We start from the raw sequence: 58,539 nt of genomic DNA on the forward strand, positions 1-58,539 counted from the left end.
GCTGACTATACTTTCAAATACCTTTTACTTTCCCATTTCAGTAAAGTGATGTTATTTTCTAAGAGCTTGTGCCTTTTCACTCTGCCCATTTCTCCAAAGGTGTTGTGCAGAGATGCTCTTCATCAGGTGCTTTACCTGCTATTCAGTAGGCTGTAACTCATAAGATTGAGGTGAAATTTTAAACTGGGGCCTTGGCAAAATATGGAATCTGCACATAGCAGGTTCTGCCTCTGTTCAAAGACTGGCTCTCTTTAAAAAACTTTAAAAGCTATGAATGCATAACGATGTTAAAACTTGAACAGTAAAAATGAAGAGAGATGCTGGCTGAAAGCTCCTGAACTAAAGCCAGGCATGCAAATACTGAGTAATGAGAAGGCAGTAAGTTCATTCCTGTAAGATACTGCTTGTGTTTTCAGCAAAATGGCCAAGTTTCTACTGGAGGCTTGGTTGCACCAACAAAAAAAACTAAGGTATCCTAATTGAAGTCATCTCACTAAAGGCTCTAAAACATGGCTGAGAGACTCCATTAGGTATCTGGGTCACTCCTTGGGAAGTAGTTGAAGAAGTAACTGTGGTATTGCTATTTCTGCCATACTTGTGAACAATGTAGGCAGATATTTAATGGAATGTTATGAATTTCAGTTGAAGGTGGTGCTGATATAAAGAACTCCATAAAAATAGACTCTGTAATTGTTTTGTCATAGCTTTATTTCAGTTCATCATTTCAAGCAGTTCTCTGTTTAAATCTTATATAAAACCCATTAGAGATCACCATGTGAGCTGTTAGGCTGGGTAAGATCATGAGACAGTTGACTGGACTTCCAGTAGCTCTAAATAAATGGCATGCATTCCTTCTCTCAGTTGTCTCTCATTACTACTGTTCATGCCTTAAAGATACTAATTTTTTCCTAAGTCTTATTTTGAATATAGCCACTGGAATCATGTCACCTTCTACTGAAATCTCACTAGGTAGCTGGAGATGGCTGGCTGCCTTTATCACTAAATTTCACTAGATCCTTTTATTTTGTTTAATGCTTGTACCTTCTTCAGTCCAGAGTCTGTCTCTTGGTTTTGTTTGTGTCACTGTCACTGTGACTGGATTTTTCGTCCAGAGTGGAATGATCACCATCTACGTCAGCTGGGAAAAGAGGGGGTCATTCACAAGTAGTCATACCTAAAACCAGAGTCCCACGTAAAGAGAGCACTGCTTCTTAAAGATGAGACAAAACAAAGCCTAATTTCAAACAAGTCATGCATCTCCTTAATAATGAGAACCCAACATTCCTGCTTATTTCCAGTTTAGAAGAGCAGAATGTATAAGCAGAAATGAATATATTTGTGTCATTCCTTAAAGGAGCGAAAACCTGGCTGGGTGGCTAACCATGGTTTTATCACAGTGAAAGGATGAAAATGAGTGGAAGAAAATTACATAGGAATCATTTTGTTTCAAAAGGTAACTCGAAGTAATTTTTACAAACATTATAAATCCTTGATTTATCAGCAGAAGCACAAAATCTATTAATTTATTCTTTGTATTTCATGAAGTTACCTTACCAGCATTAGCCAGCTTCCTCATTTTTCTTTTCTGACCAAGTGACATGGTAGAAGAATTTGATGATTCTGGAGTGTACCATTCATACAAGAAAAAAAGAGGAACATATTCAGGAGCTTACCCATTTTCCATCATGACTACATACCCAGTTGTCCTGGTGTCATGTAATTGTCAAGCAGTACAAATCTGGCTCATTTTTCAGTAATCTCTAAACTTAAAATTTACAAAAAATATTAATTTTAAATGTCTGTCAGATAAACACATCTAATATTATTTTTACACTAGTCTTAAGAAATAGCACTTTTTAATATAGTAGAATAATCAATGATAAAAATGTCTCAGCTATGAAGAGATTAAGATCGTGTTGATAATTTTGCACCATAGCAAAAAAAACCTGCAAAAACCCACCAAATCTTGTGAGATTAATAAATAGGAATCCTGTTTTAAGATGTTCAGTAATTACATGCTGTTCCGTTTTGGAAACCACATTTGAAGGTGGAGGGAGTTCAAACAAACAAGATAGAGAAGAAATTAGAAGACAATAACTTCTAATGATAGAACAGAGCCTAGAAATGAGAGGACTGAGGTCAGTAATGTGAAAGTTTGCTTTCAAGAAGAAAGGAACAATCTGTCTAATTGAAAAGGACAATAATTAATGTCCCTTGGATAGAGAACTGGAAGTTTAAATAAGACACTAGGGATAAAAGAAAACAAAAAAATGAGCTGTCCAACCACAGTGACAATGAAGCACTGGAATATATTACTTTGGAAAGTAAAGATCTCCGGTGACAAAGATGCTACAAGGCAGGCTAGACAGTTATGTTGACATCAGTTTAATTGTAAGTGATCCGGCTCTTGGGCAAGGGAAATGGATCAGGAATTCTTGAGCTGTGGAAAGACAGCGATGTACCCTTGGAGGCCCAGGCAAAGCTCAAGGAGAATTTAATCTTGTATTTCTCCTTCTTCCTACCTTTTCCCATAGAAGTTCTCTCTGGAAATCATTTGAAGAATGTTGTATTTACTCTCAGTCAGCAGAACAGGAAGGGATCAGAGCCATCAGATCCTCCCTACCTAGGGTACATTTTGAGCATTGCCAGTGGCCAGCTGGCCAGACACTTGCTTCATGTTCATGGCATTCCCCCAGCAAAAGTCACCTGAGCTGTGGTGAAGGTTATGCTACTCCAGCAGCAGAAAGTCCATGGAGAAGGCTGACCTTTTGCTTTCTAGTGAAATGCAGATCCACTACAGTATTTTCTTTGGTAAGTATTAACTTTTGGTGGAGGGAACTGGCAAAATGAGAATATGAATTTTTAGCAATTCATTCAGAGCACATAGTAAGTAATCCTTGCTGTGCTAATAATTTCTGGATAGTTTTATTCAAATATTCACCATCCAAACTCTTTTTATAAATACTGCCGTAGCTTTTTGACATGAAAAGTTCATTTAAACTTAGAAAAAGTAATACTTTGCATTCCAGTTTCTAAGTTTCATGGTATGATACAATTGATCTTTTCTTCAGTGTACCTGGGAATCACCAGATAGGGGCCATTGTAAGTCAAGACTAGTGTTAGAGGATAGATGTGCTAGTTTCAAGAAGGCAGAGTTGGCACAAGGCTTGCACACTGAATTCAGAGAGATGGTGCATATGGTATGAACCACAGTGACCTAAGTAGAGGTTGATCATGTGCCAGATCAGTCACAAGCTCAAAAATCTTTCTACACATTTGTCTGCACTTTTTATCTCATTTATATCTAATTAAAAACACGTACCCTTTTCTCAATCTTAGCATATTTACTTATATAATCTGTTAAGTGGCATTGGTGCTGGTTAATAAACCTTAAAACCAAATAAACCTGTAGGCATTAGTCCTTTCATATGGACATATACATTTTTGCATATGTACATATAAGCATTTGTAATAACTTCTCCCACTGATCTGTCTGTTGACCAAATGCAGTGATGGCTGAGAAAAATCAAAGTAAATCACGTCAAATGAATGCAGGGCTGAGAATACCTACAGCAGGTCAGATAAAATGTTCACAGTAAAGCAAAACACAGCCCTGTTATATATGATAACAGTGATATATGCAGGTGACAGTAATAAAGATTATTATTCAACTTTGCAAAGGTGTGAAAAAGAAATTCTGCTTACAACAAAATGAAATTGTAAGACTCTTATTACAATTTAAAATTGATATTTAGGAAGAAAAACAGTAGATTTCCTGATTAGAAATTTAATCATCAGTGTAAATTAAGCAATCAAAAAAGTCTTTAATTATGGTTATCACCCCAGAACACTTTACCTTCCTGATACCAGATCATAATGGAAACTATGGAGTGAAACCAATACAGGAATAAGTGGCATAATAAGTAAAAAAGGAATACAAAGTTGGACAAAATAGCTTCTTAGATTTCTAACAGTTGTTACATATCCATCCATTTCTAACATATCCACCAGTAAGCAGAATGATATTTTCTGAGCTAAGAGAAACTGTAAAACCTTGATCCATCAGGATATTGTTTCACACCTTTTTATCTTCACTAAGCAGGAAGATGACTCAATTGACTCAATAGGTGATCACTACAAATGTAAAGCTTCTGGAAAACCTGGTTCCTTCTCATCTTTTGTATATTGTAAGCAGGTGGTGCAAATTGCACCTGAAGAAACTAATGTGCATAGCAATGGGAGATTCAAATCAAAGCATGTTGTCTGCACCTCCAGACTTCAAAAGGTGAATGGAAACAGTGAGGAAAGTTGTCTGTATGTTTACCTACCATTTATCCAGGGCTGCCTTGTCAGTGCAGAAAACTTATGCATGACAGAAGAAAAAATGATTGGAAACTATCAATTTAGACTGATGTCTAGAGAGATAGTAATGCTACTCAAATAGTATTTAAGTGAGGTCAGTCAAAACCCCCCCTTCCCACTTCTCTGGCAGCTTAAGTCACTAATTCTTGATCTTCATCCCTTTGATCTCCCTGCTTCAAGACAAGGACAATCTGGCTTTAAGAAAGGTTACAATGACCTCATTTAGTTATTCCAGTAATTCATATTTCAGGGTAAATCCATGGCCTGGACAACTGATGTTTCAGCTTCAGCTCTGCAGTGTTACAGAAGTTAAAATTGTCACTTGTCTCTCTTTTGCTCATTGTCCTTTCGGGTAGAGCATGCTAGTACAGCTCCCTGATGGCCTTTGACAGAAGATGGACTGCCAGAATAGGTTGCTCAGGAGTTTTCTTTGTATAGCAGCTCAGCCAACTCTTTGCAAACCCAGCCTCTAAATTCCCAATGACAAAAAGGTCCCTGGCAAAACATCAGGATTCTTTGATATCACATGAACCATGTTCTGGGAACAGCACCAAAAGATCTTATCCAAACGTTTCTCACAGACCTCAAAAATGCTAGGGAAAACCAACTCAGCCCAACAGGCACAGGGAAGAAGAGTTGCATCTTTCTGCTCCAGTGAGATCATTAAAACCATGAGAGGGTTTTATCCCCAAAAAGCAACTTTTGTCTCCCTCCATTTCTGGAAAAGGGGGTCTTAGCTCACATTTCAAGTCCCACAGTAGGTTTGAAACTTAAGAGTAAAGCTGACTATAGCAAGAGTTAACATTTCTACTCAGATACACAATACACTGCAAGGAATTGCTTCTTTTCAAATTTTAACTTTGTTTAGAGACTTCCATGAGTATCTGATGGGTTTTAAGAGAATGACCTTTATGCTAACAACTATAGTGACTCAAGAAAATAAAATTAAGATGGTTGACTGAACAATCATTCTAATTAGAAGTATTTAGCAGTTAGTTGTATGGAGAGTGAAAATATGGTTTGTTCTCTATATAAAACTCTGTGCATGATGCAGTCAGTGCTAGAGACAAACTCTACCCTATGCTCAGAGAGGCCATGCAGTAGCCCTCTCTCAAGAATCCTGTACTATTTACTTTGGCAAGGAACAGTGTAATGACTTGACTGTTTGACTGTTTCTTCCCATATTTTTTTCAAAAGGTCATAAATTAACAGAGTCTGGCAAAAACAAATTTTAAAAATGCCTTGCCCACTTTGTGCAATTAATTATCTAAGTGCATGTACTGTTTAGTTAGGTTTTACAGAAATGAAAAAAACCCTATAGGCATGGACATCCCCCAAACTTACTTTCTGAGTAAATTTGTGTTTAGTACCTGAAAAATGAGTGTTAAAGAATCTGGAAGAGAGGCCTATCCCTTGTTTGTAAAGTTTTGAGTTTTGTATCCCTCATCAGCATAATTTCAAAGCTTTCTTCCTTTTCCATTCTGACAGCATGGCATTCTGATTTTCCCATGTTTCACAATGTAACCACTCCAGCAATGAGATTCCTACATACAACATCTCCAAGACAAAAAAACCCCAAAACATGCACAATTTATGGCTAGTAATTATTCTGCTCACAGAGCTATTACTGTTGTGTTTTAAAATTTGAAGTGGCTTGGTTTATGAATCTTCTGAACAGTTCCATGACAGTGATTTCCAATTCCCCAGCACATATGTATGCATCCAGTTGCAACACAAGGCTGAAATCCTGGCCTCACTGCAACCAGTGGGAATCAAGAGTTGATTCTTGGAGCTCTGAGCTTTCCCGAGACATGGCATAAAAAGGTCTCCACATCAAGGTGTTGCAAGGATGAGTCCTTTCGCTAACTATGTCCATCTTGCTTTTAAGGAGATGATTCCAGCAATTCTCAGCATTGTGTTAATTTATGTAAGTTCTGAATCCAGCCCTTTGCAATGTGTAAACAGGCAAGGTAATTCAGGCACAAATTACAGAAAGTAGTAAATTTTGTTTTGTCTTTTTGGCAAAACCACCTTTTAAATGTTTCAGTCATGTTTTCAAAGGCAACACTATACTTTTCATGTTGTCTTGTCAGCCACTTGCCCTAATCTGAAAGGAAGGCAATTTTTAAACTTCAAATACCTGTGTATTTTGAACTTACTTGGAGCAATTTTGTATAGTCAGAATTTCTCAAATTCCATTTTTGTTTTTTGCCTTGTTTTATGTAACAGTCAATAACAGGTTATTGATCTTTGCAGCCAAGTTCAATTTGAACGTAGTCTCCCCTGCACAAAAAGCTAAACAAAGAAGTTCAGGAGAAACACCTACATATTTGAGGTTAAACTAAAAAAAAAAAAAGCATTTGTACCACAGGAATAACATATTCTTCATTTAACAGGCTACCTGAACTTTGCTGTCCACCTTTTTGGTAAGTACACAAAGGCCAGGAACACCAGTGTTTGCACTGGTGAACATTTCAGTTTCGAGGTGAAACATAGGATGCTGATCACTTGTGATTGGGCTTACAGAAAGAGTAGAAATTAGCAAAACTTTCCCTTTTCAACTGTCTTACCACAACATCTGTGTTCAGAAGGAAAGTTTCCAGGTATCTTTTCCTGAGCCAAGCTGCACAGGACAATTTTTAAAATATGCCATGGTTTTACTTTAATGTCATCAAATAGATGTGTTATTTTCTTATTATTTATAAGAAGGTCTAAAATGTATATTCAATTATAGATCTTTGATATCAGCATTCAGTTTACTGGTAAACTATTGAGCTAGAAACAGAATCTTGAATTCAGCACTGAATTCAAGTCATACCTTGGTTTCCAGAATGTGGAGATTTTTAGGATTATAATACATTTCAGTGATAAGGAGAAATCATAACATTTGGAACTTAATTTAAATTATCTTAAAATTCCACCCAAAATCCGCATTAAATTTGGTTCAGCTCTCTTGTATTCTCACAAACATGAATGCACTTATTCATAACTTAAACCCATCTCCTTTGTCACATGATTTATTCCACAGCATTCAGGTCACTTGATATTAATCTTATCAACCTAATGGCATGCTAGTTTTCATTGCAACCTTGTTACAGATGCTCATGTGAAATGGTAGGAAATTAAATAATGTACCACAATGGAGTAGAAGTTAGAATATGGAATGACAATAGCAATAGTTTGAAATTTCCATTTACATGATCCTTTCAGAAATCAATCAAATCCACACAAATAATTCTCCTTTATTAAGAAATGGGAACAGAAAGGATTCCACTCACTTCCAAGGTGAACTGAAAGTAACTTGGACATATGCCTGTGGTCTTCACATTCCAGAGTATCATCTCAGAAGTGTCTGCAATGCAGTTTAATGCCATGAGATGATAGCCCAGATGATTAATGAAGCAGGTGCAAATAAAGTCATTGCAGCTACCCTGAAGAGTGTGAGAGCAGACAAAGATTCTACTTGCTGCCCTGTAAGGAACAGCAGAGCTGTTCATAGCAGGAGGGAGGCGCTTTATAACAACAATTGTTTTAAACTCTCTAAGACTATTTGAAAAGAAAACATGCTCTATCAAGAATATTTTAGGGTCAAACTCACGTCAGGGTAAAGTGAAGGCAGCCAGCCTCAGCCTTCTGAAAGTACTGGAGTAATACAGGATTTGCTCTTGGAGAAGCTGCTGGGCATGATAGGATACAGGTACCAGAATGTGAAAGGTTTAACGGAGGTGTAAAAGAGCTGAAACCTCCTGCCTTCAGACCAAATACAGCTGGATGAAAAAACTGAGGGTAAAAGGCCAGACTTTTAGGAAGAATTAAACACCTAAAGTTGTTGAAAGGCTTCCAGTGTGATTTTCAAAAACTCCAGAACAATTTAGAAAAGATCCCCTTGAAGATCTCATGGGCTACCACCAAAATATTTTTAAAAATTGGGCATGACTTCCTTTTCTGAAAAAGGAAGAACAAAGTTTCTAAACATTTATTAGCTAAAGATCACACAGAAGTAGTAATTTCTTACAGCTTCTCCCTGAGCAGTGACTACAGAATCTCAACATATTAATTTAAAAACATCTTCTTTGCTAGCACTGAACACCATGGCTTCTTTTCTATTTCTGTACAAAAGAAGAGTCAACTAAAATAGAAAAAAACACACCTGTAGCCTTAATGTACCACCCTGCTAAATAAAACCTGAAGACTTAAGTGCATGTATAAGGAAGACTGAACTGTTTCCAGGTGTGTATACTCAACCCAGTGCAAGAGGTATATGACAATGTCAGGTCTATACTGTCATAATCAACTAGACCAAGGTACCGAATAAACCCAAGATGCCCTGACTCAGCCATATTTGGACATTTTATACCAACTATGACATGACTGAGAAGGGGAGGATTGCTCTGGCAGTGACCATTTAGGAATAAAAACTATCAGATTGCTAAATATACTAGTTAATTGCACATTTTAATGCTATAAAAGATTGTCTTGTGTGGTAGCTGGGATTTTTAATGTGGTTTGATTTTGCTATTTCCAAAATATTTTGCCCCGTCTTCTGTCTCTGCTTGCACTGAATCTAGTTGCAGCATTCATTATGATTCGCTGTCCTCTCAATGTCATCATCATCTGCAAATCTAGTTTTATATACTTCAGATGTTCCAATGATAAAAAGCAGGACTGAATAAGGACACCAGCAAACACTTTGGATGATACCCTCTACAATCTCATTTATGTATGGTCTATTGCTTCCTTCCTTTTTCATCCATTTTCTTTTTATCACATTGTCTTAACTCCTTGCAACTGGATTTACCTTTGCGTATTATTTCTCTCTTTTTGCTTATTATTTCTCTCTCATATTGCCTTATGAGAAGGCAATACTCTTCTCATAGAGTATTGCCAGTGACATTTGAAAAATCAAATTAATGTGAGTGGCAGGCTGGTCCTAAACCTCATCATTCAAGTCCTATCAAACATACTGCCTAAGTAATTATGACCATCCTTCCCTACTATTATATGCTAGAGAAGTGGTCACTCTTATGAAACCCATTTTTTTTTTACTTGTCTACAATATTTACACAGCAAAGACTAATAATGAACCCCCAGCTGATACTGGGAATAGGACACCAACTCCTGCACTGCATTAGCACAAATCTTGTTCTTAGAAAATTCACTTTGACAATCTCAACAAACATAAAGCTACATGCCAGACTGGTGTATGAAACCAGGAAAGAATGCCCTTCAACTTCTGTTTGGAAGAAGTACTTGGCTAGCAGTTTATTAGTAGAAGATATAGTAGGCTGCTGAAGAGATGAGAGAACTCAAACCTACAAAATATATCCTTGGAATCCCTTATACATTTGGATTTGGTTCATACAATGACAATACATCAATTATACAGCAATGGAGTAAATATAAAGAAATTATTAACAGACCTGACTTTTGCAAAAAGATAATGATGGAAGGCTGATATTCAGCTGAGTTATGAAGAGGAACTTCTTAATCCTGCATTCTCAATGGTGAAAAATACTTTCTACCAGTCTATAAACACATAGAATATAAACTTTCCCTGAATTTCCTGATATAAGCACGGAGCAATTCCTATGTATAGTATTATCTGCTGAAGTAATGAGTATTTCATGCAGCAATTGGCACAAGTCCCTCAGATCAAAACCTTGAAATAATAATAAAAAAAATGATACAGAGCTGAGTATATTTTCTGAGTCTGCAGCTGGCATGTATTCCTTTCCCTTTCTTGACCTCAGAATGAAGTATGAGGCAATAAAATTCTAAAGGGAAGGGAAGTCAAATAAGAAAACAAAGAATGTGAAAGTATAACACACAAAAAGCAAAAGAGAAAAATAAATCCAAACGAGAGAGAATTGAAACAGTTTGAAATGACAGCAGGAATGAAGTGCAGAGAGAGAAGTAAAAAGCTGTCAGAAATAATTAGGAGGAGCATAAAAAGTAATAAGAAAACTCCTTTAAAAGCAAAGTGAAGGATCATTTTATAGCTAGTTTACTTCTGAAAGAAATTATGATGTTTCTCCTCTTCCAAAAGAGTTGTAAAATTTTCTCCTGTTCTATTTTCTTTAACTAAGAAAATCCTTAAGCACACATTCAAAGTGTGTATAATTTATCCATCAGCCACTGCTGAGAGACACAATTGTAAACTGCATAATTTAAGATTTGTTTTGGTTTTGAAATTTATGAGTCGCTTGCTAATATTTTTGAAATTTTTACAGTTTTCTTTTAATTTTCTACCTTTGACAGATTCATTACCATTGAAATGTTGGAAAATGCCTATTAAAAGTCCTGACAAGTTATCCTATTATTAACTTAATTAATAAGGAAAATAAATACAACGATAACTCCTCCTCTCTGAAACTCTGTAAAAATGGATAATGAGCCCTTCATAAGTTAGACAGGATCCAGACATTAAAAAAAAAAGGTATTAAAACCTCATGCTCCAGTTTATAAGTCAACTTCTGAGGAAGCCATAAAGTGAAGTCCATTAGACAGCAATTGGATATAAACTGTCTTGTACCTTCCTTTGAAGAACATGACAAAATACTGTCAGGGAACAGAAACCAGAGCTGAAACTGAGGTTACTTGATGAGACTGTTACCATTTTTGCAAGACAAGATTTTGAAACTGAAGTAAAAAAAGCCCATAGGAAGTCATAGGCTGTTAAGCAATAATTGGTGGTGTAGAAAGCAAATTTAACTACCACCTAGGGAAGTTTCTGTCTCCTGTCAGTCACAATTTTTATGACCAGTAGAGTAACCATTTTGCAGAAGTCAAAGGATGCCATGGCACTGAAAATTACAAACGACTTGAGCAAATAGCATAGAGGCAGTAGGGACCAGCTTTGTATATAATTGCTCAGCTATAATTAGCTGTGTGAGCTTTCCTGCCTTTCCTGCCTTTCGTAGCATAAAGAAGTCAACTCCACCTATTTCTTAATACTGGTTTTGTTAATGTGGTCAGCTACAACTCAGGAATGGCATTGACAACCTCTCAGCTGTTAATCTCTGTCTCAACATCTATTATTTCTCTGTGAATGACTTATTCCAAGTGCAGAAGGAAATGTGTACAAATAAACTCATTTGTCCAGAAGGACCAGCACTCCTCCCATACTCTAAGTCAAAGGAAGACTTTTTTTTTAAGTTGATGAAATATAAATTGATCTTATGACTTAACAAACTAGAACAAGAACAATAAAACCCCTTTTGCCTTGAAATTGTTTACGATAAAAAAAGCCCAAGGACTTCCTGCTTCACTGCCTATGTTAGTAATTGCATACCCAAGGCAAGGAGAGACGTGTTAAGCCTTCATGTTTATTGATATACAAATTAGCTAAAAATCTCAAGGTTTTTAAAAATTGTTTCTTATGGAATTTTTCAGGTTCCTAACCTGTTCACCATAGCACAAAGGCCTAATTTTAAATCATTTTAGAGGTCTGGGGTTTTATATGTAATACTGAAAACATAATTTGTTATAATTAAAAAAAGGCTTGAATTTTAACAAGCTTTTCTTAATATGCAATTAAGAAATCACTGCAGTTAAGCTGGATAAAAATTAGCTAAGTAAAAAAGTCAGAACATTTGTCAGTGTATCATAATGAACTGGGATAAATTGGAATATATAAAAATATTGTGATTTGTTTTAAGGAATGAAAATGAATATATGTTTGGAAACACTTACATATTTGGTTCCAAAATTCTCAGTCTAAATAAATATTTTAGACATTTGACACATATTTCTGGCTGAACAAAATCAAAACAATATGCATGAACTACTTATTCATCTTCTATACAATTTCAGCTGATTTATTTCTTTATAAACAAAATTTTAGTTTAACATATAGCAGCAATATCCTCCAGCCTGTTTGTAGTCAGGAATTTTGAGACATATTCTTTTAAAGACTCAGAGAACCTACTCTCACTTGCTTCTACCTGGCCTAATTTTCATAGGGATGACTAGTTTACTCTCAAAGTTATTCCTATTTTGTACAATTCTAGTGTCCTTATCCATGTTACAAAGAACAGCACACATAAAAACCAAAGGATGATGACATGTAAATCACAAGGTTTTGCTTTGCCTCCTTTGACACTGAAGTGAGGGTTCCCAAAAGAGATAATAACTTAGCATAAGTAGGCAAACCTATTTCCTACCTGGTCACCATCTGCTCCCAAGCTAACTTGAAGATAGATGTCCAAATCCAAAGCTCTGTGAAGCGTAAGAGATGACTTACACCTGCCAACGTCCTGGGAATTGAAAGGACAACTCAAATTGCTCCAGAAGATGACAGATTGGATTTTAGGAAAAATTTCTTCACCAAAAGGGTTAGCAAGAGTTGGAACAGGCTGCCCAGGGAAAAGGACAAGTCACTATCCCTGTAGGAATTTAAAAGACATGTAGCTGTGGCACTTAGGGATATGGCTTAGTGGTGGACTTGGCAGTGTTGGGTTAATGGTTGGACTCGGTGATCTTACAGGTCTTTTCCAACCTAAATTATTGTATGATTCTATGAAAATGAGACAGTTCTTGGCTTCAGCTCCCTCTGGTGGGTAATGCACACTCCAGAGATCAGCAACTACTGCTAAAGGTAGTAGTACCAAGACCCAATATATATTTTATATATTATTATAAAATATAATAAATAAATAATAAAATATATATAAATACACCTGCAATGATTACAACTGAGATCAGTTAAAGCTGCGACTTCACACATTTGTGGTGAGAAGTGGAAGATGCAAGGTTCCTGTCAGAACAGAGCTCACTTCAAATTCAGAGAAGAGACATGGGGGTTTCAGTCCAAGCAGAAACTGATTTTCAGCACCTGACATTGATTAAAATAAAGTGAAGAACTAGTTAAACACTATTCATTTTTATGAGAACATTCACTTGGATTTCTGTTCTTCACTGATTCTTTGGGCTCTCCTGGTTTCAGCTGGGATGATGATTTGTATCCTAGTAGCTGGTTTGGTGCTGTGTTTTGGATTCAGTATGAGAATGGTGTTGATAACACCCTGATGTTTGGTTGTTGCTAAGCAGTACTTACCCAAGTCAAGGACTTTTCAGTGTCCCAGGCTCTGCCAGCCAGGAAGTGCACAAGAAGCTCTGAGGGACCATGGCCAGGACAGCTGACCTGAACTGGCCAAAGGGATATTCCATACCATGGAATGTCATGCTCAGGGCAACTGGGGGATGTTGGCCGGGAGCTCCTGATGGCTGGCTGGGGACAGGCTGGGCATTGGTCAGTGGGTGGGGAGCAATTGTACTGTGCACCTCTTGTCTTTCTTGGAATTTATTCCTCTCTCTCCTTTTCATTACAATTACTTTCATTACTACTATTATTAGTAATATATTTTACTCTTTTTCAATTAATCAGCTGTTCTTATCTCAACCCATGAGTTTTGGAGTTTTTTTGTGATTCTCCTCCCCACCATGGGGAATGGGTGGAGTGATCCAGCTAAGTGTGATACTTAGTTGCTGGCTGGGGTGAAACCAAGGCAGAGGCCCAAAGTCTGCCACCGTTTCTAAAAAGCATTTTGCTGGCAGGATTTAGAAATATCCTTTATTTCACAAATCTCACACCTCAGAAATTCTTTATTTGTTATAAGGAATTTCGTTTCAGTGAAAAAGAAAAATATGCTTTTAAATCTGTGATGTCTTACCTACAAAATATGTACACCCACATATTTATGAGTTGAAGTAACTGAAAATTAAAGCATATTTTATAATTTATATTCTTGGGCACAAACCTAAGCCCTTCCACAAGAACAATGTGCACACTGTATGGCAGTATCCCAAATACATGGGTTACGATAATGGCAACTTGTGATAATTCTTATGTTAAAATAAAGTCAGCAATCTCGCCTCTACAAAGCAGTACTTAAATTTTGATTACCTCATAAAAATGCATGGAAATGTTGCAAACATCAGTCATCTGATAGAAGAGGCTTAGAATAAATCCTACTTTTCTGCTCTCACAAGTGGCACCAATAAATCAAACTTTAATTCTTGCATTCTTGTGTTGTTGTTTTGGTTTTTTTATTCAGAAGCTTACTTGTTGGTCTGAATCACATACTGACAGATGCTTTGGAAAAAAAAAAACAACGTTTCCCTCAGGAAAATGTGATCAAGTGTGAGAATAATTGGGATAAGAATGGTCACGCAAGTTCATGTTCTTCAGTAGATCACGACCATACTGTTCAGGCTTAAGACCAACTTAAACAACTGTATAGCCTCTTCATTAAATTGCTTATGGAATTACATTAAATTTAAAGACAACTCAGTGGATAAAAGGCTGGACATGACCTGGTAATGTACACTTGCAACCCTGAAAGCCAAATGTGTCCTGGGCTACATCCAAAGCAGTGTAGTCTGCTTTGTAGCAGGGCCAGGGAGGGGATTCTGCCCCTCTGCTCTGCTCTGGTGAGATCCCACCTGCAGTGCTGCATCAGCTGTGGAGTCCCCAGCAAAAGAAAGACATGGACCTGTTGGAGTGAGTCTAGGGGAGTGCCACAAAAATGCTCAGAGGGCTGGACCATCTCTCCTATGAAGAAAGACTAAGGGTTGGGGTTGCTCAGCCTAGAGAAGAGAAAGTTCTGTGGAGACCAGATTGTGGCCTGTCACTGTTCAGAGGGGGCTTCTTATAAAGATGAGGATACGTTTTTTAGCAGGGCCTATTGTCCTAGCACAAGGGGTGGTGGTTTTAAACTTAAAGAGCATCAATTCAGACTAATTATGAGAAAGAAGATTTTTATTATGGGGGTGGCAAAATACAAGAATGGATTGCTCAGAGAGGTGGTAGATGCCCAATTCCTGGAGACATTCAAGGTAAGATTGGATGGGGCTCTGTTGAAGATGTCCCTGCTCATTGCAGGGGAGTTGAACTAGATTATCTTTAAAGGTCCCTTTCCAACCATTTTATGATTCCTTGATAACTAAGCTGTAGGCATGTGTTTTACATCACAACTTTCATTCTGAAAGAAACTGTAGAATTTACAAAAGACATTTCTCTCTAGTTAATATTTTTCTCCTTTTAAAAAAGGAAACCATCCAACTTTTAGGTACAAATAAGAACCTGATATCAGCAGCTCTTCATTAGATATGTAATTTTAATTGGAATTCTAGGCAATGGATAAAATACCCTAGAAACCTCTCCCAGAATTATTTTAATTAGCTCCTCTCACCTTATGCTGCTTCATATGTTTGCACTTATATTAAGTAACATACAGTTTTTATGAGGTGAGGGGCTTACATGCAAGTCATATATAGTACAGACTGACTTGTTCATAGACATGTAGGACCAAATCCTCCATGTGGTCTCTGCTGCCTAATTAAGTTGGAAATTTCTGAATCCTCCTGTTCATGTATCATGGACTGGGGACAGAGCACATTTGTATGAACCTGTTTACAACACTCAAAGTTCTGTCCTAAGAAAGAAGTACAAAGTGACTTTGTCAGCTCTGATGCACCACTTCAAACCTCAGAGAAAACATCTGGTTTTCCTTTGTTCTTCACAAAAAACCCAGAAAAGATCTATTTGTAAAAAAACTCATGAAATGTGTGGCTTCACTGCTAAATTATTATTATGTTATTAAGATTGCTCTACAGTAGTCATTTTATTCTCTGCAGTCAAATAGAATTTCATGGCATGTGTTTTGTTTGGCCAAACTCCAGGCTTTCTGGTCTTCCAGTAAAGCCTAAAGAATTGCCTGCAGACTGTAAGAAGAGTTACATATGTTTAAGTGGATTAAACAGTACACTGAACAGGAAAAAGCATTTAGGGTTATTGAGAACTAATGTCTATTTTACGTATTTATTACAGTGGTAACACACTCCCTGAAGTACTACTTGTCCTACTACAGGATTCTGAGGAGTGCCAAAAACAATGACTTTTAAGTTATTTTATTACTGAAACTAATCTGTCCCACTCTTTTAGGAAATAATATATTGCTGATCGTTCTGGCTGAATGCCCTTCTAATTTTGGGTTTCTAGTCTCACCTGACTCAAGAAGTTCAGCAGATTCTTCCTCTCTTTGAGCAAGTGGAGCATCCTCTTGAAATATGTTATGTAGTTTCTGGAAAGTGCTCAGCCATTTGCTCTTAGCTTGCTGCCTGTGTGCAGATCTCTGCTGAAAATATCCCTGAAAAATGTGTTACGAACATCTAAAAGACAAGCTGTGAGAACATACTGGAAAATTAGAAGCTGCTCTAATCATAAAACATGATTAAAGAACACTATTACTTCAGGCAGGTGCAGCTCTAGACTACCAAACTGCTGCACAGTTTGGCAGATGGACAGATACAGATTTGAGACTTATTACCTCTGTTTTAACAAGTATATATCTCAACTGGGCCCCAATGACACCATCTCTTAAATGGGGATAAAGTCTCATATGCTTATTTGATGACAGTCTTACCAGCATCATTAATAAAGACCCAGGGAATATTTTCCTTCAGATAATATCTTCCAATGCTGTACTTCATGCTATAATGAGAAAAGTCCTGCTGCTCATTTAAATAAAGATACAATTCAGTTGCATGATATAATGTTGAAGGAAACCCTTCAGACTTAGTATTTCATGCAAGCGCTTAGCAATTAGATTTCCACTGCTTAAAGAAGTAAACCACTTTCAGATAATGAAGAATAAATTAATCTCCTTAACAGATTGGAAAAAAAATGCATGTTTAGTCCTTTACCAAACAATTTCTGAACAGAAGGAATTGAGCACTGACTTGGTAGGCTGCAGTTTGTAAGTACTTGAAAAAAAAGAGACATGAGGAAAAGGTTACTCAGTGAACTAGTAAGTGAAGTCCCCTGGGAAGATGTTTTTGCAGGTGCTGGGGTTCATCAGTGCTGGTCAATCTTTAAACATCACCTCCTAAGGGCACAGGAGCAGCAATTCCCAAATGCTCGAAGTCAGACAAGGCAGAAGGCTGGTTTGGCTGAACAGGGATATTATTTGGGAAATAAGGCACAAAGGGAAGGTCTATGCCCAGTGGAACCAGGGTCAGGTGACATGGGAAGAATAAGAGATGCTGCTTGCCACTCTGGGGAGAAAATTTGTGTGGCCAAAGTTCAGTTGGAGATGAAGTTGGCCAGAACTGTGGGGGACAATAAAAGGTTTTTGTCAAATGTATTAATGGCATTAGGCAGTGTTAATATAGCACTGTCCTGTTACAAGATCGAGGATGGTCACCTCACAAACAGGGACAGGGAACAAGGCAGAGATGTTTAACAACATGGATGACAGACCAAGGGGGTTTCAGTGCCCTGAGCTGGAGGCCCAGGGCTGTGAAAATGTTCATCTCCCAGCTGACCCTGAAACTGTGTGGAATCTGCTGCTCTAGCCACATGCCTATAATTCTATGAGACCTGATGGGATTCATCTGAGAATCCTCAAGGAGCTGACTGACGTCATTGCAAAACCTCTCAAAGATTTCCGAGTGGTCTTGGAGGATCCAGAGAGATCCCAGCTGACTGGAAGCGGAAGAATTTTGTCCTGATTTTCAAGAAAGGCAAGTAAGGGAACCACAGGAGCTACACGCCTGTCAGGTTCACTTCAGTGCCTGGTAAAATCATGGAAAAGATTATTCTGGGAGATACTGTCAAACACCTGGAGGACGATGCAATCAGCAGTCCCAGACAACATGGCTTCACGAGGAGGAGGTCCTGCTTGCTGAACCTGATTTCCTTCTATTTCAGCTTCCTTCTATTACCTTTCATTGAGGGATGAAGATGAAGACATTAATTAAGACATTAATGAAGACATTAAAGAAATCCTGCTCATCTGAAATGTTTGAGTCCAATTCCCTGTTAGAATGAGTTCCATTTATACTTTTGTTTGATGATCTGCCAGTTCCCAAAATGTGTTGAGTAACACCTGCCTGACCACCATCTATCTGCACTGCTTTTTTGGTCAGAACTGTCTCTTTTGATACCCCATGAGATGCAACACGTTCTGCTTTTGCATTATTTAGGTTAGTTTAATTCTTCCAATTGTACCTTTAAGTAATTATAAGATTAGCTTTCATACTATTCCTGAGATTATGGGACTATCATACTTTTCCCCCATAAAACCTGAAAACAATGAAAAAGGAACACATACACAGGGAGACAAATACAAACTTAATCTACATACAGCACAAATCTAATGGGTTTCTTATAGTGTGTATCAGTCAAGACTTTGTTTTACTATCCCTTCCTCTTTTGCATTCTAGATTTACAATATGCCCTTTCTTTACACACTAAAATTAGCAATATACTTACTGTACCCTAAAAACAAAAATTCAATAGAATTCCAAAATTAAAAACAAGTATCTGGAAAACCTTACAACAAATCTTTGATGTCTCACCTCTTGATACTTCTTCAAAATTTGCAGATGTAGTGAAACATTGTGGTGATAATTTCTGACTCCACCTGGAAGCCCCCACCTCAGGTGCATCAGCTGAAGCTACAACCTCTTCACAGTAGCTGTATAATTGAGTATAGCATTCTTCCATTAATGCATTTCTTTCTGCCTCTGATTCTAGCACAAATAAGCATAGTGAGATCAGGTTGCTGTAATTTAAAAAAATATCATTGCAGTTTTGATTATTTTGCTGCATTTGATAGCAGAAGCTTTGAATGAGTCAGAGGACACATATTTCTTAAGTAAGACAGATATTCTTACAGGGGATATTCTTCCTACATTCATACCTGAAGTGATATGATGTAGTGATGTATCTCACAAAGATTGTGTTTACATGCACATGCACAGCAAATCACATTTTAACCATTCTGCTCACAAGACACACACTTTAGTTGGAGATTTAAATACTGATGAGCTGGATTGAAATTTGTAAAATGTACATCTAAACTCAAATTTTGGACACTCCCCTTTCTTCCAGCAGATAAAATTCTGAGCTTGCAGCACTCAAAATAGTAAATTACTCAGAATCTTGCAGGAAAGATGAAGTGAGGCTTTAGAGTTGTCTCCACTTCTTCAAGTAATGGAAATTGCATTTCCTTGATATATAAGAATCTCACAGCTTCAAATCAAAATTTCTAGATTTGTCCCGGTGTATAACTTTTTTCTGGTGATGTTCTTTCATCCTCTCAAAGGTTTATTATTAACACTTAAAAAACTATTTTATCATCTTTTAAAATACCTTAAGAGATACATTAACACACAGAGAAACAACATATGTTTATCAACTGTATTTTGTAGAAGACTGACCAATCATGTTCTTAAGGCTCCAGACTCAAGCTGTTCCTTCCTCCTTCTTTCACTCTTCACTTCTACTGTCATCTTTTCTCCCTTAGCAGATATCCAGTTGGTGTTTGCTTTTCTTATTTAGTATGTGTCTCCTCACAGAATATATTTCTTTCCCATTTCCTGATCCTGCAAGACAGTGACTAGCCCTGCTTCCTTTGTGTCCATCAATACAGCATCTTACAGAGTAGAGTTTGTGTCCGTGAAACAAAGATTATTGTGATGATCACAAAGAGATTCTGCCCAATTTTTACCAGTCAGAGACTGTAGTAGAGGTCTCAAGTACATACATTTAAAACAGGAAAAAATAAACTGGAGCAACACATTGTAACTCGAGCGTTATATTATATGCAATATGGCACATTATCTTAACTTTTTCCAGGTGTGAGGCATAAATACCAGTCAGCAGTTTCCATTTTCTTCCTCCCCCACCCAATACACCTTTCTGTATAAAAGCTATGAAGGAAACATACAGGGATGCCAAATACCTTTTTTTGCCCATACTGGGAAGAAAACAAGGGAGGGATACTACCTGTAGGAATGCACCCTGAAGAGAGCTAGAGAACTGTCATCATGCCATGAAATTAGGAAACACAAGGTAACTGTTCTCACTCATCTGACTGAACAATTAGTTACTTTATACATACACACACTGGATAATAAGCAAATGTACCTGCTTGCACTTGGAGCATTTTAAGCATCATAATAAGCAAGTTACAAGCATTTATAAGTCACAAATCCACTGCATGGAGATTGACTCTGAAGCAGACTGAAGCCACTCAGATACAGTCAGTTTTACTAAAGCAAATTAATTTGCCTCAATACCTGGCCATCCTGTTACAAAGGTCCACTTTGTTCCAGGGACAGTTCTGTTACTTTGCTTTCACTAAGGGAAATCTTTTTTCGGCCTTAGGAATGTACGAAAACTCAGTTTTTGTACTGCTTTCCCACTAACAGGGACACTAGGAAGAAAAGCACTAACCATCTGCTTGGAGACTATCAGGGGAAAGAAAACAACGCACAAACAAAACCGAAAAAACATGTAGTTACAGAAAGAAATCTTCCTACGAATTCTTTTTCATATCACATAGGCAGTTTTCATTTTGGCACATCCTTACTTCTGAGTAAGATTATTTCCTTTCCCTTAGCACTATTTTAATTTTAGGAATAAATTTCTATACGACATCCTGTACTTTTATCATCTAAAGACATATGGCATGAGAGGGGAAAAGGAAAATCATAATCATGCAATATGCCAAACCTGGTAATACTCTAGTGATCTTCACAGAAAAATATAAAACTGATAATGCTGGGCAACATTTGTTAGCAATCTACAGAAGCTGTGTGCTTTTTAATTGATGGGCAAGAGCTTAGGGTGCCGTACCATTGAAGGAAACTATTTCCAAAGGAAAACTATTTCTAGCTCAGACAAGTTCAAGGATTTTCACAGCACAAATTTCACAGTATACCCCAAAACCATTTGTATTGCCTCAGATGAAAGGAGGATAGTCTCCCAACATTTGCATTTCTACCAAAGATCTTCTATGGAAAAATGCTGGCTTTTTTCCTATTGGTCTTTTACTCACCAAAATGTAATTGCTCATCAGTTGGGCACACTTTGTCCCTCCACCCCACATACAACCAGCCGGAGTGGGACTGCAGAAATTCTCAGCCTTGATTTCAGTGTATCTGTGCCAGGTTGACCAAGGGGGTGAGCAGGATATGGAAGGCACACACTGCTGACAAATCACAGCTGTCACCTCTCTACTCAACATATTTAAAGGCAGTTTGCATTATTCACTGGAATTTGGTACATTAGAGTGCAATGGGGCATCTTTGGTCATAGTACTGACAGCTCTGGACATTTGTTACCTTTAATTTACTGTCACTAGTATTGACACTTGTCTTCTCAGGCCAAACAAAGCTCTACTGCAAAACTCGTGAATTTAAATAGGGGGTGCAGCCCTACAATCAAGAGACTCATCCTATTGAGTAATCACTCTTTTTTCCACTGCCAGGAGGTTTTTACCTAAAAAAAAAAAAAAATAGGCAGCAGTGGATTTTTCAATGGTGTTTAGAATTCCTTCAGGAGTCATGATCGCTTATTTACAATTGTGCCTTGCCTGATAAGAATCACTACATTTTTGCCTCCCCTCCTTTATCAGTGCTCACACCTTTCCACAATATGAAGTACCCAGATTCTTTAAATGATCCCGTTCCAACCACCACAACAGAAAATGGTTTAAATAACATAAATTACCTTTCTCAATTTTACACAGAAGTAAAAAACTGGTATAAAAATTTCCAATGCTAAATATTTCCCATGAAAGTAGACTTCAAAGTAAATACGTTTACTAACAGAACCAGAGGAGACTCTTGGGTATCTTCATGAGTGTATGTGTGACTAGAAGCTGAAAAATCATGCCTTTCACAAGGTTAACAAGTTACACACAGTAACACTATACAAAGCAAGAGATGTGGTTCTTATTTGTCCTTCCCCCACCCTCCCTAACTAATCTCTTCAGATAAATTGTCATAGCAACTTGATTTATACACCAAGGATACCAGCAACGACATGTCAATCCCCCTTGGAGAACTCATGAATAGTTCTGCCTATTCTGATGCTGGCAGAGACTAAAGCTAAATGCCCTTCCCTGCTACAAGTTGCCAGAGCAACTTCTCCCTGTATTGGCACTCCCTGCTGGATGCTCTTGCTCAGACTGCAGCCATGAGCCTCCAGTTTATGTCAAAGGCAAGACTGCATCATTCAGAAAAAGTCCTCCTTTTTGTACTTTACAACTTTTTACTCCATGAGAGTTGAGTTCAAAAAGAAATCAGATTTTCTGAAATGAAAGGTGCTGTACACAGTGGAGCACACTCTTCCAAAGAGATGCTGGACTTGCTGTGTGTATGGAATGCAATGGATACTGTCCTATGCTCCTAGTAAAGTGACTGACCCTCCTATCAATAACAAACACAGCCACACTGAAGATCATGTAAACACACACCTCAAGAGGGAAGACAGAATTTTTCCAGTAATTTTTAAGAATGGTTTCTTTGTAACAGGAAGTCCTTTGCAATTCAAACTTGCAAAGCGCAGTAGGCAATACACAATTTAAAACAATAAGCACATACAACAGCAGATAAATAGGCATTTATTAAAGTTCATCTCAAAACAAACAAAAATAATAAAGGACATTAAGGCATCTTGTATTCAATAACAGTTCATACAGTTAAGATGACTTCTCCTTCGTATACAAGAGAGCAGATTAGGAAAAAAAAGAAAAGAGCTCTCACAAAAAAGTTCTCCCTATACATTTGATGGATTACTGACTTCCACTGTCCCACCATTTAGTCAGCAAATCCCTCCACAGAATGCCTCTTTCTCCAGTGGAACAGCTACAAAATCCCAACACTCACTGAGACGTGCAAGAAAGCACTTTGCCCTCTCCTCAGACATCCCGCCATCTGTAAAGATGCACACTGGAGAAAGACCAACAGATGGGATATCATGGAGAATAAAGAAGCTGTGCTCCTGCTATAACCACTCATTTTGGAGCAGACTAGAATATTTGGCCTTGCTTCCACTAGTATTTACTATTTCAGCCAGTAACTAGAGAAAACAAGACAACAAGCTCTAGTCTGTTTTGCAATGCAACAATTTGTATGTTCTCCTTCTAGTTCATACTAGATAAACAAATGACAAAGGTCTAATTTCCATGGAATAATTTATTTTGATGAATTAAGCTGTCAAGCAACCAATCACTGTTATAGTGCTTTTTTCTTCAATTGGAATAAGAACATCAGGAAGTGTTTACAGTATCATTGGGTTCACTATAACAGGATTTTACTACAGACTAAATATAAATTAATAAACACTGCAGCACTATTCACTTCACCACACTGGCTCTCTATATCCTTTGTCACATTCTAACCTTCATTTAAGGCAAGTTTGTTGGTTGATTTTTCTGAAGAAGACCACATGGTCTCTAGATAAACTTGTGTGACTAGATGTACAAGTTAGGAAATCGAGCTTTATAAAATGTTTACTTCAACAAATATGAAAGTTATTAAGAGAGAGATGGTGACCCAGAATTGCACTGTATTAAAAGGTGGAGTTTCCTTGTACCAAAGTCCTTTATTCATCATCTTTAGAACCAGTTTTGCTTAACTATAAAAGAGACACAAAAAGAAAGTATTCAAAGTTTAGACTGCCATTCCATTTATTAGGAAACAAGAACATTATTTCCATCTCACACTGAACATGTGTATACTAAATTAACAATACAGACTGATTGTGCTGCTGTACCAAGAGACTGAAAAACATCAAGAATGAATTCTTAAGCTTAAACACTAAATGAGCTTATTTCCTGATAATGAATGTTGAATTAAAAAAAAAAAAAAAGCAAACAACAACACAACAACAAACCCCAGAGAAACCTCAGGGCACTGTTTCTATTTAATTTAATTTATGCCTCTATAACCAGTTCCCAAAAAAAAAAAAAAAGAAAAAAAAAAGATGAAGTAATGGAATTTTATCTTCACACACCTCAGAGAAAATTCCCATATAGAAATTTAGACAATATAAAAATGGACATTAACTTAGTATTTCTCCCCTTTTAAAGCTAGGCTTATAATAATTAAAAGTAGCATGTCTATCATAAAAGCTATCTGAAAACCAAGATATCCACTATAAATAGCCACTTTTAACTCAGAGGGACTCTGCCCGAAACGACCTTCATAATTTCCTTGCTCTTATTTAACAACTGGAACTGGTGTTAGGTCTTACACTATAAACTACTTACAGTTGTGTAAAATAAAACAGTTTGCTATCAAAATTGTCAAGCAGTGATTTTCACTGAATCAGCAAAGACAAGAAGGTCTTGTCTTTGCTGATTCAGAAAAGAAATCAATACTGAGGGAGCAAGTAGAAAAGAATTATTCACTGGAGGAGTTGCAGCAGAAAATGAGGCTTGTAGGAGACAGCAAGATGCTCCCACTTGGGACAGCTCCCTTTTTTTCTTACTTATCCACTGCCCTCCAGAATCTGGCAGCACCACTAACTTTATTTTGAATCTTCTTGTCATATGAAGACAGACTATTTGCAGTGCATTTGGTCAGCAAAGCCCTCTCATCATAAAATAAAAATTTAATTGCTCAATAAATAAAACAAGAAATACTAAACCAACGAAGTTCAAAGTCCTGACTAATATTAGGAAGAACCACCATTTTAAAGCTTTTGATAAATTTGAAAATCAGAATCCAGAATAAACAATAGTTCTTACTCTTTCTTACAAATCTTTCTAACAGTAAAAAAATATAACTTGGAAATACTTACATGCTGGACACATATAGAAATTAATCAGACACCATAGTCAAATCCAAACATAGTTAGGAAGAAAAGCAAGAAAAAAAATCAGATCAGTTTTCTTCAAATGTAAGTACAAATAATTTTTAATTTATGTACACAGCATTTTCATAATACTGTATATAATACAGTCATGTTACCTTAATTACATCCACCCAGTTCCATCCTCGCGGAAGTTCCCCTTTGTTATCTGCAGAAAAAAGTTTTAATTTCAACACACAAGCTAAGGGGAGTATTTATCTTTCTTCAAAATCAATGCACAAAATTCTAAATATCCAAACCCCTCAATTTTTCCACTGTGAAGCCATGAGGACAGAAACAGATTTTAATGAATTAAATGCAGTGTGCTCTTCAACCAACCTCAAAGTGAAAGGAGGAGACAAAATGGCCTTAAGCTGTGCCAGGGCAGGTTCAGATTAGATTTCAAATAACCATTTTTCACTAAAAGAGTAGTTAGGTATTGGAATAAGTTGCCCAGAGAGGTGGTGGAGTCACAGTCTCCGGAAATGTTCAAGAGGTGTCTGGATGTGGCTCTTGGGGATATGGTTTAGGGGTGATTACAGTGGTGCTGCGTTGATGGTTGGATGGATGAACTTAAAGGTCTCTTCCAACCTTGATGATTCTTTGATTATGTGATTCAAAGTAATTCTGTTTAAATAAAAACACCTCAGGCCACCTGATATTTAGTTTAGAAGGTAACTGAAATATGAGCTGGGCTGACCAGCAATGATGAATTCTGTCAAAGAACAAAGTTTTATGCAACTTTTCCTTTATATAGTTAATATTAAGCTTGCCAATTATACATTAGGTTAGGCAGATTACACACAGGAATCACTATCACAGGGTAGAACTTATTGCTACAATAGGATAGTATTATCCAGAACATTATTGAAAACTGAAGTTGAACACAAAAGAGCCAACAGCAGAATTAACTGAAGTAATCAACAGCTTTCAATCAAAATCCTATTATTTCATTGAAAGCATTAAATATCTGCAGAAGCACTTCTATTTCTAGAATACAAACTAAATTACAGGTTTTACTGTGGTTTTGAAAATAAATACTTTCACTTAGAAGTTACTTTTTTAATAATGAGAATTATATATGAGGGCCCATCAACAAACTACATTTTTTTCTGAAAGTGAATTTTTCAAGGTCCTGAATCCTCTCTTTCCACAAGTATTTTTGCAAATTTCACTTGTCAAAAATTAAATTAAAAAAAGAAAACAATGACATCATTAGATCCCTACTCTATAGAAAGTTGCTGTGACCAGAACTAACATCTCAGACAAGAGTAATTAATCTAAAAGAAATAAAACAGAGACCACAGACTTAAAGCAGTTATCTTAGAAACAAATTACTAGTGACTCTTACTCTAGCAAGATGTCCTTACTATAAAATATGGATTTTCATAGTGCTCAAAGTAAAGATTATTATAGCAAACAAACCTGTTTTATCGGCTAGCTTTCGTTTCTGGGTTTTGGATAACTGCTCCTTTTTCTCTTTTTTCTTACTTGGTGGCACATCAGGAGTTCCAATTGCAATACTATTGCTTACTGAAGTCTGAGAAGGATAAAAGGGTTATAAATATTTTGAAATTAGTTCCATGGATATCTCTGTGTGATGCGATTACTGAACATGACATACTGAAATATCTTGACTGTCAGAAAGAAGCAATGCTGTCAGCAGCCTGCAGCTTTTAATCAACATATAATCAGAGCTGTAGTTTTAAAAAAAACATGTGTTAGGGACTGGAATTATTCTCTAAAAGAGTTGCAAAGGGCACCTTTTACACTTTTTAAGTTTAATCATGGAATGTGACTGTCTGAATGGTTCAGACTTCTCAAACATGGAAATCATTCCTTCCACCTCAAAGCAGCTCTGCACCATGACGGTAAATAAAAACAATGCAGAAACCACAAATTAATCCAGCCTGACTATGCTGAGACCCTGGAGGCGCACTTATGCAATCCCAGGAAGGCTGCAAATTTCCACCCTTCCAATCCTCAGCAGACACATCTCTGTTTCAACTTCCTTTAGTTTTACTTCTGCTCAAAGTCTCCATTTTAATGTTATCCTGTGGGACACAATAGCAGGCTACAAATGTTTTGGTATAACAGCAAAATAACAATCAAATGTAATGATTATGACCACAGAGTATTGTAGCACCATATTCCATGCATCACTTTTATCCACTAACGTACACCCAATGAACTGATTTACAACTTAGAGAGAGAGCTATGAAGTATTCAGGTTATAATAATAATTTATTTTTCAGTTTTAAAAGTAAAAAATTAAAATCTGAATTTATCTACTTACCACAGTGTTAACAGGTTGATTTTCCATGAACACCTCTTTATTGTCTTTGGCATATTCAAAAAGTGTGTATGTCATAGCAGTTCCAAGATTTGCTTCAACTTCTACCATTAACTTATCCAATATACTTTGCTTAATAGCCGAAGATCTAAAAGAAATCATTAAACTCAACTGTAAACTAGACAGATGATAAAAAGCTTATCAAACAAAGAGCCCCCCCCTCCACAATGCCAGGGAGTGAAGCTGTCATAAATACTTACATTGTGTTGTTGAAGAAAGCATCCATCGATATGACTGGTGCTGTTTGTGGATATGTTTCCGGCCAAGAAACTTCTATTAGGAAGGCTTTGGGATCTCCATTTTCACCTATCTGAAGTGAAAAGAATAACTTTATAGATCAACAGCTTCCAGTAACTTTCTGAGGATTACAATGCCAATATGGAAATCTATTACTTCTTTTAGCCCATCAAAACTCGTGAGACAACCACTATTTTAATAAAGTTATCAGTTAGAAAGTAAAACGGTTATCTAGAAAAAGCATTAAATTTTGGACATCAATATCAACATTCACCCTGTGGTTTTCACCCTAGGAGAAGCAGCAGAAACCATCAAATCTCTTTTTAAGAGATCTCTTTTAATCTCTTTTTTTAATTGCTTTGTTTTAAAAGCTATTTTACAGCATCTGCAAGCCAAATGTTATATAATCACATACGAGAACAGAAAATATGAAGTCTTTTTTTTCCCTTACGCATTTAAGCACAGAGCAATACAAAAACAAGCCACAAGACAGGCTTGAAATAAAGATAATAAACTAGTAACCTAAGACAGCAAAAATAATGTGCGAAAATGTCAATATTTATGTCTCAGACCTACAGATATTTTATTCCCCTGCAAGAAAGAATGAGTCATAAAAGATTTAAGTAGTCTGTAGAATGAGTCTGGATTAAAAAAAAAAGAAAATCACAGCATAAAAAAGGTACACTTTAATATAAATAATGAGGAATATAAAACCAATTTAGCAAACCTAAAGTGCATATGCAATCCCTTCAAGTATGTTACATTTATGTAGATTTAATAAAAAATCCACAGTTCTGTTTTTACATTTAAAACTAGTCCAGATGCTACCAAAGACAAACTACAGACATAAAATCAGAAAAAACTGTTTCACACAAAGATTTAAAAGACTAGCACAGCAAGGTTTGTAAAACCACCGAAAAATTCTCACTTATTTGCCTCATTACAAAAATCAGCCTTCATTAAATTATGTAGAATGAAGTGTGTCCACAAGAGAAGTCCTAATCAAGGTAAGGGTACTTCAAAATTAAAAAAAAAAAAAAAAAAAAGAAAAAGTTGTTGCTTTATTTACAATGGCTGTTTCAGCAGAGTGGAGTAACTGACATTCAAAAATACTTGTTTAGGGGTGAAATAAATAAGACTTCAACTCAAGAATCTGCACCATTTTTCAAGGCAGCTTTCACAGTTCACTTCCCACTGCTACCAAGAGCAGAAGTGGCAGCAAGGTTCACCGGATTCTCTCAGAAAAGCACAGTCTATGTGCAGAGCAAATCCTGCAAAGCTGCACGACCATGTTTCTGCTTCTCAGTGAGAGCTAAAAGTTGGGTAGCCTTACTTTAAATCATGCTGCTGCATTTTATGAATATTTGGGGGGTGGGGGGAATCTTTAATATCAATTTCAAAGCACACTGATTACAAAACTGCTGTGCTTTGTATGTCTGACAGGTGCAAGACATGGGAATCAGAAAATACCATGTGAATTCTTTTATCTTCTCATACACTTACTGGCATTATGACCTCTTACAATACAAATTTTTCTTCAAGGGAAGGATGTATTATTGCCTTTGTATAAGTTTTACTGTATTTAAATTGAGTTATCCTAACTTCTGACAATTATTTTACATCCAATAAAAACTAGCAGTGGCCCAAACTAATGAAATGTAAAATGACCCACTTCAGGCTTGTAGACACATCATATTTCCCCTTTTAAGGAAACTGAATTTATTAAGAATGATCCTATCAGTGAAGAAACGCTGCTCTTACATGCCTGAGATTCCAAGTGCTATTAATTAAATTGACTTGTATCTCATTACAATTAGTGACATTATTCCTAAGTTATTTGAGAAGACACAAAAAGGTGATTTTAGATGCCTCCTCCCTGGAGCAGGCATGTGACATTTTCAGAAGTCTCCCTTCTGTCCCATGGGTGCCTAAGCTTTTGTAATGTTCTCTGGCCATCACAAGATCTGCTTCAGTCTGTCCTCAGACGAACTTTCAGATCTTTAAATCTGAGAAAGCTGGTGAGAATTGCATGCCAGAATCTAGTTGTGTACCTTGAGCTAGACGGGAGATTGGACTCACTGCGGTTCCTTCAACCTCATCCGTTCTGTGATTCTGTACTAAACCCACGCTGGGAGCAGGTTCATACACGAGACACTCTGCTATGAAGCATCGTTGCACCCAAAATCCTGAAACAACACCCCGTGGATCTATCCTTTACTGCGCATCGGATACCCCTTCGGCTTAGAAACCCCGGGTAGGGTAACTACACGGCAGCAAAGTAACTCCAAGGTGCAACTTCGCCTTACCCTGTACTGGAACGACACCGGGCTGAGCTCCCTGAAGCACAGGTCTCCCTCGTAGATGGAGCGCAGCGCTTCCAGCTCCATCTGCAGCCAGCGCCAGAGCAGGGTTACCGACAGCAGCCCCGACACGCCGCTCGCACCTGCCGCGAAGCCATGCCCGGCCCCGCCGCCGCCCAGCTCCCTCCTCCGCCCCTCGCCCGCTCCTGCGGCCGCCGCTCCCTCCCGCCCTCCGCCGCGCGGGCCGCTCCTCTGCCCACACGGCTCTATCCGTCCTCCCGGCCGCGGTTCCACTTTCCCTCGGGCGGCGGGGCCCGGAACTCACCTCCTGGTCCTCGTTGGCCGCCATGGCCGGAGCTCCCCGCTCCCTCCCCGCTCCCGCCCCGCTCCCCGCGGCCCGGCCCGGCCCCGCCGCGGCCGGGGCTGGGCGGGCCTGGCTGGCGCGGCCCCGCGGGAGCGGCACGGACGCGCCTTTCCCGAGGGCAGCGCGGGGCAGCCCTGCTCCCCGCCCCTGCCCTGCCATTGGCCGGCCGCGCGTCCCCCCGCGCTTCCTCCTGCCGCTCACTGGCTCTCGGCGGGCGCTGCTGACTGGCCGAGGGGTGCGGCGGAGGCGGCGATTGGTCGCTGCCGCTGCCCGTCCGACGCTGCCCGGCCCTCGCTTCCTGAGGCGGTGGTTCGCCCGCGCCGCCTCCCGTGACCCGCGGCCGCTCCCAGCTGGCGCTTCCCGGCGCTTCCCGGCTCCATCCCGCCGCAGTGAGCGGCGCTACGGGGAGCGCGGGCCCGGGACAGCGGGGCTCTCCTGTGGCCGGCCTGGACCGCCCTCCCGCCGCCGTCCCGCCGCCTCGCAGGCCGCCGTCCCGGGCGCAGGATGACCCCTCCGACTCACTGGGACTTCCCGGTGGAGCTATGCTGCCGGCCCATGGCGTTCGTCACCCTCACCGGCCTGGACGTGGTGTACAACGCCGTGCACCGCGCCGTGTGGGACGCCTTCTGCGCCAACCGCAGAGCCGACCGCGTCCCCATCTCCTTCAAAGTGCTGCCCGGCGACCACGAGTACCCCAAGTGCAGGACGAAGGTAGCGAGCGGCGCCGGCCCCGGCTGCGCCCCGTCCTGGCGGGTTCCCAGCCCGCTGCCCAGCAGCACAGCCGGCCCCGGGATGCCGGAGGTCCCTGTGGGGGAGGAAGGGCCGAGCGCCGGTCCGCTCGGTGTGCAGCCGGCTGGGCACCGCGCTCTGCCGGACCCGGGCTGCCTCCGCCCCGCTGCTGGAGGGGAGGGCTGGGAGCTTCACGTCAGGGAGATTGTGAGGGCCAAGGGGAAACCGAGGGCTGTGGGTGCATAGGAAAACGGGGTGCCTTAGCTCGTGGGCCAGAAGCAGAGAAAGCCTGTATGGCTTACTTTCTAAAGTACTTGCTACTATTCTGCGTAGCAGTAAGGTACCTTGTAAAATTTGAGCTTTAGTTAAACCCAAAGTTTAACTTTGGAGAAACTACATACTTAGAATTAGTGTATTTTGAAAAAAAAACCCTAACCTATAAAGGTCTTTTTACAAAATGTTTCACTTAAACTAAGGGAAACACAGCGGAAGAACTATCTCTGCTATTCTCTCTGCTTTGCAGTGGCAAGTTAATAAGCAGTATCAATGAGTTTAACTATTGGAAAAATGCACGTTTCCGTGATGTTGGCAAAGACAATCTAAAGTGGTATATCCTTGCTCTGTTTTAGGAGCCCTTTTTTAACCTGAGTCTAGTATTTCATGGCAGTATATGAGACACGCTCCTGAACCTGACCCTCTTCTCCAGTCTTCCTGGAATCTGTTTTTGTTTGCTGCTGATATCTCAGACATCAAGCCCTGATGCCGGAGCTATTGAGGGATATGGCTCAATAGAAAGCAAAGGCTTGAGGGGAACAGTGTTAAAGGAAAGATGACAAACATATTCTCGAGTGACAATAATGTAGAGGCAATTCTCTTTCTCCTGCTATAAATGTTTGTAAATGGATTTCATAGTTTTCGTAGCTTTGATGCTTTCTGCTTCAATATCCTTCAATATTTTCAGAGGACATCCTATGAGTGGTACATTCCAAAAGGAATCCTGAAGACTGGTTGGATGAACAAACACCTGAATTTGGTTCCAGCACTTGTGGTGGTATTCTATGAACTAGACTGGGATGAGCCACAATGGAAGGAAAAACAGTTGGAGTGTGCTACTCGAGTTGAAATTGTCAGGTAGATTTTTTTCACTTGGTTCATAATGTACTGCAAGCTAATATAAGTGGGAATTGCAGAATCTGTTTGCATTCTAGAACATTTTTTTTCTTAAACACAAAAAAGGGAAACTAAGCTCAAGTTAAGGGGAATTTGAGTTTTGCTTTTTAATATACAACTCACAGTAAAAAACTTAAAATTTATTTAGTTTATTTGTAAAAGTTACTTAAGTAAAATTAGCCCCTGAAATTTTACTTGCTAAACCCATCACAATTGTTCTGTCCCAAAAGAGGGAAGACAGCATTCTCTGAATGATGGAACATATTGTTGTGTTTGGCGTTTTCTCCTTTGTAACATTCTTCCAGTGCTTCCATTTAGACTGAAATCTTATTTTGTTCTAATTATTCAGAAATCAGAAGTGAAACCTTGACACTGTGCCATGTTGTCTTTATTTTAGGCAAAGTTTGCAGGGAAGAAATACCAAAGTTGCTGTGGTTTTGATTCAGAAAAAAACACCTTTACCTCCAGGTACTTGAAAACTGTATGCACAGTTGTGGAGTTCTCATTTTTCAGAAGGCCCAGTGGACTGAGCTGACTTTGGTTTGTCACGTTATCTCTGGTTCTTTATCTAATGTCATCTACATTCATTAAATGCACTGTGACTGCAGGAAAGTGTAAGGATAAAAAGAGCACTCAGGGCAGTTGATGCTAAACATTCGATACTTTTATCCCTGACTTCTCCCTCTTAAGACCAAGTGTGTTTTTTGATACACAGTACCAAAGATGGCTTGTATGGTAATTCATATGACCTGCCTTGTAATCAAGTTGCATTTTAAACATTGCTAGAGATCAAGAAAACCAGTTAAAGCACTTGAGAACTTAGAAGAAGGGTATTTGGTACCTACAGAGGTTTTTCATCTTGATTTGGTTTTAATTGATACAATTAAAAGCCATGTGGAACTGTGAAAAGTGATACACTTTAACCTTACATTTCTGGAGGCTTCCTGTGTGCTTTCTAGTATCTGGCAAACCATTTTTTGGTTTTTTTTGGCTCTACCTACTAAATGTTTTTGTCATTTCTGGATCCTATTGTATTTATCAAGGTACAGGATATTTAATTCTGTGAGAGATGAAAAACTTATGTCATACCTGTAACTTTTTTCTATCAGCTCCTAGAAAGTTTCTGCAATGTATTCTACTGGGTGAAGCATATAGTACTTTGAAAGAAGTAATAAAGAATGTGCTCTTGATTTTGTCTTTATTAGATTTTTCAGTACTGTTTAGACCTCTAGGTCCACCTAAGGTTCATAAGCTTTAAAAAAGCTTTAAAAGCTGACCTTTAAGCTTTTAGAGCTTGTTTGACATTGCAGTACCACATACCACTTACTTGTGCTTTCCTTGACTTCACTAGGGGAAGATGTTATTGCATCAGAGAGGGCAGCAGCTTTATGTAATGCTTGTGACCTTTCTGGAAAATCACTCTTTGTACTCCCGCACACTGATCATCTTGTTGGCTATATTATAAGGTAAGTGACTGTAACCCCCTGTTTTGCTCTGTTTGCTGACCCTGGGTTGGCTTACACAGCACCAGGCCTGCTGGCAGCACATGGTGTACACTTATGTCAAAGGGGGAAAAGGATCTGTGCACAAGAGTTAGCAGAGCTCGCTGAAGGAGCTTTGAACTAGACTTAAATTGGAAAGGGATGAAACCAGTTTCACTAAAGATAAGCCTGAGGTGAGCATGCCAGTATTGGTGTGCCAGAGAGAGGGCCTTCATTCTGCTGCCTCAGTGGAGATAGTGGATGGAAACCCATGTGACGCCATGTCCAGTTCTGGGCCCCTCAGTGCAAGAAAGACATTGAGTTGCTGGAGTGTGTCCAGAGAAGGGCAACAGAGCTGGTGAAGGGTCTGGAATAAAAGCCTTATGAGGAGCAGCTGAGGGAGTTGAGGGTCTTTAGCCTGGAGAAAAGGAGGCTCAGGGAAGACCTTATTGCTCTCTACAGCTACCTGAAAGAAGGCTTCATGGAGTACAGGTTGGTCTCTTCTCCCAGGTAATAAGCTGTAGGATGAGAAGAAATGGCTTAAGTTGCATCAGGGGAGATTTAGATTGGATATTAGGAAAAATTTCTTCACCAAAGGGGTTATCAAGGATTGGAACAGTCTGCCTAGAGAAGTGGTTGAGTCACCATTTCTGAAGGTGTATTTAAAAGACATGTAGATACTGTGCTTAGGGACATGGGCTAGTAGTGGACTTGGCAACAGGTTGACAGTTGCATTTGATGAGCTTAAAGTTCTTGTCCAATCTAAATGATTCCACAATTCTAACGGAGATATTGAGACAGGTCATAGGTTGAGATGATTGCTATGTGGCACGCTCATTGTAGACCAGCAGTGAATGCTTTACCTGTTTGCTGGAATTCTCCAGGTTATTCTGAGGAATTCCGCACAATTTCATTTCTCTGTGACGTTGTGTAATGACAGAGATGTTGCTTTTATAGAAATATTATTTGATATCCCAAGATGTTCCCTTCCTCAAGTCAGGTAGAGGTAAAGTGGGCTTTTCTACTTCTACAGTGGTTTTGGCCCTGCTGGTTCTAAATTATTTTCCCTACAAATGTGTTGTTAGGTTTAACTCTTAGCAGGCTTTGGGTTCCACCCCCCACATCCCCCCAGCTTCCTGACTGCGTGGTTTTCTCTTTCTATTTTTGCTAAGTGCCATCTATCTGGTTGCAAATATTACATCTTTGTCATTTTATACATTTCTTGTGCTTTCTGTTTTAATATTTACATGGACTACAACTTCAAATAAATTAGGCAGGCCTTTCAAAAACAGATTAAGGGAAGATAACACACAGTCTTGTGTAGATCTAAAAAGAAGGGCTCAAACTAAGGCAAATAATGGTTTTCTGTAATTTTAAGTTTTAATTTTTCCATATATTCTCAGGGAGAGGAGGGGTCACAGTCCGAGAGGCTAATTCTTCTCTCACCCTCATATTTATGTATAAATAGTGTAATTCTCAACACAAATTAATGCTGTTATTGTATCCATGCTGCTCACAAGGTGTCACTGGAAAATAAAGTAACTATTACTTCTAGCTTGTCATATTTTTTTCAGTGCTAAATCGGGAATGAATAACAGAATTGGTACTTCAGCCTTTATTTCCTGCATGTGTGTGTGCTGTTGCATGCATTCTCCTGGATTCTGATCTTTTCCAGTTGACTTTACAGCTTGATCAGACAGTTTATGCTCCTTAGATCCTCCTCAGTCTCATATTCCATTTGGTGTTCTTGTCCTCTTTGTTTTCTTCCCCTGTGAGTTGCCTTGAGCTATTTCTCTTGCAGACACAAGTTCCACTGTTACCTCTACAACCCAGGTAGCTGTTGGTGTTTGGACAGAATGATGAAACCTACTCTGTACCTTCATGATTTTATTTACTGCTATTTTTTCCTTCCCACTCTTTCCCCCACTGTCCAGCAAAAAAGATCCTGTTCAGACATTTTCCATGAGCCTCAGCAAGGTTTGCTTTCTTTGACGTAGGGATGTCTCTCCACTTAGTATTGCCTTGAAAAATCAGAATATGTTACCCTCAGACTTTCTTAAACTAAATACTAGAGTTTTTTGTATGAGAAGTTAGTATATAAAGCCCTCAAACTTACTTGTTCTACTTCTTACTACCTCTTTGTGAAGGGTTTTTGTCAGCAGACTTACCCTGTGTGGTAACTTAAGGAGGAGTTTAGTAATACCGCAAGGTTCTTTGGCAACACTAAAATGAGCATGATTAAAAGTAACTTATTTTGAAGAACATCAGAATTACTTTGTATGTGTGAGAAACTTTGTGAAACTTATGAGCAACTTTGTTGCAGGTTGGAAAATGCTTTCTATGAGCATGCACAGACTTACTATTATACAGAAATAAGAAGAGTAAAATCTCATAAGGAGTTCTTGAACAAAACCACTCATCAGGTAATGTTACCCTATTTTTGAAATACTATGCAAGTTATATTGCATGTTAAAACATGAAAATAAGAGTTTGTTGCTTAAACGTTTTTATTCCCCTCTTCCAACTTGATATGTCCCCTCTCAGTATAGAAAGTAAATTTGGTTTTATTTTCTGCAATTTAAACTTTTGATTTTTATTTTGATTGGTTTTGTTATGTTTGTCTTCCTCGTATCTTCCTTAAAAGAGCTGCAGCCCAAAATTAAGTTCTCAGATTAAAAAAAGAAAAACTTCTCATTTATCTACATGGTTTATACCTATTTGAGTGTAGTTTCTTAAGTTGTGGGATGTGCTTCCCATGGATATTTTTATGTACTCAAAGCTGCACATAATTTTGCTTTTTAACTTTTGCATTTCAAATCCAGTCTGATACATTATATTCTGTTACATTTGCCAGCTTCCCTCTCTTGGAAGCTGGAATCCAAGTGGGAGTTGGAATTCAAGTGGTGTGCTCCAAACCACAATCAACTCTATTGGTATAGGGATTTTGGGGTGTTACAAAGCCTCTCCCTTGTTCCAGGGTATCAGGCTTTGAATAGATTCAGTCTGTTGAAAGGTAACTGCTGCATCATGACAGCAGAGAGAACTATTAGGAAACAGTTGCACAGTTTTTCAAGTGCTTTTTATGTAAAGCTCTGAAGGTACTACCTGTATCTCTTTGTAGGTAACAAGGTGTGTTCAGATGTTTGTGAATGATGTACACTGGTTGTGTTTTGCAGCTTTTGTTTGTTAGACACCAGTTCAAAATTGCCTTCTTCAGTGAGCTGAAACAGGATACACAGAATGCTCTCAAGTAAGACTCATGTAATCTTCCCCCACCCTCTCTACCCCAAATTAGTGCTACAACATAAACTGTGACAAATATTTCCCTGAATGCAAAATTATTGAAACATGCATGAAGGGGCAAGTTCTTGACTGGGAAAAATGGTCTGATTGGAAGGCTGGTTTTCGCTGTCAGCAGTGCTGGAACTTATTATCTTGTGTGATTTAATTCTAATTATTCCTCCTTAGGAATTACAGAACTGCATATAATCTTGTGCATGAATTGAGGGCTCATGAAACAAACATGCTGGAAATCAAGACCATGGCAGGATTTATAAATTATAAGGTTAGAACTGTACTTCTTAATCTTTGACAACTGTTACTTAAAAGAAAACACTTGATGCATCTTTGGGGAAAGGTTCTAAAATTCCATTTTATGTTGCTTTTACAGTGATGGATTAGAAAGAGTTGTCATTGGAATACCAGTTATGCTCAGACTTGCAAACTTCTGAATTCCACACAAAAGAAAGATCCTTAGCTGAAGTTTGGGATTATCTTGAAGGATTTGAGTTCATTTGAGATGCAGTCTTCTGAAAGACTAACTCTCACACTGTGCAGGGAGAACGAACACCAGGGCTGCTTGTTCCTTGAATGTTTTTGTCTTCTTACAAAGTTTAGGTCAATATAGTTCAGTTACTGCTTGTTAGGGGAAAGAAAGTAACTCTCTAAGAATCAGTCCATAGTTTTGTGGTATTTTGGGGACTTTTAGGTAAAGGTAAACTATTCCACCATTTACAAGAATTTTGGAGTTGGATTCCATGAAATTCCATTTGCAGACTGCAGGCTTCAAAATAATCTTTCTAGAGGCTCTGAAATTCTGTTACATTTTTCAGTGAGTTATGCACTTTTCCATTGATGTCTTGGGGAAGAAGGGGAAGATAAATAGCATTAGGTGAAATAGAGGACCACATGGTTTCAGGTGTAGTACATTGTTGTTTACATCTACTTTTCTCCCTCTGTTTTTTATGCAATTTTTGCACTTCAAAAATACGTAAAATTAGTTGGGGGATGGGTGTTTTGAGTGCTAATCCTTAGCAGCCTAACAGTGATTTTTCAACTTACTTTTATCTTTTCCTAGATCTGTCGCCTCTGTTTTCAGCATAATACTCCGTTGGATGCTATTGCACAGTTCAGGAAGCATATTGACCTATGCAAGAAAAAAATAGGAAGTGCAGAACTGGCTTTTGAGCATGCTGCCTGGATGTCTAAACAGTATGTTTTTGCTTAGTAGTGTTTTTCTGGCTTAGTTTTAGATAAACAGTGAACTTCAAAAGGTGTACCTGTCTAGACAAAATACAAATTCTTAGTTCTCTATCTAAGAGATACACAAGAACATAAAATACAGTGTTGTTCTGTTTTGCATTGATCATTGACTACCTTTCTCTTTGAATGAACAGAGTATGACACAAACACAGCCATAGAATTTAGATATAAAAGTTCAGAGAAATATCATCTGTCTTGAGAGTAACCAGAACTTTTAATTGTAGGGTGTCTTTCAGTTCAAATTTCTGTTCTGTACATAATCTTGGTTATGAATTTTTTTTTTTAACAGGTTTCAGGCTTTTGGTGACTTGTTTGATGAAGCAATTAAGCTGGGATTGACAGCAATTCAAACTCAGAATCCAGGTTTCTATTACCAGCAGGCAGCCTACTATGCACAGGAACGGAAACAACTAGCAAGTATGCTTTGTAACCATGATGTAAGTTGGGAGGGGAAAAGTGCTTTGTAATTAACCAGATAGTGAATTAGCTAATGTAATCTTAAATGGAAGTGGAATAATCTGTAGTATGTGTAAATGAAATCCAAGGAAAGGATATATGTCTTTCTGATACGTGTTAACATTATATGTATTTGTTATGTATGGAAAAGCTTACCCCAGAGCAAATGCATTAGTATTTATTTTATTAGAAATAATTCTGACACGTTTTTTAATTTTAAGTATACTTTCTACATTGCTGGATACTTGGAAACTTACTTTGTTTTTCCAGTATACTTATATTTGTACTGTGTCTGATGACTTACAGAAAGCAGAGAAACAAGAACATTAGTATCAGTTTATGGGGGAGGGATATTGTTTTTGTATTTTTTTTGACACTTGCCTGGCAGAAAATGTAGCATGAACCCTTTTATAATTACTATGTTTGCTGAATTTACAGTCCTCTGTGACGTATCCCAATCCAGATCCCCTGGAAACACAAACTGGAGTGCTTGACTTCTATGGGCAAAGACCATGGCGGCAAGGAATATTAAGTATGTTTCTGTGTCTTGTGTCTGTGGGGTTTGGACAAACTTATTTAGCTGCTGATCCTGCCAGCTGACTTAGTGGGCATCAGCTTGTAATCCCTTTTCCACTGAGATAGATGCAGGGCTGAGGTCTCACTCTCTTGTTAGTTGGTGGTATGACTTGAACAGGTGTCAGCTGGAAACACAGCTTAAAATGGAGAGAAACTTTACATATTAGTAGAGTAAAGTTTGGGTTTTATTTTTATTCCAGTAAGAGTTTGTAGTCTTTTAAAGCCCTATGCTGTTCTTAATATGTTGGCTTTCTCTACTGCTACAGAAATACAAGCTTGAATCCTTACTTGAGATCAAATTGGAAAAGGGTTACAAATTTTTCTTAACATAGACTTTTTAAATAGATGTAGTATAAGGACTAGGTGGTTTTGCTGTAATTTGCTGGTTTGGGGTAGAGTCTTTTAAACACGAGGAAAGATAGTTGTGTCCTAGAATTTGCATTCTAGGGAGATATCTCTGCCTCTGAGGTAAAAGAATATGTGAGTGTGTTTGGGTTGAAGCTTGCATTGCATATTGCTCACAGTGTAAATAATTCCCTTTGGGTCTGGACAGAATTCCAGTTTTATGGATCTTTTCATTGTCTTATGCAGGCTTTGATCTTTCTGATCCTGAAAAGGAGAAGATGGGGATTTTATCCCTACAGTTAAAAGAGAAAAATGTCCTTCACTCGGTAAGTTTTATTCTTAAAAAAAAAATCTGTTTTTTTTAACATGACCCTAATGTTTGCATATGTAATGATATCAGTAACATTTTTTTCTCCTAGGAGCTAATAATCACTTTGTTGAGTAATGCTGTTGCACAGTTCAAGAAATACAAATGTCCGAGAATGAAAAGTCATTTGAGTGAGTATAGATAAACAGATGCATTTTTTAAATTTAATTTTGCAAATGCTTTCAGTAGTGATCTGGAATATTTTTCTTTTATCAGTGGTTCAAATGGGAGAAGAATATTACTATGCTAAAGATTATGCCAAAGCTTTGAAGTGAGTATCATTCATGAATGCTTCTTTTACATGCTATCTTTTCGCTAACACTCCATGTCTTATTGCTATGGAAAAATGTTGGAAGCTCGTGTAAGATGCACCTTGTGTCTGGATGTGATCAAAGCACAAGTTATTGAGTCTATGAACCCCACTTATATTAAAGAAAGCAAAAAAGATCAATCAGTTATTAGAGCAGAAAAACTTCCTGCTCTGAGCTGTTGAAGAAATTTGCCATATTGGGCAAATATTATCTATTTCTAGCTCACTGATTGAGTGCTATCTGTCTGTCTCTCTTGTTTGATGTAGGAGGGATGTATTTACTGTTGCTAGTAGCTGTCTGGACTTTCCATGAAAGAGAAGATAGGCTAGGATCAATTTGTGTCAAACCTGATTGTTCCATGAAAAAGTATTTTTTTAATGTTAGTAAGATTTTTCTGAAACAGGCAGAAATTCTTGTCTTAAACAGTTCAGAAGAGTTTAAAAAAATTACTTCTCTGTTTTGCTAGTAATAACAAGCAGTGGTCAGTATTAGGAGCATATTGTGGTGTGTGGTTTTGCCTGATAAAGATGGATGCATGTGTTGTGGATCTTTGAAACCCTTGAAGTGAGCAGGGAATAGGAGATAAGAGAGAAAAGAAACATCTTGTCTTAAGGAATGTTAAATTTCTTCATTTTGGAAGGGGACTTTATTGTGGGGGCTTGGTTTGTTTTTCTAAATACTTACTGCATATTCAATAGTAAGGCATGTTTTTAATGCAATATTGGACTCAGACATTTCTGTCCAGTTGCTGTTGTGCTAGTTCTTTATGTGAAGACAGATGAGTTTCCTTGTTCTATTGTGAAAATTTTTTTAGCCTGAAATAGAAAATTCAGGGAATAAATGTGTTTCCTTATTATAATTCTATGCTGTTTTCAATAAATCCTTGCCATGTAAAAACAGTAGACTTGACTTTTATTTAGCATTTGTATGAGTGAAGATGAATTTTTCATTAATGATACCAAATAAATGCAAGCTTCTAAAAACTATTGGTGCCTATAATTTTTTTTCTCTCAATTTTGCGGTGTTGCAGGCTCTTGGATTACGTTATGTGTGAATATCGCAGTGAAGGATGGTGGACCCTGCTCACTTCCATATTGACAACAGCACTCAAATGTTCATATCTGATGGCCCAGCTGAAAGACTATATAACATACTCGTTAGAGCTACTGGGTAGAGGTATTCTTTTAAGAAATACACTTAGTCTATATGGAAAAATTTAAGTACCTGTATTTTGAAATATGACGAATCATTGTCAGACACAGTGTTTACAATACTTCAAATTATTTGACTACAAAATAACTGTGTACTTGTGCTGGATTTTTACTACTTCCTGTGGTATGCTGGGAGTTGTTTTCTGTCTCTTTTATTACAAAATTCATTGCATTCAGATAGATTGTGTCAGGATATCTGAGACACAGAGCTTCATTTGAGACTGTTCAAATAATGTAACAGGAAGTTCTTGAGCTTTGGGATGGAAAAGAACTCTAGTATAGCTAAAAGAGAGAAACATCTTTCCTAGTAACAAAGCTAACATGATTTTTCTGGACTTTGGTATCCCAAATATGCTTCTCCCAGACTTTTTATTGAACTCTGCTGCTGAAATACATATGTGAGATGTTTTAGGGAAAAAGCTTGGCATAGGGTGGCTGCACAGTAACCATGCAAGCACTGTGGTCCATGTAATGCTGGCTCCTTGACATTGCAGAAATAATCCTTTTAGGCCCTGAATTACTGATACGCCACTATTATAGCAGGTGTGGTAAAAATAGGTTTGCATCTTCTTATCACTAGCCAGGCTACTCTGCTTGGTATTGAAGAATAGCAAATTATGCAAAACCACCTTTCTTCAAGAAAAGAATGCTTGTTTTAAATAGTTCTTGTTTCTTCCTGTCACCTTCTGTAGTTTTTTTTCTCTAGTATTGTCTGAGCTGGCCTCTTTGCATGTTCCAGACTTCTCTATGCTTTCTTCTGTTTTTAAACATAAACAAGAAGGTATTATTCTTCTGGGGCTTTGCTCCAATAAATTACAAAATGCTTGTCTAACCAAAAAAAATATACTTGGTTCCAGTGAAAGTAAGAGGAAAAGTTTCAAATGGGAATGTCCTTCATTACTGGTAGATGGATATTAGAATTCTTTTTTCCCTGGAATTTGTTAATTGAAAAATGCAATTTGAAGGGAAGATTTATTGTTGAGTTAAAAAGAAAAAATATAGAAACCCTTGCTCCTGTCTTGTAATGGTTGTTTTGTTCTCTTTATTAGCATCTACTCTTAAAGAAGATCAGAAATCTCGAATAGAAAAAAATCTCATAAAAGTTCTAATGGTAAGTGGCAGAACTTCTATTACCCTTTTAAATAATCCTATGGTAACCTGTATGTCTGGTAACCTTTTAGTCTTCTTTGCAATCTTTTGCCTGCATACAGAATGAAAGCCCTGATCCTGAACCTGATTGTGATGCTGCAGCTGTGAAGGCATCACAGAAATTGTGGGCTGACCGTGTTTCCTTGGCAGGCAGTAATATTTTTACAATAGAAGTCCAAGATTTTATACCATTTGGTAAGTAAGAAAGCAAATTTACACCAAATCATAAATTTTGATGTAGTTATTCCTTGAAAATAACTAATTAGGAAGAAAATATGAAGGATGTATTAAAGCCAGCAGCAGTGTTTGAGCACTGCTCTGTTCCTTGTTTAAATCAGCAGGATAAGAAATAATGAGAGAAGTCAGTGATCTTTTATCCCTGATACGCATTACTATAGAGGACTTCCCTGCTTTCTGAAAGACTTCTGCCACTCTGGTGTGCTTTGAAATAGGCTTCTGAGGAAAGAGGGCAGAATGTGTGCAAAGTAATACTCAACATTGAAAGGGGTCATGAGTGACATCCAAGTGTAAAGGATTATCTGTTTTCTGCTGGACATCTGCATCTCCTCTCCTCTGCAGAGGTTTTGGCCAAGTGCTGAAAAGTAGCTTTCTGTGACAGTGTTAGTAGCCAAATTTGTCCCACTTGCAAAACAGAGTTTTAAGAGTATACTCAGAACAATTCTTGCCACAATTATTTCAAGAGAGCACTTCTGGAATTTAACATTTTAATTTATGTTTAACACGTTCTTGTTTATTTTTTTGTTTTATTTTTTTTTAATTACAGTACAGTGCAAAGCAAAATTTCTTGCTCCTAGTTTTCATGTTGATGTTCCTGTGCAGTTTGATGTATACTTGAGAGCTGATTGTCCTCATCCTATAAGGTTTTCAAAGCTCTGCATCAGTTTCAATAATCAGGTAACTATGTTATAAGTATCTCTGACCTAGTGATAGAAACTTATAACAAAAATGGAATAATATTTTAGTGGTTTTAAACATTAAAAAAAAATTTGAAAATGTTTTTTCCAAAAATCATGTTAATACTTGAGGTGAAAGATGTTTGGGATTTTTATGCATTATCTGTCACTTTTGACAAGTATATTGATGCTGCAATAAGGCTCTGAAATGCAGTTTGATTAATTCATCTGTTATATCTATTTTTTTACTATGAAGCTTGCTAAAGTTTCAGAAGGATCATCCTAATGTCTTATTTCTTGTGCTTCATGAAGTTACATTAATATAATATCTTGTGTCAAAGAATTGTATTGTAATTACTTGCTAGTCTAACTGATATTGTGAAAAGTAGGAAAACCCATACAGTTTGATCCAGTAACACAGAGCCTTAATATTTGCTATATTGCCGTTACTCTCTAAAGATGTCTTCAGTCTGAATGTATCAGCTTTTTTCCCCACTCCTCCACTGTAGGATTACAACCAATACTGTGTTGTGGAAGAAGCCTATCAGAAAAGTGATATTCTAGAACAGTCATCACAAGGAACAATGTGCTTAGTGCCTGGCAAAACAAGAAAGTTCTCTTTCAAATTTGTTGCAAAAACTGAAGATGTAGGAAAGAAGATTGAGGTTTGTCCATTTGTTTTGTATCCTTCTTACTGTTACATACAATGAACTCAATCTACAATGTGTCTCTAATCTGGTGCCAGTTAAAAAGTCACTGCAGTTCTGAATGTCTGAGTTCTTGAAACTGAGTATCAAAAGTGAGAGTAAAACTCTTGACAATGCCAAAACACAAAAAAAAAAAAAAATCACGAAAACTGAAGTATTGTTTCAAGCAATGTTTAAACTTTTTTTTTTAAAGTATGTGCAATACATTAAACAAAAAAAGTGAGAGATGGTATAGCATTATGGGAGGGTAGGAAACCGCAACCTATTATACTCCTTTACACCTGAATGTGGAAACTTTTTCCACTGCTGTTTCATTAAATGAAATCCTGGGGTGATGAGGTCCTCAGCCTGCAAAGCTGTCAGAAGCTTTTTGATGGTACATGTATTTATTATGCCTTTGTATGTTGGAAAACTATATTCCTACAATAGGTGGTCAGAAGACCAAGTCACCAATAGGTGTTTGAATTTGTGTCTGTCAGATCACTTCTGTGGATTTGATCCTGGGAAGTGAATCTGGCCGCTGTGTGATTCTGAACTGGCGAGGAGGAGGGGGAGATGCTGCCTCATCTCAAGAAGCATTGCAGGCAGCACGGTCCTTCAAGCGAAGACCTAAGCTTCCAGACAATGAAGTGCACTGGGACACTTTGACTATTCAGGCTAGCACTATGTGAGTAACAGCTTGAAAGTATATATACATTATGTATCATTGTGAGTCTCCTGTGAAATCCTGATCATTCTGCTTAAGAAAATAGAAGGCTTGTTTGGACTTCTTCGATAGGAGCTCTTTAGTATGTCTTTGCTTAACTGGGGATAAGATGGATACTATCCAATTCTTTAGGATTCTTGAGGCTCCACATAGGTAGGAGCACAGAAAAAGTTTGCATTGATCCTTGAACATACCATGTACACTTTAGTTCTCCCCTTCACCTAACTTTGCCAGGCATGTTTTTCCTAGATCTTTTTGCAAACTAGGAAGAGTTACTGTTCTCTTATGAAAGCCATCACACAAGAATCCCTAAGAAACTGAACTGGAAAGTTATTAATAATAATAAAAATAATTTAATAATTTGATTGCAGTTAGTGCAGTTGCTTTCTTCTTTCCTGACAGAACATCTGAACCATTAATGCTTATTGCTGGGGTTCCAAACTGGTCTTTTTTCACTGAGTTGTTCCCATGATGTTGTTTTTTCAGGAGTCTCACGTCTCTTAGTTTAATAGGCCACCAGTTGTGGGAGCTCTCTTAAACAATATGGTGTTTTAGCCTCCTTTAAACTACACCTAAAAGACTGTTATTTGAGAAACAAACAATAACTGAATCTGTTCTCTTAAAGGATTATTTCTAGAGTGCCGAACATTTCTGTTCAGCTCCGTCATGAACCTCCCGCCCTGACTAATGAAATGTATTGTTTGATTGTGACAGTCCAGTCACATGAGGAGACAGTGGCCAAAGATGTCAAGCTTACAGCAGGTTTAAAGCCAGGTATTTGGCGTTATTTTCTTTTAATCCAGCCGTCTCATAATTGACTCCTTGTTCTTGATGCAATGCAGAGAAATATAGTAAACTGCTTTCCCGCAGTAATTAAAAGCCAAACCAAAGTGAAAGTTTGGAATCATGAAATACCAGTGGTAAGATCAGCAGCTAACAGACTTGCTAAGTTATGATTATTTTAACCACTGCTTGTCTGTGGTGTTTACATGGCTATTTCAAGAATATAAGTCTTTACAAGTTTGAAAGAAAACATGGAAGCTTTTGTATTCCTTTCTAACTTTTTATTCAACTTGCTTGTAATGAAATTTTTCTATTTCCAGAAGAGAGATCTTTTTCTTGCTGAGCTGAAAGTACTAGACAGTGCTAGATAAGTGTTTCCTAAGTATAGGCTTTGTGGGTTTTCTCTCACACCCATCCTGTGTTTTTTGTTTTCCCTGCCCTGGACAACAAGGCTTGGTTTTTAAACTACTTGACATTTGGGGAATAATGGAGAGCCGAGGCAGTAATTCTTAGAATGCAAAGGAAAAAAAATGCAAATATTGTATGTCTAAGTTCTAGCTATCTTTATGCAGATATTGCTGACAGTTTTCAGTATGTGAAGCCCAAATGTTACAGTCAGTATGCCTCTTTGTAGCAATTACCCTAAAAGACAAAAATATTTTTGAGCCACTAGCACATAGGGTGCCATATGTTCTGCGTATTCTGAAGTAGAACCACATTTCCTATACACTTGTAGGGTTAATTAAAGTCAGTAGAGTATTCTGGAAGCTTCTTTAATTGGATGTTTGGGCTTGACTCCTAAACAAGTGTTTAATAGATGTTCTTTGTTTTTCTTGGGTGTTTTTTCTTGCTTGATCTTAACTCTTTAGCATGGGATATGCAAGGTCGGTGTGGGCTTGCAGATTTCATTAAAAGAACAATTGAAATCTGACATTTCATTTATAGGGAAGGTGATGTATTTTCCACAGTTGCAACTCTTTGGCAAGATGTGGCTTGTTTTGCTTTGAAAAATATCCCACATAATTGCAGTAAATGCCATTATTCTGGTTAAGCTCTGACCAAAGAATGGTGTCATTTAACATCTATACATTTCTTTTTATGTATTTTCAGCACTGACTTGGAAGGAAAGTTTTAAAAATATGTGAAATCATTAAACCATGCTCTTGAAAACAGAAGAATCACAAAACTGTGAAACTCCCTTTTTACTTTATTATAGAGTACCAAGAAAAACTTAGATCAAGTTTAATAAGCAAGTGTTACATATATGTTAGGTAATTTGTTACATATGTGTTATATATATGTTAGGGAATATCTAGCTATTGTTTCTGATTTCTGTGATTTCTTTTTTCCTCGCCTAAAGAGATGAAAGAATAAACTTGCAAGGGTGCAAACACACCAGCTCAAAAAAAATTGAGGCGTTGTCAAATCTACCTTCTGCTGGTACTTCTGAAAGATTCTCTCAACAAAATGAACAGTGTTAATTCCTCATGCATTGATTTTTTTGAGATTAATTTTTTATTATTTCTAGTCATTGTTTTCATGCTTTAGTGATGTAAGCCTGTGTGCATATGAACGTGGCTTTTAATCCTAGGACAAGATGCCAACCTGACTCAGAAAACTCAGGTGACTCTTCATGGAACAGATACATGTGATGACTCTTTTCCTGCACTGCTTCCTGATATCCCTGTGGGAGACTTGCAACCAGGGGAAAAGGTCAAGACTTAAAACCTTAGTTCTATATCATGCTTAAAAAAACTAGGATGCAACTAATAAAAAACTCTTGTAGATAGATCTCAGTTTACTTTCAGATATCTGAACCAATAAATTAAATACTTATGGCATATTTTACCTACTGTTTACATGTAGTTTAGTATTCCTTTAACTAGATCCCCTTTTTGGACTAAATTGGGGAATAAGGTATATTCTGGGATTGATATGGCTGGGAGATAAGAAATAAGGATGCTAGTTTCAACTGCTAATGAAACGCACTGCATAGAGGACAGTAGGTAATAGCAAGTGTGATTCAACATGGTAGAGGATCAAATATGCATGTTTTGCAGCAAACTGAAGTTGGGACTGGTAAATTAGAAGTTGGGTATGTCATATATTACACAGTTATGGCTGTCTTTTTGTATTGTTAAGAAACAGACAAGCATCTGTAACAAGTGACTCTAATGAAGCAGCTGGAGTTGTGCTGCTCTGGTTAAAATCATTCACTGCATTAATCCAATCATGCGTTGTAGGAGATTCCTTATGGTCAAAATAATGCCCATTCTACTGTTGCCTTGTTGGACCAAATTAGATGATCAACAACTTGTGGACAGCTCTAGGCCTAACTAATGTGGTTTAGATATGGCTTGGCTCATACAGTCTTCTTGATTTTGCAGCTGGAAAAACCAATATACATCCGTTGTGGAACAGTTGGTGCAAGAATGTTTCTGTTTTACATTTCTTACTTAATCAACACTGTTGTTGAGGGGAAAGAAATCCTCTGCAGGTGTCACCGGGTAGGTTTTAAAGATGTACCATTTGCATCTTTATGTAGATAAATTTGTGAAATACAAGAAATACTCTAAAAGCTGTAATTTCGAGTATCTTAGAAACCTTCCCGGGTGATAGAATAAATGCTAAATCAGCAGTATGGTGGCCCTTTTTAGCATAAGCAGTTCTATAATTATTAGCAGAAGAAATATTTTTTATGTTTGTTCTTAAATATATATAAAGATAAGTCTTCCCCAGGGAAGAATGTAAAATGATGGTTAAAATTATGATTAACTTTACATTAGTAATCTTTGATATCAATAGCCAGGTGAATATAACTGAATATAAATATATATAAAGCTTTTTTGGTGTACTTTTGTTATACTCTTTCCACTATGGAGTATCCATGTACTTTTGAATATATAACTTTTTTTCTCCCCTCTTTTTCCCACCCCTTTTGTTACCTCCACAGGATGAAACTGTAACCATAGACACAGTATTTCCTTTCGATGTTGCTGTCAAATTTGTCTCCACAAAGGTACGTGTTTGGGAAGTTGTTCATGTTTTGGAGTCACTGGACTTTGGAGTTACACCCTGTTTAGTTAGAAATAGTCAGAGCTTGTGTCTGTCTTGACAGCTGGAGCACTTGGACAGAGTATTTGCAGATATACCATTTTTACTGATGACTGACATCCTGAGTGCCTCTCCTTGGCCTCTCACTATTGTAACAAGCCAGTTACAGCTGTCAGCTTCCATGACCCCAGTAGATCAACTGGAATCGTATGTGGAAAATGGTAAGTTTTCCTTAGTTTTCTATTATCTCAATCAGGAGGATATTTTTTACATAAATTGGGAGTAATAAAGAGGAACATTTTAAATAGTGTTTTCTCATTGACCTATAAATAGAAGAAAGCTGCTTAGTACTCTAGTTGCTTGCCAGAATGCAACTTGGACAGCAGCATGCTTTAAAATGTAGTTCTGCTTCACTAGGTCGACTAAATAGACTTGAATGATGGATGGTAAACAAAATTCTAAATAGACATAAGGGAAATCACCTGAAGTACTTCTGAAATGCAACTTCTTAGATATCCATATCAAAAGATACTCAATATTTGAGTGCTTCTGGGCTATGTATAATTTCTGGAATGCACACACTTTACCATGACAGAGGCCGTATCCAAAGGCCAGTGATCCATGTCCACAACTGCAGTCACAAAACTGAAAAATGTGAAGGGTAGGTTATAAAGAACAATTAGTAGTAAGCTTCTTTTTTTTAAATATTACCACAGTTTAGTAACTTACTACTTAAATATTAAAAAGTTATCTTGAAGATCTCAGCCATTAAAACTGCGGTATGTTAGCTTTAAAGTTAAATGGAGTACTTAAAAGTAGAGCTGATCCAAAATCTTCCAACAAAATGTTGTCTTTGCATTTGTGGAGTCAGAGATGTGAAATACGTGTTCTATCAAAATTTTAAATCCACTGAGGTAGTCTGGGTGGCTGCTTGACTGTGGGGCAGCTGTCCACTCATGTAATCAAGGACTTGAAAGGCTCTAGTTCCTCTGTAGATTCAAGGGTTGCCTGTCAAAAAGCAGTTATTTCCCAGGTCCTTTATTCTTCAAACTATGATATTTCGTCTTCAGCTCTGGCACCTTGTGCTTCATGGCTTCTGGTTGATGCTCCTAAAGAGCTAAGTGCCAGGACATATGAGCCCTGTAGGTATCAACCATTCAGCTGTTCATCTTTTGGTTGATGTATTGTTTTTAAATACTAATGATAAATTTTAAAAGACTGAAACATGTTTTCTTACTACTATTTTAAAATCACTCCCTACATGAAAAGGTACTTTTTTTTTTTTTTAGTTCATTTGAGTGGAGAAAAAAGAAGAAAAAATGAAAACTCAGTTTCACTGAAAAGCCAGTAGATTTTTTTCTTGCATTTCTTCTCTTCTCCAGCTCTCATCCATCTGGGAGGGAGAGGGGATGTGTCCATCTTCATTTTACTTTTCAAGCATCAAAGACATCTTATGCTGATGTCTTGAAATTTGCTGTAGAAGTGTAGAATTTGAATTGCCATTATTTTGCTTTTTGTATGTGTTTATGAGTTCCAAATTTGCAATGACTCATTCTATGTGTACATTAAACACATCATGCCAATCAGAAAGTAAACTGGCATGTATTTTTATATGTGACCCTTTCATGTATTGGAATACTTCACAATCTATTGGATTTATACATTATGTAGGTACACTTCGCAAAGCACTTCAAAGGCCTTTCTGGCTGAGCACTTGTGTTTGTGTCACATTGCATTTCTAGACTTGGTGGCTTTGGCTGTTATTATGCTTTGATTTTAAACAAAATCTTGCTGATAGTTGTCTTACAGACAGGTGAGAGTGCCAGTGAGTGCTTTTGCCTTCGATGTCCTCCAGTTACTAATGCTAGTGGAGTGGCAACTGGATGTTATATAATTTCCTGGAAGAGGTAAGCATCTCTTGGCCTTGATGGGGAGAGCAAGTAAGTTGATTTGTTTTGAGGAATAAGAGTGAGTTGTTTGGTTTGGGGTTTTTCGGTAGTGGGGAGGAGTGCAAAAAAAACCAAAAAGAAGGTTTTGTATCTTCCTGTAGCAAGCACTGTCTAGACTTTGGACCTACTAATTACTTTTATTTTGTGTACTTACTTGATACTTTATGTTGTATAATATTCAACATGGTCTGCATTTGACTTTTTCTTGCAGAAGTTCACCTGTGGAAAGTGTCCCTGTTGTTAACACAGTCATCACTCTACCACACGTGATTGTAGAGAGCATTCCCCTCCATGTTAATGCAGGTAATATTAATTTGGCAACATACAAGTCCCAGCTAGAATTTTTAGGACTGCCAAAATTTTTACAGCACTCAAAGCTTCCATTTACTGTAGCAAAAGACAGAAAAATGGTGTTGGATATTATGGGGCTAGAGAAAGAAACCATACCATCACTTAGACTGCCTCAAGGCTTGCCCTCTTTCCCCACTTGAAGGGAAGAGGAGGATAGTTACACAAATGTGTTCTCCTAAAAGCTGTCAGTGGATCGACCTGTGTTATGTGGCAGCACAGAGGCTGGAGTTACCCCTCCTGCCCCAGTAAGTTTCTCTAGATGCCTATGGCAACAATTGGTCCATCCACCCACACTCTGGGTGCATCCCAGGAAAGAAACAGACTGGAGAGATGGAGATCTTTGTTGGCAGGTGAACTGTTTCTCTTCTAGCCCTTCATCTGCACAAGAACAGAGGGGGATTGAAATGCCTACCAAACACACATAATTCCAATGGTTTCCTTGGTTTGGTTTCATTTGTACAGAGATTGTTCCACTATCCTATCCTGTTACACTTTGAAGGGACTTCCTCACAGTATCTCAGGTTAGATTAGATTTTGGTAAACTGAAAATAGTTAGGAGCAGCCAAGTGACTTCCTAGTTTGTATTCTTGAGCAATCTTAGCAGCTGGAAGGTTTGTAACAAGATGTTGAAGAAGTGGTGCTGAAAAATTATAATGAAGTTGCATTCTGTTGTTTAATCTGCTTCTAAAAGAAATTTTCAGAACTGCTTTAGATGCCTAGTTCTTGTATCTTTTTTTCTTAACTTTTTTTTTTAACTGCTTTTTGCAATAGACTTTTTTTTTTAGTGGAACTTGAAAATACATTTTGTATTTGAAATCACTTTCTTTCTTTCTGAAGATCTGCCATCATTTGGTCGAGTCCGAGAGTCCTTACCTGTCAGGTATCACCTGCAAAATAAGACCAATTTAGTCCAGGATGTGGAGGTGTCCGTGGAACCCAGTGATGCCTTCATGTTCTCTGGCCTTAAACAGGTACAGAATTGTCACATCCACTGATCCTGCTGGTTTATCTGGAAGTGAAGAATACATTGATTAGACTTCCACTCATGTACAGAGAGGAAAAATTCATTGTTTTATAGATTTTTAAAGTATGGTAAAGTCTGTCCAGAAGAATATATGATTGCAGACTCCATTTTAAAAATGGCTAGATGAAAAGTCTGACCAGGAGCTGTTTGTCATGTTGTTTATGGGTAGCATGGTGTTTCGGTGTAGAAGCAATGCTTTAACTAGAATTGTAAATTAATTGCATTCTTTCCAGCTTCAGAAAGTAACCAGTGTACAAATAGAAAGTAAATAGAGCTTTTAGACACAGAGCTTACCTATGGTTGTTGCTTTCTTTTTTCTTTTTTTTTAAGATCCGGCTAAGAATCCTTCCTGGCATGCAGCAGGAAATGTTATATAACTTCTATCCTCTGATGGCTGGATATCAGCAGCTACCTTCTCTTCATGTGAACCTGATGCGATTCCCAAACTTCACCAACCAGTTGCTCAGACGTTTCATACCGACACACATTTTTGTAAAGGTAAGGCTGTGAGAAGTGACTTGTGTTTAAAGGATCCCCTTGGGGCTGCTCATTTTCTGGGGACAACCACCCTAGCTCTGTTCAAAGCCAAGCGTCTCTAAACAGACTAAAATGTCCAGCTTGTAACAGAGTTAATTGCTTTGAAAAATCTTTAGGAAATCTGTTTCGGTGGAATATGTATTTGGTTACCACTAGATGAATGAGCTGAGTGTTCTTGTCCTGTCCCTGTTGTTCTGTTCCATGTCTCACTCTGAAAAATGTTTTAAAGTTGCCTCTATTTTGAGCATAGTAGAGTGAGCTAAAAATAATTAAATACCATAATTCATAGCACTTCTGAAAAAAGAAGTGTTTCAGCAACCCATATGACTAGGTTCAGAGACACTGTAGCATCCCACACCTCCCTAAATAACTTCTAAAAACACAGACTGTTGGTGAATCACTCAGTATAGATTTTTTTTTTCCTAAGTGGTATAACTGCATGTCAATCATGCTATGAAAAACAGGTCTTTTGACTTTCTAAGAATCATTTAAATCCATTCACCCAAAACAGTGCTTTCTTATTGCACTGCTGCTGTCTCCAGAATATTTTGTTCACTTTTTATTCAGACTCTTAACAAGCAAGGAGCCCAAAGACTTTGTTTATATGATTTAAGATGGGTTGTTCAGACATCTGTAATCATGTTTCTAGAAAACGGGCCTGGCATTGTTTCAATTTTGTTTTAACAAAAGGAAATAGGCAGAACTTATGTTTTGAGTATGCTGTCAGTCACTGGCTCTTCTAGACTGGTTGTTGAGGTGTCCTCCTAAGTAAATAGAAGAGGCATTTTTCCTCAAAAGCATGGTGTTCACAAAACTCCTGCAGATTCTCAAGCTTCAGAATTCTTTGCTTTTGCTTTGGAGTTGTCAGAACTTCAGAGAACCTTACTGTAAGGATGTCTTTTCTTCTTTAAAACTTCCTTGCTCTCTGCTATCGCTGGTGATGCTGCTTAAAATTTCTCCAAGAAACTGTCAGTCTCATTCCTGTTTACACATTGATTATTATCAGCTTTCTATACTGCAGCAATGCTCAGTGCTCTGATCAGCCAGGCCTTATGCTAAGCTGTCCAGATGTGTATGGAGAAGGCATTTAACAGGGCAGTTGGGAAGGTGAGGCCTCCACCACGTACTCATGGGGCCAAACTGAAATTTCAATTGGATGTCCTCTGTGTTTGTGCCACTATTGGAAACCTGCAGAAGTAAGGATAAGCTTGGTGCTACACTTGGGTACGAGAGCTACACTGACAGCACAGTGTACTGCAAAGTTAGTTTCCTAGTAGTCTGTCTTTTCTGTTTGGCTGTGGGGCTTTTCGTTTGGTTTGGTTTTTTTGAGGGGAGTTTGTTTGGGTGGCTTGTTTTGTTTTGTTGGTTGATTTTTTTAAATTTTTTTTTTAATTCTCTGTCTTTATTTCCTTAAAGCCTCAGGGTCGTCAAGCAGATGACAACTCGATTGCAGCTGCATAACTTTGAGACCTGTACCTCTGCACTTAAAGAAAATGGGATGTTGCACAGAATATGTAAAGCTCACTTTGGAAACATGGCTTTGATCAAACCATAAGAATTAAATTTTATTTTGAAATTACAACTTTTAGCAGAACTAATGTTTAAAAACTAGTGTTTCATAGACTTTCTTTAAGGAATAAACACATGGGGAAATCTTGGTGCTTTATTTAACAGGAACATTCTTTTGAAGTTAATTTTGAATGTCAAACTCTTAAAAGTATTATTGAGGCATATTAAATGTCTTGAGTATTTAAGTGAAGAAATGCTAATTCATTTGACCAAAACTGAAAGACGTTTTCATAGTTAACAGTTTAAGTGCAAAGTTTGTATTTACTATTAGAGATTTACTACATTGAAATTATCATTTTTTACAAAAGTTTGTCCTGTGCCACTTGTGTTGAAGGCAGAGCAGGTTGTGGAGTAGCACTGTAAATTACAAATGGTTACATCATACTGTTGCAGTTGAGCAGCTTACTAGTCCTTTAAAACCATAACTCTGAAAAGGCACTATTTCTCCTGGGTAAGCCATACATCCGATTGTGAATTCAGCAGTTAGTCTAAGGAACGGAGATTCATTTGTACCAGTTGGACTATCCACCCTGGAGCTGATGTGGTTTGGGATTACTTTTACACACCCAGTCTCCAGATTAAAGACATGTCTTGGTAGTCTCCTGTGTGAATTTAAAAAATAGACATCCTACTGTTGTACAGCTCCGGATGAACTGGTGTTTAAAGTACAGTAAATTATGTATATAAAAAATTGCATTGTGAAAACTTGCGTTGTTTAACTTTCTAAATAATTACATTTTGATTGCTTGGGAAATACCTTATTTATTGTCAAAGTGAAGTTCTAATAAACAGCTTGTCACAGAGTACTTCTGAAACTGTCCTTAACTGCATTGCTTTCATGGTTGTTTCATAGCTCTGATCTCACTTGTGGACTGATGCATTCATCTATGGCACTGAAGTTCAAAATAACAGCTGTGATACTTGAAGGAAAGCATGAATGAAGTCCTGAAAAAATGTGTGAGCATATACAGTTTTTCCATGGAGTGCAGACATAGTTGTATTATGAGGGTTTTTTCAATGTATAGATAGGGATAAGAGGATGACTGACAAATTGTGCTGTGAAAAACAAATAAGCCTTTCTCATTCTTTGCTTAAATGTAGTGAACTAAGAGGCAGTCATGGAATAGATATCTTGTCTCTTTTTTTTTTTTTTTAAAGAGTGGAAAATACATTTCTTTTCCAGATTTTTTTTCAATTAAGTAGCCACTCAGGTTGCAGCAATGCTGGCACTGCTTCTTAAAAGACATGTTGATGCAAGTAGCATAAGTGTTCAGTGGAGAATTGGGTGCCTTCCCCTGCCCCCAAAACAGTCTAACAGTGATTTGTAGTCCTTTGAGAAAGGGGAGGGCATGAAATACTTTCATGGTTACAATAATGTTAAGGTCTTAAGTGAACTGTGTAAATATGTTCCTATTTAAAATGGTGAGTAGTAAAAATAATATGGAAATACTGAAATGCAGGCATATCCCACACCATGAAAAAAACTTGCTACTATAGTTGCAATTTCTATTCTTTCATTCACAAAGAATATTCTCTCATTTTGTATGATCTTACTATAGCTGTAAACACTACAGAGCAAATATTTTTGTCTTAATTGTCTCTAAAGTGCTAGGCACACCTTTTATGCTATGTAAATGACTGATGAGAATGAAAACATGCAGCAAGCGGGAACCACCTTGTTAAAAATGCTCGAGAAGTGATTAATGATGACTATCTTTCTGACTCATAAGACTAATGCTGAGGGGAATGTTTGTGATTCATAACCCAAATCCCTTTGGAAGTCTTAAGGAGATACATTCACATGTATTTCACTGTAAGTGCAATTTCTTTTTTTTTATTATTATTATTTACTGTGTTTTGATGATCACCATTCAAACTAATGTATACTACATAAATGTAGTCTATTTTAATTGAAGCTAATTAACTATCAAAGAAAAGAGAAGCTACTTACAGGCTAGTTTAAAAATAGCTTTCAGGGAAAAAAGATTGAGATGAACATGTTCAAACTGCTACTGAGCTGTAGACTTAGCCCTAGCACTGTTGTTTCCTCCCCTTTTTTGCTACTTGGTGCATGAGAAGTGAAGAACTTGTCCCATCTCAGTGCTTGGAGGGGGAAGAACATTTCCCATCATCTCTGATCTGGTCTACAGCAAAATCTGGAGTGGAGAAAGTACCCTATTCCTTCTTCATTGCTTCCAACCGCTAAATTCTAGTTATAAGAAGTTAAGGAAAAGTGAAGGTTTGAAAGGAAGATTTTTCTTCCTTTTAAAAAATTATTCAGAATAATTTTTAGGTTCTTGCATGAAATATTCTCTGATTGTTGATTTACAGAGGGGTTTTAGAGGTTCTACCAGCTTCCTTTTAATGTGTCCTAATGAACAAGTTGTTTCTCTTCACACTTTCTCTGCCTTCATCTAGGAGATTAGAAGTCCCTACATGAGAATACTTCTGCTAGGACTGTCCTTCAGGTTTGAGGTTATCGTGTCCAGAGTATGAAGAAGAAAAAAAAAATCTTAAAAGCACCTCATTCCTTAAACATCCTCTGCTGCTCCATTTTCAAAAAACAATGAGCTCCTGCTCCTTCATGTCTTTTCAGGGAAGAAGTTAGCCTAAAAGAGAGCAACAGTGAACATGGATATCTCACTCCAAAGTACCTTTCCAGTCCTTCTCCAAGGATGGTTTTGATAAGAGACTTCTAGGGCTAAGAGTAGGAATCTCTGCTGTATTCCAAGGATCAGGTATGTTACCTGGTCAACTGAAGTGGAGGATGGGGAACTGTGTAGGACTTGTGGCTGTGTTCTATTCACTCAGATTCAGGATGACCATGCAGAGTGCTTTGCATCTCTGAGCTTTCAGTGTATCAGGTGTGCCCTGACACACACTTGGCTCAATGGGCTACTGAGGCAGTTCCTACTCACCCAGTAGCTTTGTTCCATTGCCTTGCCACACTTGGTTGTAAAACAGTTTGTGGTTATAACACTTCTTACTTCACCAGGAATATGGTTGTTGAGTAGCTGTGAGTTGTGTTGTCAATAAAAAACAATGTATATCCTGATTAATCATTGTGCTTAAAGAAAGTTCAGAAAATAAGTTTATATAATGTATAAAATCATTTCAGAGAATTGCTTCTTTACAGCTCTCTGCAGGGATGGTTCTGGGTACTGTAGTATGACAGAACTAGATAAGGGGAAAAGGAGTTTCATTTGGTTTGAGGTTTCTGCTGGAGTAAACCCTAGAGATGAGAAACCTAATAGAAGTATTAAATGCCACCTCAAACCTGTTTAATCCTTCTAAATTTAAGGGCTAGCATGTAGCTGGGCTACACCTGTCTGCTTGTAAAAAACCACAGAGGTGACTTCAGATAGGATGAGCCTGTATCTACGCTATCTTATGCAAACTGGTCAAAACTCATCTCAGTTGTTCTGCTCTGCTTTTGGATATCAGCAATCTCTCTCTACTGGCAAGAATGTCAGCCATGCAGAATGGGACTCACTGCCCCTCCCCTTGCTGCCAGAGAGGGCTCAACAGGCGTGAGCTCACTGCTTTTCAAGAAGATTGTTTGAAGGCTCCCTTCACACTCAGGCAGTGGCCTTCCTGCTTGCTTGCCTGTGTAAATAGGTGCTGGTTTCCAGAGGGCACTGGGACCTTCTGTTTGATCTCCTTATGCTATTGTATTCATTGATACTTTTTTTTCCCCTCAAAAAGTTCTGCAGATTTCCTCTAGAAGGAACTCTAATTTCTGCAATTACTCAGGGAACTAACTGGTCTCTGCCTTTCCTGGGCCCCAGAACTGAGATGTCCTTGGCACCTTGGATGTCAGACATGCCTTAGCTTTCTGCTTGTTCAGGGCAAAGTACTCCTGGGGAAGCCCTTATTTTGTTTCTACAGCAGATTGTGTTGGAACCTCCTGTGAGATTGTGCCTGTGGATGTCCATGATTAAAGCTTGCTCTGTCTCCCTCAGCCTCAGATTAGGAGAGAATACTGCTTGGCATTGTCCCATGTGGGAACATGCATATGCACCCTTTTGCTGTAGAAATACCTAGGCATGGTGCAGGACTCAGGAAAGTTTCCAATCTTCACACAGCTCTGAGATTTATCTTTGTTTACTCTGCAGATGGTGGTGGTTGCTGTGGCTGGGCAGTGCAGCAGGATGAGGTGTGGGCACAGCAGCCTTTGTGAAGCTCAGTTTTAATTTTGGGTAGGTAAGGAGCACATGTTGCAAACAATAGTAGGAATGAACCAGATTTTAGGAAAGTAAAACTCTACATGTCTCTCTGTTTTCCTGTCAAAGAGAGGGCAAGTGTTGGAGAACTAAACCCAGGCATTTATGTATTTAAATAA

At 37.9% G+C, this 58,539-nt stretch overlaps 2 protein-coding genes and 1 long non-coding RNA gene across 3 annotated transcripts; 1 reads left to right on the forward strand and 2 right to left on the reverse strand.

Annotated features, from left to right (window-relative positions):
• Nucleotides 1–605: 605 nt before the first annotated feature.
• Nucleotides 606–17,502, reverse strand: LOC146438284 (uncharacterized). The gene is made up of 3 exons (XR_014851730.1): nt 16,370–17,502; nt 1,550–1,620; nt 606–1,138 (listed from the first exon to the last, which is right to left on the reverse strand). It is a non-coding gene; the product is annotated as an uncharacterized LOC146438284 (long non-coding RNA).
• A 7,283-nt stretch (nt 17,503–24,785) lies between these two features.
• On the reverse strand, nt 24,786–30,395 carry RWDD4 (RWD domain containing 4). Its single transcript, XM_085058745.1, has 7 exons — nt 30,228–30,395; nt 29,909–29,989; nt 27,566–27,675; nt 27,309–27,453; nt 26,438–26,552; nt 25,132–25,181; nt 24,786–24,964 (listed from the first exon to the last, which is right to left on the reverse strand). The coding sequence occupies exons 1-7, from the start codon at nt 30,249–30,251 to the stop codon at nt 24,905–24,907; spliced, it is 585 nt and encodes a 194-aa protein (XP_084914871.1). The 5' UTR covers nt 30,252–30,395; the 3' UTR covers nt 24,786–24,904.
• Nucleotides 30,396–30,556: 161 nt separating this feature from the next.
• On the forward strand, nt 30,557–55,012 carry TRAPPC11 (trafficking protein particle complex subunit 11). The gene is made up of 29 exons (XM_085058744.1): nt 30,557–30,977; nt 31,957–32,126; nt 32,563–32,633; nt 33,517–33,631; nt 35,970–36,069; nt 36,823–36,896; nt 37,115–37,211; nt 38,004–38,137; nt 38,478–38,625; nt 39,083–39,176; nt 39,812–39,891; nt 39,985–40,063; nt 40,149–40,203; nt 41,274–41,419; nt 42,504–42,565; nt 42,666–42,798; nt 43,388–43,518; nt 44,027–44,182; nt 44,704–44,891; nt 45,556–45,704; nt 47,305–47,426; nt 48,101–48,220; nt 48,667–48,732; nt 48,832–48,988; nt 50,566–50,674; nt 50,928–51,019; nt 51,905–52,038; nt 52,422–52,589; nt 54,045–55,012. Exons 1-29 carry the CDS (start codon nt 30,771–30,773, stop codon nt 54,087–54,089), a joined length of 3,402 nt encoding a protein of 1,133 aa, XP_084914870.1. The 5' UTR covers nt 30,557–30,770; the 3' UTR covers nt 54,090–55,012.
• The last annotated feature ends 3,527 nt before the right edge of the window (nt 55,013–58,539 follow it).

The sequence above is a fragment of the Lichenostomus cassidix genome, chromosome 4, assembly GCF_008360975.1.
Source record: "Lichenostomus cassidix isolate B80296 chromosome 4, HeHo_3.0, whole genome shotgun sequence".
Taxonomy (NCBI): Eukaryota; Metazoa; Chordata; class Aves; order Passeriformes; family Meliphagidae; genus Lichenostomus; species Lichenostomus cassidix.

Bases quoted from the DNA above. Each gene is read 5' to 3' on its own strand.
- RWDD4 (XM_085058745.1), bottom strand. From the start codon at position 30,251: ATGGCGGCCAACGAGGACCAGGAG. The intron at 29,990-30,227 runs GTGAGTTCCGGG...CGCTGGCTGCAG, and splicing joins CGGCCAACGAGGACCAGGAG to ATGGAGCTGGAAGCGCTGCG. The intron at 26,553-27,308 runs GTAAGTAGATAA...TATCCTTCTCAG, and splicing joins ATCAACCTGTTAACACTGTG to ACTTCAGTAAGCAATAGTAT.
- TRAPPC11 (XM_085058744.1), top strand. From the start codon at position 30,771: ATGACCCCTCCGACTCACTGGGACTTCCCGGTGGAGCTATGCTGCCGG. The intron at 43,519-44,026 runs GTAACTATGTTA...CCTCCACTGTAG, and splicing joins GCATCAGTTTCAATAATCAG to GATTACAACCAATACTGTGT. The intron at 51,020-51,904 runs GTAATATTAATT...TTCTTTCTGAAG, and splicing joins TCCCCTCCATGTTAATGCAG to ATCTGCCATCATTTGGTCGA.